Here is a 72,089-nt window from a genome sequence, read left to right as displayed (position 1 = left end):
ATCAGATAGATTAAAGATTAAGATCCTTAATTATTGTGATTTCAAGGTACTCTTCTTACTATATCTTCAAAGTACCCCCCATTCAATTGGTTCTTCAATAACCCTTAGAAACTTCTGATGTGCCAACAGTGATCTAATCTTCCTTCTCCAAATCTTGTAATCACCTACACCATCAAACTTCTCTATATTAGTTTTAATGTTACTCATTTTATTTTAATCAATACATGAATTTGAAATAGAAATGCTAGAGTTAGGGTTAGGAATCTCAGGTTGATTTTTAGTAGGATCGTTCATAGGAACATCCACAAGTCCTTCAAGTTAATGACTTGTTCTTAAAGATCTTGCACCTCTTGCTCTTGAGGATCTTCTTCCTCTAGAGTTGCTGATTTCTATTTCTTAATTGTGTTGAATTTGAACTTGATATACTCTGATACCATTATTGAAAGTTAGCTATCTTTCAACCCTGAATCAAGAAAACACAATTTGTAATATTTAGGCTAATTCATATATGAAAACTTGGTATTATTCTAAGCCCTGTTACTCATGTGTCCATGAGTCCAAGATAGAATAAAACCCCAACCCAAATAACAAAGCCCAAAACCCTTGATTCAATACAACCCTAACACTATCAGTCAAAGCTCAGTCCCTAGGGTTCAAACAACTTCGAGAACCTTTGAGACACTTTGTACATGCTAGTGTTAGAAATTCACACACAATCCACACATAAGAGAAACACAACGCTTTTTCTCAAGGTTTACTCCAAAAATATGGGCTACGTCCTTATCGAGCTTGCCACTGAGATACTCAATGTTTTACTATCAAATCAAGTATGTTTACATCTTCTTCTTCTGGATTTCAAGTCACAAAAGTCGACTGATAATCAAAGTTTGAAGCTTTGAATCTCTTTCTGTTACTTTTATTTCTTTTACAAAGATTTCTCAAACACTCTTTTGTTCTCTTCAAACAAACACCAATGTAGCTCAAAGACTCTCAATCATCTCTCTTTCGGGATTTGAATTTTCTAGCTCTGGTAATGAATCTTTGGACTTGAACTGGTTTAAATAGAAGTAGTAGAATTTGTTTGTAAGGATGCGAGTACAAATTGGGTTAAGTTGCAGTTGTAGCTGATTCTATTAAGTTGTTAGAGTTTTTGTTTTTCTTTCTGATGTAAACTTGAGTCTCTAGACAATGGTAACTTTTTTTTAATGTAATGCTTGAGCTTAATAAGATAATTTATTCTTACAGTTATTAACTCTAAATAACTTAATAATCTAAATTGACAAGAAGGTAAATTTGATGTTGGACTAAAAAGGCTTGATTAGAAAAATTAAGATTCTCAAAATCCTTCATAGTATTTATATAACACATATATATAGTGCATTTTCTTTTTAGATTCACTACCTTTCTCACTTTATATGAATGTCTTTCAAAGCTTGAAAAGATTCTTGAATAAATATGGATAGATTATAAAAAACAGCTTTAAGCAACACTTATCAACCTCTTGATAATAATAATTTGGATGTTCAACTAGATAGTTCATGCCAAATTTGTATCAAATTGACACTTTGACCAAAAAAGCAACAGATACCTAAAAAGAAATTGTGACACGCCACCTCATGAACATCCAAATGAGAGCTAAAACATAACTATAGTTTTCAAAGTTAACAAGTTGTATTTGGATTGTGACAAAAGCCTCAAAACATAGCTTAATTAACTTAATTAAGAACAATCAAAATGGTAAAAATAGTAATCAAGGTCTCTGCAACCACAACCGATCCTATATGTGTTAATGAGAATTGGGATTAATTAACACTTCTAAAATAATAAAATCACATTCCCATATAATAAAGTAACAAATCATGCAATAAGTAAATTATTATTTAAGTATATATAACATACTTTTTTTATATTATAGGTTAATTAATAATAAGGACATCAGATCAAATTAAAAAGGCAGTTCTTGTCGTTTATGTATTTATTTATCCGTTGCCTAAGTCCCCACCATTATTTAATTTATTTTTTATTCTTACAATAACATTATTAATTTTTTAATTATATGTATGGGATATATGTATAATGGAACTATATATGAATAACATCTCATAATTTTTTTTTTTAAAAAAAAATCTAAATAATTTAAAATACTGAAATCGAACAACATCTTTTATAGCTCATACCTTACTTTGTCTCCAATACGATTGACTACTGAAATTTCTTTGCAACATCTCTATATTTCTATTGATAATTAATATTATAGAAACTTATAATTAACAAGAGCCACTCATTATTTTTATTCCATTTATTGAAGTTCTTTTTATTTTTAAATAATTCAAGAATGATCAGCTTGGACTTATTAAGCTACTACGGATAGCTATATATATGTATGTTGATCACTTGTTAAGCCGTATATTATTGTTCTACAATGATGGAGATGGCTATATATATAAGACTCCTCTTCTTTTCAAATTTTTATTAAAATTTTGGATCGAGTATGATACATATTTATATGTATTTTGTTTAATAAATTATGTAATTAACAATTAGTTAAAATAACAGCATATATAATTCAATCGATACATCTCCCTCATTAGAAATATGAATGGGATTAGATTCAAAACTATAAGCTAACTAATCGGTCGCTTGATTCCTGAATCGTTTAATAAAATAAACTAAAATAAAATTCGATGAAAAAGATTGTAACATACAGTTAATCTTAAGAATACTTATTCAATTTCATCCAACGTTCAGAAGATACAACAGTAAAAATTGTTGCAGGTGATTCATTCAACCCCTTAGCTTGAGCGCTTAATTATTGTGCAACTGCATCACTAATAACTCCTTCAGCTCCAGAAAACTTGTTATTTTCAACCACTAACAATGATTTGATGGCGATCCATCGAAGAACAAAGAAGAAAAAGCAACAACAAAATAAAAACATGTCACAGAGACAAGACTAATCATTGTAACCTAAGCAAAAAGATTTTAATAACATGTCACAAAAACAAGACTAATCACAGTAGTAAAAAATACAATCTCAGTAGCGAAACTACAAACCCCGACCAAATCACATCTAAGTCCAGGGAGGGTCAACGAGCTTGGCTGGAGAATAAAGACAATCTTTAACAGCTAAAGATTTAGGAACGAAAACCCTAACAGACAATATAAAATATTTTGTTAATGTAAATAAAATTAATGTATATATATTAGTAATATATAACAATATATTAAATAAATTATTCACATTAAATGTATAGTTATATGTATTAGTAGTTAGGGGTGTTCATTGGATCACATTCAATTAATTTGGACCCAATCGATCTAACCTAATTATTTATCGGATATTAGATTTTGTCATCCGATCCAATCTAATCAAATTAAGTCATCCAATTCGATCTGATCCAATTGATGTATTGGATTTGATTGGTTCCAGCAATTGGATGCATTAACCGATTTTCTATTGAATTCAATCTATTTTAGCTACCATTTAAGTTGATTTCATTAAAATATATATATATATATATATATATTTATGTAATACTTCTTAATGGGTATTACCCATGAATAGTTACTAAACAAATTTAACTATAAATATTAATTTTAAAAATATCAAACTATCGAATTTTGATCTAATAACGAATAATGAAATCACAAATTTAAATTTATATGTTTAATTTAACTACTTAATTAAAAAAAATATCAAAAAATATCTCTTTTTACACTATATCAAAAATATGTTCATACAAAAATATTTAACTCAAACTCAACTTTTTCTTTTCTTATTTTTCTTGCATAAAACTTTTTTTAAATTTTTTTTTTACTGATGGAACTGATGGAACAATCTCAGCCCATGTGATATAAAAATGAGAAATTTTTTTAATTAGACAGAAAAATTAAGCATAAAAACTCAAAATTTTCTAATTTTACCCATTCATAAGGGTAATACCCATTAAGAGTGCACCCGTGTATATATATATATATAAAATATAATTTAAGACCTAATAATCCAACATACATAATAGACATTATTTTAGTTTAACCTAATTATCATGATCCCGTAATAAAACTATCAAAAATAAAACTTATTCAATACAGATTGACAATTTTATTAGCGTTTAAAAGGATGAGAATTAATATTTTAGATTTAAGGTCTTTTTTCTTTAATTTCATGTGTTATATATATTAAATCAATTAATATATTTTTTTAAATAAGATATATTAAATATGTAAAATTATAAATGTATTTTAAAAATATATAAATATAATTGAATGACCGGCCACTGAATGATGATTGGATCGTTTCGGTTCGGTTATCCATTAGATCGGATGTTCCATCCAACAACCGATCTGATCCAATTGGATTTTTAAAATTTACATCCAATCTGATCCAATTATGATTAGATATCTGATTTTATTAGATCAATTAGAATTAAATCGGTCGGTTATAATTGAATTTAATAACTTTCTGCACACCTCTAATACTTCTATTTCCTAACATTATAATTTTATTTTCTAAAATTTTTGAACATCTCCTTCTCATATTAATTAGTAATATTTGGACTAGCTTATTTAATTGAAAAAAACTTCTCCTCCCATATGTAACTCTATTCCATGCATACAATTTTAATACAATATGGTATTCTTGCTAACAAAAAAAAAAATATAATAATAGATTGAATGATAAATACAACAGTTACTAATTTCTCAGAAAAAAAAAAATACAACAGTTACTACATCATCCAAAAGCCAATTAATCCATAATAATTATTATTATTTCTAATATTTAGGATTTTATACAATAATAACAAATTTAATTAGAATTTTTGTTCATGAACTTTGATACGTACCAAATCATGCCTTTTAAACTTATAAGATCGTTAAAATCCCTCTTGATTATTGAGATTAGTAGACTTAAAAACTTTTATCTAATTTTAGAGAGAATGCCTAACATAGATGAAAGTTCAGATGACATGATTTAGTACATATTAAAGTTCGATAGGCATAATTTGGTTGATTTTAAAGTCTGTGGAACATGATTTAGTACATAAATAACCACTAAATTAGTAAAATTGAATGAAAATAGACAAAAATCTTTAAATCTCACAATCTCAATAGTTTATAAAAAAACTTTAACGGCAAAAAAAATTCATAAAGCATGATTTAATAAATGTCAAAATTTATGGAACAAAAACATTCTTAACTAGCCTTATTATAATAATAATAATAATAATAATAATAATAATAATAATAATAATATAAGTGACTTTTGTCTAAGTTGAAAAGCCAAAATATGGTTAAGAGTATATGACTCCTTCAAATATGTACCATATATAATAGTAACATGTGAAATATATATAACAAAATAAATGAAAATTATTTGGTAGGGGTATATCAATTTTGCTTTTAATATAGGGTCATTTTCTATAATTTGGTATATACATATACCAAATGTATATGTAAACTAATTTTTAAACTAATTTGCTTTTAATATAGAGACATATTTGTAAACTAATTTTTTTATATATAAAATGTGTACATTATTATAATTACAGTTGGTAATTTATTAATTTCTTTTAAAAAAAAATAAGATTCAAATAGTGATTAGCAAGTGTATACTTTATGTTAATTATATGCATGATATTGAACTTAATTTATTTTTGACACTAAAAATTATATATTCAGAATAACTGTCGAAAATAGGCATAATGACTAGGCTAGCTAACTACTATAATAAACCTTCTTATAAAAAGATAAAGTATAATTTCTCACTAGAAATGAAAAACGCCCCTACAATATGGCCAAAAGTAACACCCTATATATACCTAACAAGATTCCAAAATATATATATATATATACATATACTATATATATATATGATATAACTCTCTTTAAATATGTAATTACATGTATATATATCTATATAATATTTATAAGTTGGTGGTAATAAATTAATTTCTCATATATATTTTATGATGACTTATCTTAGTCAAGGCTAATGTGGTCCAATATTGTCATACTATGAAACACAAAGCAATATACAAAATTGACTATAAGTCTATATATTGAGTTAATATTCGTAACTAAGTACTCAAAACACTTTTAATTAATATTACATACATTATAAGATTATATAATCAAAATGCATAGAAGCAAAATTTACAATACATAATGAGTGCATATTGGTCAACGTCAACTGTGTGGTGTGTGACTATATTATATATATACATATACTTAATCTATAGTCATATAATATAGTAGACTATATATTACTATAGAGAAGTTTCAATCCTATTGGTCATGCATTCACGTGACTTGTATTCACGTGCATGGCTATATGTGAATAATGATCGTGTTTACCAAGACACTACATTGACAATTTTGTCCTTTTTATTCTCATCTTTATCCAAACTTCTCTCTACACAAAATATGTATTAATATATTTTAGTATTTAAAAAATAAATTTTTTTAAATTTTTTTCATAATTATATATAGGAAAATTCTACAATGCACCCCCTTAAAATAGATATATTGATGCACCCCTATCTGTTTTAGCATCCGAAATAATTTTTTAGTCAAATTTTTTCTCATGGTCATGTACGTTATAGTTATTTAAGACATCCTGTAAAATTTTAAGAAATTTAGAAAAGTTTAACATGCCGAAAATTATGTTCAAACAGTGTATTGCACGCGTGACTATTTTATTTTATACGCGTGTAAAATAGACTGTTTGAACATTATTTTCTATATTGTAAATTATTCCGAATTTTTCAAAATTTTGTAGGATATCTTAAATAGCTATAACGTACATGAATATGAAAAAAAATTAGAGTAAAAATTTTTTCTGGATGCCGAAACAAGTTAAGGGTGTACCAGTACACCCCTTTTAAGGAGGTGCATTGTAGAATCACCCTTATATATATATGACATAGTTATTTAAAATATTTTGTAAAATTTTAAAAAATTCAAAATAATTTATAATATAAAAATTAATGTTCAAATATTTTATTTCACACACATAAAAAATAAAAAAATAAAAAATCATACATACAATAAATTATCTAAATTCTATTTTCAGCATGTTAAATAACTATAACAAATACGATCAAAATAAAAGCACATCAATATTAGTGTAGAATATTCTAATATTATATATATGTATATATAAAGTTAGTTTTTATCATTTTGTGCATGCCGGGCTTATAAGGGCTCCTCTCTTGAGAGATCACTATCCCATTTGAAGTCGGCAAATGCATGTGCTTGTCTATATTTGTCAAAAATACCAACCAAAAAACAAGCACAATTTTCATAATATATTATATTCTCTATTTATTAAATTTATTACACTACACCATGTCTTTGTCTATATATAATATAAAGTTTCTCTTTTTCTTTATTTGAAAAGGTCTATATATAGTATTTCAAACCACAACAAAATTAAAATAGATGTAGTACTATAATATATATTCAACAAAAAGTTTAGTTTTGAATATAACTAATTACATAATTAGTACCCATATGGTTAAAATAGGGATAGTGGCCCCTATTATATATGTATATACATTTTCATTTTTGCTATGAGATGGTCTTTTTCACCCCTTACTTTCTTCAACACGATAAATGGTATAGATATATAAATATATATATTTATATATAGGAGGGACTAGTGGAAGGAGATACTAATTAAAAAAAATAAAGAAAAATAGGTGTAGGAATCACCATTTTTTTATTTTTAATTTCATATTTTACACTCAACTAAATACTTAGAACAGCTACAAAAAATGCATTAAAATTTCAAACCAAATAAGAAAAACTTAATGTGCCAGCAAAATAATGTGGACCAGAACTCCAATAAATACCTTTAACATAATAATAATAATAATAATAATAATAATAATAATAATAATAATAATAATAATAATAATAATAATAATAATAATCAAACAATGGTAAACGAAACACAATGTTTTAACTAAATTTTTCATTCTATTTATCTTGAAAAATTTTGAAGACCATTTTCAAGTATAGCACTAAAAGCATTGAACACTAGTATAATACTAAGAACTATAAATATTTATTGTTGAACCAGCTGATCCATTATAGATTAATTAAGAACATTATGATACTATACTGTAAACACAAAAATAATAGAAGAAATTACACTACATAGCTCTTTTAATTTAATGTCTCTAAATTTTATCTTCTTTTTTAAAATTTATTATGTTTACCTCTTTTTTTAATCATTCTACCAATTTTAACCTACCACAAGTTCACTATAGTCTTCATTATTCTCTAATCAAAATTTTTTCCCAACTTTCCCACAAACCTAAGAACACAAATCTATTATATTTGAAATTATATTTTAGTGATGTGAGTGTGATTAAATTTTATTTAGAGGTATATTTGATTAATGTATAAAAAAAAAAAAAAAAAAAAAAAGTATTTTTCAACTTCTCTCATAAAAATACATTGATTAAATATGTGTGATATTAAAACTTTTAATGGATTGGACTAAGACCTGAGCCCAAGTTGTTCACTTTGATGTGGACATCATACGTATCTATATTGGTTGGCAATATGCTATTATTATGTAATTAATCTCAAAATTACCATTTTAATAAATTCAAAATTCAAAATTATTTTTTTAAAGGGGGTTCTTAGAAAAGAAGAAAGAATTTATGTGATGTAGAATAATTGTTGGCTCTGCTATAATGTCAAGAATGTACCAACTACCAAGCATAAGTATTGCTCGGGTAACTCGTTTTTCATATACTCAGCGAGCCTAAATAGGGTTTGGATAGTAAATGTCAACAAACCTAAACATGCTCGCTTAGTACATGTCAACAAGCCTAAAAAGGCTCGACATTACTTGTCATCGAGCCTAAATAGGCTTTGAATAGTACATGTCAACAAACCTAAATATGCTCGATTAGGCCAACAAACCTAAAAGGGCTCGGACATTACTTGTCATTGAGCCTAAATTTGCGCGAACGCAACATGACTTTAAGCCAAAGTGAGCTAGGACACTATGCATCATCAAGTAAGATTGGGCTCGAACGCCTTGCATCATCGAGCTGAAGGCACGATTGGAGAACACGTCTCATCAAGCTAAGAGATTAGCTTGGACAACATGACATGGTAAACTTGCTCAAAAAATACTACTTCAATGGTTTCGAGATGTGCAATAATATCATAATTAATTTGGATATTTATTTGATTCTCCACTTTTAGTTTAAATAGGCAATTTAAGTAACAAATCTTCTAATTTTTTAGGAATGGTAGTTTGGCTAGCTCTCTATAAATAGGTTGGTCTCATGTGAACATACACATTCTTTGAGAACTGAAACTTTAGAGAAATACTTGTAAGTATTAACAGAGATTAGTGACAATGACTATGTGGAAGTTTTTAAAATTTATTTATTCATGTTTTTAATCTTTTCTTTTATGATTTTCTTAAATTAATCAATTGAAAAATTACGTCAATCATATAGTTTATTAGCAAAAGTTTAGTTGTAGTGTACCAGATAGTAGTTTTTTTCATGAAATAATACAATTTTAATAACATTATGGACTCGTTTGATAGAGCGTATAAGAATCTTATTGTATTAAATAATAAATAATACTATGTATGGATAAAACAATGTATTGTAGTAATTATTACGACTAAAATTTTTAATACAATGTAAGTTGTATTATTTAATACATAATAAATGGTTCGTATTAACTTGTATTATAATATTTACAAAGGATTCGGGGTCAACCCCAATCTCCAACCCAGACCAAAACCTGAACCCAAGATCAGGATCCAGACTCAAGATCAGGACTTGGACGCGGTCCCGAACCCGAGCACGGACCCAAACCCAGACGCGAACTCAGACACAGACTCAGGACCCGAGACTCAGACCCGAGACCCAGATCCAGATGCGAACACAGACATGGGACACGGACCTAGACACCCAAACCCGGGACCCGAATCGAACTCGAACCCGAGACTTGGTTGTGCAACTTTTAAAGATAATAACCAATGTTAAAAGAAAAGTTTTGAAACTTTACATTAATGTCAAATATGATGTTGATAATATTTTATGTTTCTGTTAACTATTTTGGACATGGCATATACTCTTAAAACAATTGTTATGTAACTAATGAATTGCTCATTGCAAAAAATGAGGTGTTATTGTTGTGTTGCTGACTATGTTCACACACAATGAATACCTTGTAAAGTCAGATTCTTTCAATTTTGATTGTGTGTAGAAGAATAGGTTTAGATCATTCTTTATTCTTTATGGTTGGTATCCTTGTATTCTTGACTGTATTCTAGTACTTGTTTTAATTTGTGTACAAATTTTTTATATTTACAATCAATTGAGATGAATTGACCACTATATCAAGTATAGATAGTTAGATATAATGTTGGTCTCAATAGCTAATAATCTACTCAAATCAGTTGTTCCCTTTATATGTTATTGAGATTAAAAATATTATTGATATATCTGTTGAGAACTATGTGCGTCATTGCAAGCTCCTCTATACTTTTATGACTAATTGTAATTTTTCTAGTATAGCTAGAAACTGTAACTACGCAGCCCATAATGTGGCCAAATGGGCGTTTGCCAACAATGTTACGGACATGGTAGAGATATCTACTATACCTGTTAATATCTTTTGTAATGACCATGAGGTCTCACTTCAATTTTATTTATAAACGCATTTTTCAAAAAAAAAATGTAATATTTATTTCATATTACGACATCAGCCGTAAATTACTCTAAATAGTATTTTGAATTCTATGTTTTGTAAAAGTTATTAATTGGACTCTCTATTTTGTTAAATAACAAATTGGACTTTGTATTTTTCAAAATAGTACTAAATAGTACCCTGAATTGATTTTTTGTCAAAATAAAACTTAATAATAACTTGATCTAGAGGTGTTATGACAAAACTGGTTACATTTCTTGCCTTTGTTCGTGCTAGGAATTACCTTCAAGTTGTTTATATTAGCAAAAAAAATTACCGAAAATTAAGCTCAGGGTTCTATTTGTACTATTCTAAAAAATATAGAATCCATTTTGTCATTTAATAAAACAGATGGTCCAATCGGTAATTTTTGCGAAATGCATGGTCCAAAATGACATTAACCCTAAATATATAAATATATATATATATATATCTTATATTAAGTATGGCTATCTAACGGAAATTGTTGGTTTAACAGTTTTTTTGTTATTTAACGGTTCAAACTAACAATGTTAAATCAATCAATTAATTATCTTTTTGTTTAAAAAAAATAATTTTAAATATTTAAATTTAATTTAAAAGTATCAACAAAATTAATTAATTATTTTTTATGTAAATCTTAATTTAAATTTGAATTAGAGATTAATTCAATTAATTAATCATATTTTATAACAAATTTATTAGTTATATTATTTAATAAAATTAGTTAGATATATTTTTTAGAGTAATTTACGATGTTAGAATTTGAGAATAAGATGAATGAGGTTCCATTCCAAAACCAATTGGCAATGGGAGGAGTAGCTCATTCCTCCTATATATTCTATTATCTTTCCACACATTGGCAATGTGGGACTCTCTAACATCCCCCTCAAGATGGTAGCTATTTTACTTGCTCACCACCATCTTGGACAACTCGATCATAAGCAGCTCTTTTTTTAGCTCACTATCCCTGATCACAAGTGGCTCTTTTTGCTCTACTTTTCGGATCAATTTTTTTTTTATTTTTGGTGGCTTTTTTTTCGGCTCTACTTCGATCGGTTTATTTTTTTGGGGTTGGATAGTCGCTAGATATTTTTTTTTTGCTCTGATACCATGTTAGAATATGGGATATATAAGGTGAATGGGGTTCCATCTCAAAACCAATTGGCTTACAACATGATCTGCAACCACACCCGCTCTCCCTGGCCCCGGCTCACACCAAGTGCATCCCTACAAGTGCATAAATACCTAAGTTTAACTGCCAATTGTAAATAAATATCTAAGTTTAATCTTTAGCGATAATAATACCTAAATTATACTTTTGGAACTCTTTAGGTACTTGGTCGTTAAATGTAAGTTATTATCTACGTGTCATTTTCTTATTAGTATATTTAAACTAATTTTTTTTAAAAAATAAATAAATGACCTCGACCAATCAGGAATTGTAATGTAGCAATTTACTTAACACTTAACAGTCATGTACCTACAGAAGTTTCAGAATTATAACTTAAGTATTATTACCGCTAAAAGTTAAACTTAAATATTTATTTACAACCGAAAGTTAAAATTAGATATTTATGATACAAACTACTCATTTTTTAACAATAACTTTAAATTAGATTAATTTTATATATTTAAAAAAATATAATTGAATTGTAATAGATTTAATTTTATTATTATTGTTATCTCTGTTACTGGATGAAGGATACGTGACAAAAAATAGAAGGCAACAATCTAAACGATCACCGATTAAGTCTTCTTAATTGCAGAAGATCGTGGAGAGGCTATGATAGCTCGAGAAAAGTCTGACCAGAGAAAAGCACAAAGGTTTGTTGCAAAGCAAATGACCATCCAGAATCAGGAAGCCTTATCATTGCTCTGGGACCCGAAGAAGATCAATTTATCTATAAGTGCAGACAGATGCTAGAGAGTCATGCGAAGAGCCTAATACGGTAACTAAGTGCACGAAGAAAACCGAAAGCCACATGCGAGGTGACAGCTGGATGGCTTATGACAGTTATTCTTGTCTGACACAAAGATCTTGTCCTATGTATCAGGCCATGGTAGTGCGCGCACCACCCTCGGAATACTCTACTTTGTCCACTGGCTCCTTTGAGCATTTTGTCCACCAAGGGCAAGCCTTTACCCGACACGTCTCATGCACCAACAATGGTCTTCACTGTACGGACGATTCGCCACACGAGAAAGAATAATCTTGGGGGCCCAATAGTCAGATATTTAGTGTATTTTACCCTAATAGTGGGCTTTTTTGTAGAAACCCTGAATGGGTCATGGATATGCCCATGCCCGTACTTCTGCCTATAAATACCCTTTTACTTTCACACAAAGGGAGGGATCGAAAAGAGGATAGCTGAATCTCTGTCAAAATCTCTTTAAGCTTTCTTCTTCTTCAAGAGAAACCAAGAGAACAAAGTTAGAGTTTTCTACTGTAAATACCATTGTAATATACATTAAACAAGCCTTCTAAGATCAATATACTGACTCGTGAACTAAAGATCATTACTGCTTGAACCACGTAAAAAAATTGGCTACTTTATTTATTTCTTTTATTTTTAAAGCTCTTAATTTATTTTTAAAAATTTTGGTAAACAATTATTATTTAAATTAATAATTAAGTAATAGAAACTCTAATACATCTCTAAACAAATATACACTAATACTTAGTGTGTATATATAAATGGTGTCCATTTTAGTTATAAAAAATCTCTTATAATTTTTTTCTTTAAAAAAAAAAACAAATAAATATTTAAAGATATTGGAATTATGGTTCAAATATACAATTTATAACTACAATATAAATTATCATATAACTATTAATATATCATTTTTCAAAAGTAAAAAGGAAAGAAAGATCTACCACAATCTTTCCCTAAGTTTAATATCAAACACAAAAATCATTTTTAAATTAAAATTAAAAAATAAACTTAAGAAAATCTTGAGCCATAATTGAAAAAAATCTTGAGTGAATTTTAAATATAGGTAATAGAAACTATATTTTCCAAAGGATTTTTTCAAGAGGAACTCTTACTAGTCACAACCTCTATTAAAGAAATTACTAATATCTCAAATTAACATGTACATAAATGCATATTATGTGTATTTAATTAATATATAGAGATTTAATGAGCTAGTCCTATCAAACCCCACATCCAAGTGATACGTGGCATTCCAGCTGAGGCTTACCTTTTTGGTGGTCCCCACATACAATGAGCTTAGAAAAGTGAAAATTTGTAGGCTATAGTGAACCAAACAAAAACCATATCACTAATGATAACCCATTTTTCCATCCAAATCTTGACACATAACCCTTCTTTCCTTGACATTATCCATTAATGTTTTACAAACTTAAATTGTTAACCATTTAATGTCTAAAGCAAATTAGGGGGCACTAGCTTTAAATCTTTGATTGAGACTCATGTACTATTCTTCAGTCAATGCAATGAAAGAAATTCTAGCTCTATAAATTCTCCTCCTTTGGTTCATTCTTTCTCATCCACAACCAAATCTTCATAACCACATCCTCTCTTCTCTCACATTCCTTTGTTTCCAACTTCTTATTTTATTTGTCTATTTTCGAGCTCTCAACAATGGCGAATGCTCGCATAGCAAGGTTCATCACCGAGGTTGCACCACCACAATTCGTGACAGTCATGAGGCACAGAACTACCAAAGTTCTTGACACCATTAAGGAAGAAGAGAGAGATGTTTGCGGCAATGACTCAAAGGTTGCCTTTTCATCCTCTTCTGCTTCTCCTTCGACTTCTACTTCCACCGCTACAAGCGCTAGTTCTAGAGCTCGTAGTTGTAGCAGCAGCAGCGGCGGCAGCATGAGTTCAAAGTACTTTCTCAAGGATGTCCCGATGTTCTCAATCTTCGAGCACTGAATAAATCTTCCATGAGAAAAATAAAACTTGTGGAGTTTTCATGTACTTCTTCTTTTGGTTGGGTTGGCATGTTGTGATGAATTTTGTTGTATGGGGTTGATTACTCTTTTTTTTGTTGGTAAATAACAATATCATACAACATAACACAATTTATTATGGCATGACAATACAAGGGCTTAGTGTTGTATTGGTTCCATAGTTGTCTTGAACAACTATTGGAATATTAGTATAGTAGAGTTGCTCCACATGTAAATTCTCTATCTCCCTTTTCTTTTGTGTCTTGTCTAACATAGGATTCTGTACTTGGCAATAGAGAATGGAATATGGAATTGTGCTGGTTTTTCTCTCAATTCACTTTTCTCATATTAGTGTTTTGCTTATACTTTACAGAAACAAATAATTTGACTATTAGACATACCAAAAGTATATCAAGATTGATCATTTATGGTTTAGATTGAGATTAGTAAGAAGCCTAAGGAAACATAAAAGTGCACATAAAATATGTATAAATCATACCGAAACCATGATGAGTGGAAGACATCTTCTATTTTTTTCAGACTTCAACACTCATCCATTTTAATTCAAAGGGCCAAAACTCTAGTATCATAACCCGCATAGATCTGTCGTACGAGCAAAACTTTGATTGTTAATAAGTTATTCCTTGGAAGAATGTGTTTCGTTTGTTTTCACCGCTGCTCTCAAATACTTGAACCCAACTTTGCGCTTCTGTGATGCTTCTGTCTCAACTGTCTCTTTCAATTTTTCGAGAGCTGCAGTTGGCAAAAACAATAAATAGTTCAAATTCTGGTAAAGGATGTATTTTAAATCTATAGGAAATGCAGAAGTATCTTGAGCTAGTTCTTGTCTGGTTCGGACTCGAAGCAAGAAAAGAATAAGATTTTCTATTTCCAAGTGTAATTGTAATTGAACACCATTATCATCTAGGTATGTAAACAAAGACATATAAGATAAGAAATTACCAGAAGTATAAATTGAATGCATTGATTCAACAGAACTCGAAGGCATCTCGTAAACAGGGCAAGAATTATCGTCTGCTTTCTGTAACAGCTTCTTGAAATGCTTGACCTAAGATCGTGGAAAAAAAAAAATATCAATCCAAGAAAATTACATATTCCCGCAACAAACATTATTCATACCAAGATTAAATTTACATAATTTTAGCCTAAAATTTGGAGTCCAGACATGGTTAATTTAATTTACTTCTTAAATTTATCTGATTAACTGATATGGTTAAATTTGATTGTTTGATATGTGCATGGTCAACAAGAAACATGGTGTAACTTAGAAACTGAATTGAACACTTCAATCAACCAATGAGAGCAAATGAGCCACCGAAGCCGAAAATATGTGGCTAAAATTTAATTCGTCTCATTGGACGGACAGACCTCAAGCCTAATCAATCAGCATAAAAATCATCCCTTTTGCAAGGCTAAAATAGTCCTTATCAGTTAGCATGAAAATCGTCCCTTTTCGAGACTAAATTGTCCTAGTCAGTTACTTTTAACCAACCCTTTTCAAGGCTAAAATGGTCCCTGATCAGTTTGCATAAAAATCATCTCTTTTCAAGGCTTAAATATATAGTTTTGATGGGCAAAATAAGCAGCAGCCAGTTAAAGCTGGGCCAGCCACTTGCCAGTTACAACATGGCATTAGGAAAATTTAAAGTAAATCATTATAACAAGTTGTCTAATTAAAAAGCCACAAAAATTATTAAAATCAAAACAAAAAATCCATTAACAACTAATTTGTTCCTCATAGAAGTGTAAAATATATTCCAATTTAAAAAGACACTAATTAGGCCATGTACCTCTTCTTTACGCAATAAAGTGAAGCAACGCCCAGCCTGTCCAGCTCTAGCAGTCCGACCTGCCCGATGAATGTAAGTTTTTATGTATGCAGGCATATCATAATTAATCACATTTTTCACCCCTTCAACGTCCATCCCACGAGTCATTGCATCAGATGAAACAAGTACTTGAATCTCTCCTTCCCGAAATCCTTTCAATGCTTTACTGCATCACAAAATCTTGTCAATGACTCAACAAATACTAAAATCCCATTAGTTGCATGTCATTCCATTGTGTGGGAGACTGCATTTAGAACCCTTCAATGGTTCCCAAGGCCTTTAGTTACAATAAATCTTTTGCTTGAGATATATCTATTAAAATCGAGGCAAATTAATTGCTCAGAAATCTTAGTTTAACCACTAACAGAACATGAATACAGTTTAACATCCAAATACAAATCTTTATGTACATTCAGCGACAGAAAGAAAGTGAGAGTTTCCAAATATGGCTAGTCTAAACACCAACTTCATACATAATCCCACTGACATAACACATACCTCGTATTTTGCTCTGTTATCTTTGCTATGTACAACAGCAAAATGTAATATAAAAATCACCATAGATGATACAAATCAAGTAAAATTGTGTATTACCTTCTTACAGACTGGCGTTGAAGACCTGAATACTCCTTAATCTTAAATGGCAGATCATCGAAAAAATTTAATAAGGTGCATAGACGATGAGTTGACTCCACAGATGATGTAAAAACAATGCACTTCTCTCCTTCTAACTTTTGCAGAAGAGCAACCAAATACAAAGGCTTGTCTTTTGTTTCACAAATCTGTGAAGAATAAAACATTTAGAATTATATGATAATCATTCAAAGAAAATGCAGCACATGATCTTGCTTTTAGTAGTTCTCGGGAAACATCTAGACAAACAAGAATTATGGACAGAAATGCATAACCATTGCGTACCAATTTGAATGATTCTAATTTTTCAGGAAATTGATAACGTGTTTTCCCTGTTGTTAAGAACAACGGATGATGTAGATCAAGCTGAGCTAGTTTGCTTGGATCTTGGGTTAAAGTAGCAGAAAGAATCATCTTCACAAGCCTCGGGTAAGGTTTACCCTTAAATCCCCTCTCGACACCCCTGAAACAGATCGGCCAATAATCAAAAGAAGGCTAACAATTGGTTGATAATTTTAATATTTAGAACTGACAAGACAATTAGAAGTTTGAAATAGAGCGATTCTCCAAAATGCCTCAAGACCAATTGTACAGTTGTATATATTAGTCTCGACATGTATAAATTCCAAATAAATCGACATTAATCAAAATGCAGATTGGTTTAACATCTATTAATTGGAAACAACATCATTGAGGTCACATATGAAAGCTTAAAGTTCAAGCTAACGACCATACTTATATTTGTTATAACTAATTTCAAATCATTCTTGTCTCAAGCTACATAAACATAAAACAGTTCCACTAAAATTAACATTAAAAAAAATAACAAACGTATAAAGCAGACACAATTGGACATAGAACTCACGATCTTCTAATGGTTTTTAATGAACCAAGTGATAAAGGGAGAAAAGTGGGAGCACGAGGAAAGAAACCTTCATCGTATCTAGTCATCTGGAGCACCGTAGGCAGCCAAGATTGATATGCCTCCCTCAGTAATCGATCTGTTTCATCAACAACCTGAAAAAAAAAAATCATAACCACCCACCATAAAACTTACAATAGTAAGAATAGAAACTTGGTGCTATATAAACTATTTGCATATGGCATTTTTTTTCTCACAATTTTTATCAGAGTGCTCAATCAATACTTTCCGAATAAAAAATGCTGTTAATCGACGAAAAAGCCTTCAATCCTTAGAAAATTAATACTCTAAAGAAAAGAATGTATTGCTTAGAAGAAACTGACTACATCAGAAACAGATGACAAAAATTAATATATAAGTCTTAATTGTCATGCATAATAGACCTTCAAGGCTCAAAAGCCATCAGGAGGAAAGAAACTCAGGGCACACTACACTATAAAGCATACAATGCATTAAAGAAATTTGTAACTTAATCCTTACAAGGTAGCAAAGATGCTCAAGCGTAAACCCCTTAGTCGAATTAATATGGTCCATCAACCTTCCTGGGGTGGCCACCAATATGTCCACTGAACTTTGCAGCCCAGGTGAAAAATCTTCTGGATCATAACAAATGCCAGCCTCGAGCTTAGGTCTCTTGATTAGTTCAGATATCTCATCTGCAATGGAAGACTGACCGACTGCCAAACCAACAGATAAGCCCACTGCAGGCGCAATAGCAGAAAAAACCTCCTTGACCTGAACCAAACCGAGAACAACAAGCATTTCAAAAATTGGCTCGGTTTCAAAACCGCATTTAAAATTGAATGCAGTTAGCTTGTTACATTGAATGATAAAAGAGTAAATTAAGTTTTATATCTTCTTCCCTAACAATCCAGCACAACTTAAAGCATGTGACAATAAAGATTGTTCAATTCTAATAATGCTTTGGATTCAATTAAACCGAGTTACAATAACCATGCTAACACTAACCACATGCTAAAACAAATTAAAAGCAAAATAGGAAGACCAAACCTGCAAGGCCAAATCACGAGTAGGCAACACTACCAAAGCTCTCAAACACTTGACAGCACGGGTCGAAAGGGCTTGCACTATTGGCAAAGCATAAGCTAAAGTCTTTCCACTCCCAGTTGGTGAATTAACACACAAGTCACGTTCAAAGGCACCAGGTCCAATTGTCTCTTGCCAAACTGCCACTTGAACTGGAAAGAGTGAGGAGAATCCCATGTCTTGCAAAGCCTCCATTAATCTAAACCAAAAACAAAAACAAAAAAGAAAAAAAGAACTCTTTTTTAACAAAACAACACTGAAAACGAAGAACTTGTTATCTGGGTATTCCATAACTTCTTGAAATCAACCATGAAAACTAGTGGTTCGTGGGTTAATCGAGTTGAAATGAGTATAAGAGAAAAGGGTAAAAGGGGTACCTGGGGTCGAGACAAGGGAGCAGAGCGAGTGGGGATTGCTCGAAGAGAGTGACATCGACTGGGCTTCGCATCCATGGTAGTATCGGCACTTTGCTTTGCTTCTTCTGCTCTTGGGTCTCTGCCATTTCTCAACGACGGAAAACTTCACCAAAATTCTCACAGTGACAGAGCTAAACCCCTTCCGTCATGTCTCCCTCTAGGGTTTTAGCCTAAATGTCAATAAATAAAATATTAAAACAAAATCCCTAATAATAAATAAGCTAATTAATGCGGAAAATACCATTTTAGATTCTGTATTTTGTAAAATTTACTAATTGGATTCTCTGTTTTGTTAAATGACAATATGAATCATGTATTTTCTAAAATGGTAAAAAAAGACCTCAAACTGATCTTTTGTCAAAATAAAATTTAATAATAATCCGATCTAAAGGTATTATGACAAAACTGTTTACATTTTTTGTATTTGTTCGTGTTAGGAATTGTCTTCAAGATGGTTATATTGAAAAAAATTGTCAAAAATTAACCAATAAGGCTAATTAGCAATTTTTCTCCCAAACTTTGACATGTACTAAATCTTGCCCCTGAACTTTTTTGGTCGTTAAAAATTCTCCCTGAATTATTAAGATTGTTAGATTTAAGTACTTTTGTCTAATTTCAGTAAAAAAACTCTAACATGGATGAAAGTTCAAGGGGCATGATCTAGTACATATCAAAGTTTGAGGAGCATGATTTGGTAGATATCAAAGTCTGGGGAGCATGGTTTAGTACATAAACAATCACTGAAACAGTAAAATTGAATGAAATTAGACAAAAGTCCTTAAATCTAACAATTTCAATAGTTCAGGGGGAATTTTTAACGGCCAAAAAAGTTCAAAGAGTATGATTTGGTATACGTCAAAGTTCGGTGAGAAAGATTGCTAATTAGCTAAAAAAAAATAATTACACCTATTATAATTTGAATACTTTTTTAGAAGGAATTATAATTTGAATAAATAATAAATGCACAAACTTTTAAATCACAAATCTTAATATATAATTTTTTAAAGCAATCTTAATATATAATTTAATTTTATATTTTCTATTAATTATGAAAATAACACCAACTAAACTAAAATAATATACCCAATTGAATGGTTGAGGCCCTCGAAAAATTGAGGAATACATTTTTTTATATATACATTAATTAAATTTATATTTAAATAAAATTTAATTTAAATATACTTTATTTTTTGAGTATAATACCCAAATTACTCTCACACTCTCATATAACCAAGTGACAATTTTAAATATAATAGATTGTGTTCTCTGAGATGGATGTGTAGATTTATGAAAAAGTTAGGATAAAATTTTGGTCAGAGAAAAATGAAGATTATAGGGAAATAATATGGACAAAATTAATAGAATGATTAAAAAAAAAAAAAAGTAAATATGATAGATTTTGAAAGAAAGATTAAAAATTAAAGTCATCAATTTAAAGGAGGTATATAGTATATTTTGATAACCACTAAACTTACTAGTGTAATAAGAAATTGGGCTTCATAATATAATGAGAAGAAGGACCCAATATTCATGAAAGCCCAAGTGGAGTGCATTCCTTTCTTCTTTTATAATTGGACTTTATGTTCACCCAGCCCAAATTATGCATTGCACTACCTTAACAATTTATCTAAATTTAGATAAATATGATTAATTAAAGGTATATTTTTATAAATACTTAAAAATAATAAAAAAAAATACAAAAATATGGATCTTCAAAAGAAAGAAGGAAAAGTTTTGTTTACGAATAGATAACACGCTAGGAAAGGGAAGGCTGCTTCTCGGGCAAGCTTGGTTGCTAGCAAAGAAGCATCAACATATGCGTATGCGTACGTAGATGAAACTAGGGCAACAAGAGGATTTAGCTAGCCTCATTTCGTCGCTCTTGGGCTCTCACTTACTCATCCCTCAATGAACAGAGTCGGGAAAGGGAATCAAGCAAGAGCGTGTTAAGGGAATGATTGCTAGCTTAAGCAAAATAGTTGCGCAATCATAAAATCTAAAAAGGTTTTTAAGTTTTTTTCGAATTTCAATTTTTCTTTTAACAAAAATGCAGAGGATTGTTTTTATCTTTAATATAAACTCTAGCATTTTAATTAGGCCTTGCACAAATAAAATATTTACTAAATGACACAAGTTTACCTTAAAAATATGAAATTATTTGATTTTTTTTTTTTTTTGAACAAGAAATTATTTGATTAAAACTTAATTTATTCATCAATTTTAAGCATAAGAAAGAATATGTTTTTGTACACTTGTCAACCCTATTGTGGCTATTTCTTGTTCTTTCCACAACCCCACTTGCAAAGTGCAAGCATTCTCCTTTTTTCTTTTTTTCTTTTTTTCTTTTTTTCTTTTTCTTTTTTGTTCCTTTTTTAATTTAATCATATTTAGTACAAACAAAAAATATGAGAGATTTCTTTTGAAAAAAAAAAAAATGTGATGCTAACTATAAAGTTGTAATGTATAAACAAGTGTTGTTTGGTTATTGATTGACAATATTAAATTATTAATGCAACTACTTATTGTTCTCTGCAACCAAAACTCATTATTTAATTTTGTAGACCATCATCAATTATTATTGTCAACCTTATCTATTTTAATTTTGTTTGTAATGAATGAAATATTGCAACTTAATGGCAATTATTCACTAAACAATGTCACCTTATTTCTTTTATTAAAAATAAATAAGTCACGGTATTTGTTTTATTGTACCAAAAATTAACATTCAAAAAAAAAATTGTACCAAAAATAAAAATAAAAAATTGATGCACCGACTTATTCTAAACAAGAGAGATATTGATTAATTAACCTTAATAGATTTGTCAACAACATGGGATATGAGGCCTATTTATTTAATCACCTAATTAATTAATACATAATTAGTTTTTATTATAAATAAAGTAAAGTACAATACAGTACATAGGGAGAGATTCATTTGGTTAAGATTTTCCATTTAATTAACAAATGATCTTTCAATGATGAATATTTATTTATATAGGATGTGGGGGTTTCTTGAAGTATATTTAAATAAAATTAAAAAAAAAAAAAATGCACTATCTTAACACAAACTTATAAATTGCTTAATCACTACATAATTGGTCTTTATTAATAAAACCAAATCTAGTTTATTTCTCACCTACTAATTTTGAATATAGTTTTTTTAATATAATGCAGCATTATTTTTGGCTCATTATTTTAGGACATTATTATTATTATTTTTAAAGGATTTTAAGACATTATTTATTATCACTGGTACTTAACTTTTATTTTCTTATTTTTCTTCCAAAAAAAAACTTTTATTTTCTTAAATAAAACCTGTGTGTATTTTATTTTCCGTGATTGTGATTTTAGCTATAAGAATTTAAAAAAATTTAAAGTGTTTTGAGGAAAAAAAAATGCAAAAATTAACTAGGGCGCATGTACTTTTAATTTTATATACAAAAATATAGAATCTCACATTTTTATCTAGAATAATTATCTTTTTTACCCCTGTACTTATGACACTATACTATTATGCCCCTTAATCTATTCAGCTTGTTACAAATAGTCCTTATATAATTTTATATGCATACATTTAGTCCTTCTGTTTATTTTGTTTAAAAATACCGTTTGTATTGATGATGTGGTATTATAACAAAGGATAGAGTAGTAATTTCATCTATTTTTAGAGGGAAAATTGACTATGAGGTGGCATAATAACTGACAATGAAAGATGATTAAAAAATGATTTCATAACCTTTTAAAAAAATTTAATAAAAATAATTTTATTAAAATAATTCAAATCGTTTTTTAGCAGTTCAAATTAGAAAAAGGTGTAAAATTAGGATTCTACAGTATTTGAAGAGATGGATATCACTAGAAAGAACATGGGATTTTTGGAAAATTAAGGTAATGATATTCTATTTTTTGGGATGTTATTTTTCATTTTTTTTTCCTGTGATTGTAATTTTTATGACTTGTAATTTATTTTCCTAATGGTATATAATTTTTCAACTACTATCTATGTATAATGCCACATTATTAATTTAACAGTCAACTTTAGTCAATTTTAACAGAATTAGATAGAAGGATTATACTATTCCAACTGATATATTTTAGGGGGTATTTTTAACTACACTTATAAATTAAGGGGCATCATAGTATAGTGTCATAAGTACAGGGACTAAAAAAGCTAATTATTCTTTTATCTATTCTATATAAAATGTGGCTATATAACGGAATTCTTGGTTTATGAAAAATTATTGGTGACTTATTTTTTAAATAAAAATAAAAAATTAATGTAATTAATCCACTTAAAGTGTTGCAATTAATAATAAATTTGTTCATATTGTTTATTTTTTTTATTAAAAATTTATTTTCAAATTTTGATATTTAGAATTAGTTAAATTTTAAATATTATTTTAAATTAAATTTGAATGTTTTGATAGTTTAATCATGAGCATTTTTATTAATTCCGAAGATAAATTTAGGACGACTAATAATTTTTTTTTTTATTTACTATTACAAAATATTATAGTAATTTTTGTTTTTATTTAAATCACTATTGAAATGATTATCACTACATTGAATATTATTAATTTTAAAATTATGATATTAAAAAAAACTAAAAACTAAAATAAAATTAACATACGTGACTTGACACGTAAAATTTATCTAGTTATTTTCATATACACCAATTTTGCTCTTAATTTATGAAATTGCCATATCTCTCTTCCTTTCAAAAAAAAAATATGCCACTTTAGATAGAAAATACCTAAGAAACTACAAATGATGTGTATTGCTATTTTTAGCACTTTTTAACAAAAGATTTACCCAATTATGTGTTATAATTTGTGCCAAATTTAGTATAATAAATGCTATTTTTTTGGAATTCACCATCGAAATGCCTAGCTTTCTTCTTTCTCTGGTTTAGAGACTAATATCGAGTCTAGATTGGTGGTTAGTCAAAGGAAGAAAGAGGCAAATTTTGTTTTGTTTGTTGATGCTTCTTGGTATCAGAGGAACGCGAGTGTTACTACAGTTGCTCTAAATCGGTCGGACAATTCTTGGGCTTTTAAGTCTAAAATCTGAAAGCTGGCTCTGCTTTGGAAGCAGAATCTCGTACGGTTTTGCTTGCTCTTTTGTGAGAAAAACAGACTAAGTGGAATGACATTCATATTCTCTCTGATTAGCAAGTCTTGATGACTGCTTTGTCTATGGGTCTAGCCCCCAGATTGGTCCTATTAAATTTTTTGTTGGAAAATTTAGATTTGTGTTCTAGCTTTAGTGTCTGTAATTTTTTCTTTATTAATCGTTCATTTAACTCAGTTGCGAATGGATTAGCAAAAAATGTTAGAGTTTTTAGCATTTCGGCTGGTCTGTATCAAGGGGAGAGATATCTCCCTGTGATTCTCAACTATTTTCTCTTGTTTAATGAACTTTAAGTTCTTTCGAAAAAAAAAATATTTTTTAATTACACTTTTATCATTAATCATTAATAACATACTTTAATACATATATTTTATTTATAATATTGTCATTAATAATTTTTTTAAAATATTTAATATAATGATAGTCATTAATGACATTTTGCTTTTTAGACAAATTACTTTTTAAATTGTTATTGCTAATTAGAGCACAATTAAAAATGTTGTGTTAAATATAACTGTTTATTGAGATTCTCAGAAACTGGTTAAAATTAAAGTTAAGAAGTTAAAGAAAATAATAGAGAGTAGAGATGAAGATTTTTACATGGTTCAAGTATAAATGAATCCTAATTCACGAGTCAATCGTACTAGATTAAGCAGCCTTAATATATTACAATGGGTTTTTACAAGCTTGTGAACCCTACTTTCTTGCTATAATATTTACACAATAATTTTTCCCCACCTCTTGCTTGAGGGTATACAGTAGTATTTATAGGCTAGGATTCAAGTTTAGGTATATCCGTGATACGCTAGGGTTTGCGTGTAAACTTTGCCCACTAATAGGATAAATACATGAAATATGTTGACTATGGCCCATAAATTGAGGTCATCCCATGGGGCAGAGACCCTTCGTACGCTTGGGGACCACGTGATCTTCAACAAATGTCATGCATTCATTGTTTTTTTATGTATTATAGTGTCAAAATCGTGCCATTAGACAAAAGAGAAGTTTATTTTTGGTGGTACATGCATTCTTAAGGTCTAACATAGGAGACAATCTTCTATTTCTATGGGATTTGGTGTCAGAGGGTTGTCATGTCGTCCTATACTAGGTCTATGAGTTGCCTCTTGGGATACCCTTTCTATATGCGTCCCAAATGCTTATTCGGAGGGCCTCAGATGGGAGAGGCCCTTCCGGATTTAGATAGATCCGGTCTTGGATGTGTATACCCAAGGCCTCAGATGGGCTTAGATCCATCCCGTCCTCTTGGTAGGGTTTCTAACCAGGCCCTAATTGATATATTCGAATTGGGAATGCTATGTGTCCCCCTTCCAAAAATGTAGATAAAGTTTACCCCCAAGCTTCTGAGAGTTGCAAATGCTTGTAGTCTTCTCTTCGGATTGCATGGACATGTGGAAAATTTGAAAAAGGAGCGATCTTTTCGACATTTGTATCCCTTGGTTGTGGATAGCCAGGGACCTTTGGATTACAGCTAATGGAACATATGTGGTGCTAACTTCTTGGTTTGTGAACTTCATGCGCATTGGAAAAGTGTGTGAGGCTTAGGGTGGCGTATTGACAGCTAAATCATGTTAGCGCTTGTACCAAGGTGTACGTTATGATTTGAAAATGCCTCAGTTTTAATGTCACACATTAAATGCTGACCCTTCCGTTCCCCGATCATTAGATCACTTTTGTGTTTTCCTCAAACTTAACCTTTACTCGCCCTCGAGTAAAGACCAAGTTAAACTGATAAAAACAAACATAACAACGAACAAGATAAGCCACCATTACCATTTGCACTGCTTTTCCATTACTCATGATATCTCAATTGCAACATTAACTAGAATTTCAGTGTAATCACTTTAAAAAATTAACCTTAATGCTTAAATTAAGGAAATTAACAATATAATTCACAAATGATCACAATGATTGTATTCCACCGTATATGCTCAACTCAAACCAAACAGACCCACAAACCAATTTTAAATATACTTCCATCATTTAACTTTCTCCACTTATATCAAATCAAAAGGACTTTCATAGATTATAATGTTAGGCTTATGCAAGGGTAGATGAAATAATTATTTAGGCTCAGAATTTCTATAAGCATATAAACTTTACAAATCAATAACAAACCAAATAATGCATCCAAGTAATACCCATTTATGTTTTCGAAAAACACATCTAGAAATTCTTGAACCACTTTGATGTTTTCTGGTCGAACTGATTCAGGCCGATTGGTGTCTAACACCACTTATAGAAACCCTAAACAACCTTCTTGTATCAGATCTTTGGCTTTCAATACTGAGATCATTGGAATTCAGGATCCCTGAACTTAGGGCTGAACATCGGGTGGGTTTACCGGGTTTCGGGTTGGCGGGTTTCGGGTTCACGGGTTTCGGGTTCAAAAAAATGAACCCAAACCCGGACCTGAATAGGGCACAATTTGGTGGGTTGGCGGGTTGGCGGATTTCGGGTTGGCGGGTTTGGGTTGGTCGGGTTTACTGGGTTGGCGGGTTGACCCGGTCAACTCGGTCAACTCTTTAAAAAAATTAATTTTTTATTTATTTTTAATTTTTTTATTTATTAAATTAAGCATATATAAATATAACAATTTGTTTATATACTATTGAAGAAAAGATGCATTAATCAATCCAACCTTGAAATGCAAAGTTTGGCAGCAAAAGAAACTTAGTGAAAGTGAGCGTGAGCGTCGAGCCTTCGAGCAAACCGGACTAATTCACTGTCATGTCACACATATTATACATTATACATATTAAAAAAAATTAAAATTAATAAAAAAACAATAAATTAAAATAAAAAGGACATTTTTTAGGCATTTTTTTTACCCTCTAATTTTATAATTTATATCATTCACTTAAAAAGTGAGTTAATTACAATAAATTATAACTCACATACAAAAATGAGTGTGAAATTTAGGTACAGAATAAAATTAACTAAAGATTTAGAGATAAACTAAAGATTTACATAATTAAAAATTAACTAATGTTAGTAATTATTCAAATAAAAAAAAAACTAATGTTAGTAATCTGTATTTTGTAATAGATCCACATGTGAAATAAGAAAGAAAAGTAAAGAATATATATTTAATTATTTATAACTCAAGTAATATATATATATATATATATAATATATAACTAAACTGAATATATATTTATATATAACCTGAGACTCTGAGAGAGATTATGAGAGTTACGTGCTGTGGGGATGTGCCAGGCGACGACGGAGTGGTGCGGCGGTGGGCGACTTGGGCGACTCGAACGGACAGACTCGTGGAGGAGCCGAGGAGGAGGAGTCACCGATCTTGGAGCCGAGGTCTTCGTCGTCGATCCCTCCCCTGCGTCTTCGACTCGTCGTCGGTGGGTGGCGTGGGTGGTGAGGATCGTGGCTGGCTGGTGGTGGAGTGGAGTGGGTGATGGCTGGTGGTGGCTGGCTGGCAGTGGCGTGGCAGTGGCTAGTGTGGGAATGGAAATGGAGGCTGTGAAATTTTTTAGGGTTTGTCTAATGTAATGTAGTAAATGATAATAATATTTACTTTTTAGGATTTTTTATTTATTTAATTATTAATTTAATATATATATATATAAAAAGTTAAAAACAGTAATAAAAAAAAAATAAAAAAATATATAATATATTTATAAAGTGGGTTCACGGGTTCAACCCTAAACCCGGTACCCCTAAAATCTCAACCCGCCAACCCACCCGAAGGGTACCGGGTTCAACCCAACCCACCCGAATTTTTTTTTAAAAAAAAAATTTGCGGGTTCACCGGTTCGGGTTCGGGCGGGTTGCTCGGGTTCGGGTCAAACCCGCTCAAAATGTTTAGCCCTACCTGAACTAATCCCACAAACATAAATGGTTCCTCGCCCTAAGGTTGGAAGATCACCATCTTCCGCCTATAGTCAATACTAGTAGCATACTTGGACATGAAATCTATTCTAAGTATAATGTCAAAATCCACTAAACCCAATTCCACTAAATCAACACTCAACTCTCTACCTTCAATTCTAACCGGCACAGACCTAACCCACCTTTTGAATATAATTAATTCTTCGTCGGGCATTAGGGTTCCAAATCCTTTATCATAATTATCACATGGCCTACCCAAATTTACCAATTATTCTGACTGCCACGTACGAATGAGTGGCCCCAGAGTCAAACAAAATAGAATAGTAAAAGTTATTGACTGAAAGCTGACCTGTAACAACTGAAGGGCTAGCTTCTGCATCAGTCTGATTAAGAGCAAACACCCTTGCTGGAGCGGGTTTTGCTTCAGTCTTCTGCTCTTCTTTCTTTAACTGTGGGCAATCTCTCTTGTAATGTTCAGTTACTCTGCACTGGAAACATCCTTGGCCTTTACACTCACTTAAATGATGTTTTTTGCAATTAGGGCAGTCCAGGTAAGTGTACTAGTTCTCAGGACCACTATGACAGTTACCACGACCTTGGTTCCCTTGGAACCTTCTGCTTTGACTCGAACCACCAAACCCAGATGGAACTTTTCTCTTCTGATCAGTGGTTGAGTCACTACCACCCCTACCATAACCAAAGGTAGGAGTATTGGCTCCACCAACAATCTGAGTCCTTCGGGACTCTTGAATACATTCAGCTGCCCCTTCAGCTCGCAGTGCTTTTCCCACCATATCTCCATTAGTGGTGGTATCATTCGTTGTGATCATCAGATCATGTTTAATCTTTGGATTTAGCCCATCCAGATATTTTTCTTTCTTACTAAAATCAGTTGGCACTATCCCCAAGGCCAACCTAGCCAGTCTGTCATACTATGTCGTATGTTTTGTAACTAACATATTTTCTTTCCGAGTCAATTGAGTCTTTTTGTACTACGAACTACTTCATTATAGTACTTCGCATTAAACAACTCTTGGAACTCTTCCCAGGTGATAATGGTAACATCTCGGGTGAGAGCTACCATATCCCACCAAACCAGGGCACCTTCCTAGAACTGGAACTTGCACAAGCTACTCTATCATTTCCAGTGACTCCCATAAAGTTCAAAATTCGATTAATAGTTTCTTAGTTTAATTTTTTCATAGTCGTGTACGTTATAGTTATTTAATATATTTTTGTACAATTTTAAGAAATTTGAAATAATTTATAATATAGAATTCAATGTTTAAACTACCTATTTCACACGCGTATAAAATAAAAAAATTACGCGTGCAACAGACTCTTTGAACCGTGTTAAATTTTCTCGAATTTATCAAAATTTTACAGGATATCTTAAATAACTACACTATATACAATCATAAAAAAATTCATACTAATTATTTTTTTTCTAATACCGAAACAAATAAGGGTGAATCAGTGGAGTGTATTGTAGAATTTTCCTATATAATTTTATTAATTGTAATTTTACTTTTACCACCTCCCTCGTTACCAAACTGTTGAAGTAAACCTCCACTTACACTGATATTAAACTTAATACAAAGGACAGAAAAGGAAATACATGCAAAATCTCTAATTTGGCCTTCGGCCTCTATAATCCCTAACAGAAATTAGTTAGAATGGATTTGGTTCATCCACACCTCACTAATTTCTGTAACTACTCTAACTAAGAAATACAGAAACAAAACCTGAAACCCTAGATCTATATATACCTGCATCAACAACCAGATCTACAAGGTTGAGGGCATTCTTCAAGATCCAGAGTGAGAGAGCTTGAAGAAGGAAGAATAAAAGCTCGTACATGCACAAAGAAAATAATAGAGAGTTAGAGATTGAGAGAGAGAGAGGGATTAAACACAAAATACATGTACTAAATAAGAGATTACCAGTCAAAAAATTACCTGTGGCTTGGAATCTCCATTGATGTACTTCTGAACAGCAAAATATAGTGGAATCGAGCTCTCATCTTTGAGGAGCAGCTCAAACGGAGACATAGCCAATTTATTGGTGAACTTCGAGAAAAAATATGGTGTTTTCTAACTTGAATCTTTCTGATTTTGTGTGTGTGATGTTTAGATCAGATCATTGTAGATCTGATCTTGTTGTTGTGTTTGTGTTTGGATTTCTGGGTTTGCTAGGGTTAGGGTTCGAGTTTCTCAGAGAGAAACTCTCTGCTAGGGTTTCGAGCAAATCAGAGAGTGAGGGAGTGAATGAGAAGGTTCTCGAATCCTTCTCTGGTTTTGTTCAAAGACAAAACGAAGCCGTTTTGGGGACTGACTTTGAAAAGTCAAGTGAACAGAGAAAGGTCGAAATTGACCTTGGAAAATTGATTTGTTTGTTTTGTTGGTGTAGGGCAAAATTGTAAAAGCACAATTTAATTTCTTACACAAACTAACTTAAAAAGAAACTTTATTTTCTCGGACTTTATGGGAAGGTCCTTTTGATATCCAAAAACTGCTCACAACAATTGAACAAATGGAGAATGTTAGGGTGAACCAAAAAAATTTGGATAAAGCGGAATCTAAACGTTGGCTAAGCAAGAAGCCATGGTTTTGTCATTCTCTCTAGAAGTTCATAATACTGATGCCTTTCCTCAGTTTTTCTCCATTTTCTTAAGAGCATTGTTATTGGTCACTAGCGGTGTCAAATACTTTCTATATGTGTCACCCCACGATTGATTAACGATATTTTCTAAAAGTTATTTTTTTTAAGTTATATGCGACCCAATAAGGCTATGTTTGTTAACCCAATAAGGCTATGTTTGTTAGGAAGGATGGAGAATAGGAAAGATGGAGAGTTGGTTGAGGATGTAGAATAAGAGGAAGGGAGAGGAGAGTAGCAATCCTTTTAAGTTGTTTGGTAGAAGGGATGAAGTGATGGAAGGATGGATAATATTTATTTATGAAATTATTATATTGTCCTTAGATGTAATTTTTTAATAATATATTACAAGGGTATATTTATAATTTTAAATAATTAAAGAGGAAGAGTGTGAATTCTTTCATTTATGGAAGGATTTAAAATTAGAAATTTGGAAGGATTTGCTCTCCATCCAACTATCCTTTCCCTCCCTCAATCTAAACAAGTAGATTTGTTGTCTCCTCCTATATCTCTCCCTCCTCTCCTCTCCATCCACCCACTTCTCCCTCCCACCAAACATAGTGTTAATTATACCAATAACAGTATAACAGCGAGAATGATGGTAGAGACTAATATTCTCTTTTCTTAATCATTCAACCAAACATAGTGTAAGTAGCGTGGTTGACTAGCCATATGAGAGTAAGGACCACCAACACCATGATTACACAAGATTCCTACTCTTAGGCTTCTCTTCTCCCCATGCCATCACAAAGGTCATATCCCCACTCACCACCTTCCTCGTATATTATTTATTATATTATTATTAAAAACAATGCCTACAAATAATGCATTATTATTACTATTATTCTTTTTCAACTATAATAACAAACATTAACATTTCCATCTTCTTAATTTCCAAATATCACCAAAAAAAAAAAAAAAAAAAACTCTCATCCTTAAATTCAATCACACTCTTCAAAAGAACCTCAGATCCAACGTTTCCAAATCCATTTTCCAAATTTGGAATTCCAAAACAAAGAATTTTCTAGTGTTTACTTTCCTTTTTCTGATTTTCCTAATTAATTAATTAAAAAAAAATTATTAACAGGTTATAAATTTCAATCATTGTTTGATCCGCACACATGGGATTTTTCTCCGATTCGAAAACACTCCTCCTCGGTAGATCTCGTTCGTCGTTTTCGAATCAAAATTCTGTTTTTGGATTCTGAATTCAAAAACTAAAAACCAGAGACAGAGAGAGAAAGAGAGGTTGGGGTTTTGATTTGTTGTTTGTTGTTGTTGAAGATCGAGAAAGTAAATATGAGGGTGGCAAAGTCTCAGGTATGGCAACCTTGCAAGAAGAAGAGGTTTTGATTAGGAGAATTTTAGAGAGAAGAAGAAGAAGAAGGGGTTTTGAGGAAAGAGAGAGAGAGAGAGTGATCAAGGGAAAAAGGGGGATAAGTTAGGGTTTTTCTGTTTTTTTATTGAAGATGACGACGAGGTCAAGCGGCAGTGGTAGTGGTAGCAGCAGCAGGACGCGAGTTGGGAGGTATGAACTGGGTCGGACTTTGGGTGAGGGTAATTTCGCTAAGGTTAAGTTCGCCAGAAACGTCGAGACTAATGAGAACGTCGCCATTAAAATTCTCGATAAGGAGAAAGTTCTCAAGCATAAGATGATCGGTCAGGTACGTATTTTTCTTTTTTGTTTTTGAAATTCTGGATTGTTGAATTGAATCAAGGTTGTTTGGATGCCAAGAAAACAGAGGACCACTTAGAACAATGACCTGTTCAATTAGCTTTTTGTTTTTATTAATTTTATATGTGAATTATAGAGATGAAGAATGAGTCAAATCTGTATGTGACAGTAATTTTTGTCAAAAAAATAAAAACTTGGAATTGTTTTTTTATTGTTGATCCATTGGTTGGTAGCTGAGAAAGTAGAAGAATTCATAACTGAGACTATAATTTTGTTTTTACAATTGTTTTTTCTGTCTCTTATGCTAAGTTAAATTATGATTGATAAAATTGCCATATGAATTAAGTGATTTATTGAAAAAATGCTGATGAGATGATCGATCATTGGTCTAACTGCTATATTTCATTGTTATGAAGTAAAATATACTAAATTATCGTTATGAATGTCATTTTGGAAGTAAATTTTTTGGTGCAATATAAATAGGTTATATTTGGCTGGGAAAGGAAATGGGAAACAATCTTAGTTATGCTTAGTTTTAGAGAACACACTTTTTCCAAACACTTCGAATCAAGTAAGTATCAAGAGTCTTTTTTCTGCTTGCTAATCCAAATTTCTGTGGTATAAAAAATACTAGAGAGTAACAGACAAGAAATGTGAATTCCCCTAATTAATTTAGTTAGGTTTAAGTTAGACGAGAATAATATTTTGATAACTAGCGATTCATTTAATTCAAATTCATTTGTTTACTATTATTTGATTGACCAATCTTTGATATTGGAGTGGGTGAAAAGTCAAATGTATTGGCAATTCTTCATGTACTCTTCAACACATTAGAATAGCCATTCCAGTCGATGAATTTTTTCATTATTTTACTAGAATGACTATTCTTTTTAACAATGACAGGAAAGATCATTTATTACACAACTGTTTTTTTTTATTGGTATCCAATTCTTTTCTTTCTCTTACTATTTTTATGGAATGACTATTCCTTCTAACAATGAGTGGAAAGACCATCTACAATTATTTTTTACTCTTATTCAGTTCTTTTTTATTTTTTTTTCCATTTCTATTCCCATTCCTCTATTTTTACTACTCTCAACAAAGGGAGTTTATTTGTGAAAACGCTCTTCGACCTACCATCACTGTTCTTGAGTGGTTTGCATTTGCAATTATTATTATCAACAGTGGATGATTTCCTGTTTGTTGACTGAAAAAGTTATGAAGTAATGACAATGACTTTAAATTAAAAAAGAGAGCAAGTCAACTTTGAAACAGTTAATTTAAAACGTGTTTTTGATTAAAAAAAGTCAGAAATTCTACAGCATTTTGTTTGTTAATTTTTTGTGTTGAATAATTATCTTTGTTAGTGCTTTTGGTATAGTTGAAGTATACATTTAGTTTTGAATTAAATAAATATATAAATATTTTTCTTTTTCAATTTTTTAATGTAGATGAAGCAATGCATGTCTTCATGAACTCTTGATGCTTATAGTTGCATCTCTTATGTACAGAGTTTTCTGTCTGATTAGCAAAGACATTTTATTTATTTTCATGTTCACTTGAATATATTGACTCAATGTTTGTTTTTTCTTTTTCTTACACAGATCAAACGTGAAATATCGACGATGAAACTAATTAGGCACCCAAATGTCATTCGGATGTATGAGGTTAGCCAACAAATGAGTTAATTATATTTTGATTTAGGAAATGAAATGCTACTAGTTTAATGGATTTTCTTGCATAGTAATATCACATCGTAGTATTGTATGTTTTATAAAATGAGTTTCAAGTTGAGACTTGAGATTGAGAAATTGGTTTGGAACATTTACAAAGGTACCATTGTAGAGTTAGAGTTTGTATTGTTATAACAACAAAACCACTTACATGTCACATCACAATGCAACCAAAATGGGAAAGTTATGTATCAGTAATACTCTTTACATTGAGCTTTATTTGTTGCTGTTGATATTATTATTGATTGTTAGTGCTGATTTTGTTTTATGCTGGTTGCTGTTATATTCTTCATTCTTGGAAATTTTAGTGATGTACTCTTGCAATGTTGATGTAGGTCATGGCTAGCAAGACAAAAATTTACATTGTTATGGAATTCGTGACTGGAGGAGAACTGTTCGACAAAATTGTAAGATTAGGGTTTTCCTAGTTTGTACCAACCCTAATTACAACCTCTACTAATGCTGTGTGTGTACAAACTATCTAACAATTGATCTTGTTTTCTTGAGCCAGGCAAGTAAAGGAAGACTGAAGGAAGATGAAGCAAGAAAATATTTTCAGGAGCTTATATGCGCTGTGGATTATTGTCATAGCCGAGGTGTTTTCCACAGGGACTTGAAGGTGAAACTTTAGTTTTTATCGTTGTCTTCCATTGTATCCACATTATTGTTGTTTTTAACTCTAGAGATGATGAACTACTGATATACTATAAATACACTGAGATGATACTATCGTTGTAAATTACAGCCAGAGAATTTGCTTTTGGATGCTAGTGGCTCTCTTAAAGTTTCAGATTTTGGATTGAGTGCACTTCCTCAGCAAGTTCGTGTGAGTATGAATTGGGATGAATTTTGCATTACTTGAAAATGTCATTCGTAATCCATATTAGTTTTGGTCGGAGTGCAGCAAGATTAGTACATTATTAGTCAAAAATTACCAAGTATGAATAGAATTCTATTATTAATTAAAGTAGAACAATAAAATATGCCGACTCATTTTTTCATTGCTTGACCGTAGGAGGATGGATTACTTCACACTACCTGTGGAACCCCAAACTACGTTGCTCCTGAGGTGAATTTACTTTTCTTTCGAGATAATTAAAAATTTGTGTTAACATGTCCCCTTTGTTTCTTAACAGAACCTTCTCTTACCTAGGTTATTAACAACAAAGGGTATGATGGAGCTAAGGCAGATTTATGGTCATGCGGTGTGATTCTTTTTGTCCTAATGGCTGGATACTTGCCTTTCGAAGAATCTAACCTCATGGCATTATATAAAAAGGTGATTTTTCCTGTCTTTGGATTCTTAAATCTATATCTGAATAATGCTCACAAATATATATATTTTGTTTATATACGCATACATAAAACATTAACAGGGATGTCTATATGTATTTACTGTTGTTATCCCTCCTTCAAATCATTGGATAAAGATATTTTTAATATTTTTCGTTCTGTTTTTTGTTCATTACGAGAAAGAAAAGAAAAATGATTTTGTTTACTCAATAATATCACAATTTTATTGCATGACCGTATATCTATGTCTTTCATCAACAAATATAAAGCTGGCTATCGCAACTACAGATACACAAGGCTGAATTCACATTTCCGCCATGGTTTTCCTCAAGTGCAAAGAAGCTAATCAAAAGAATCTTGGATCCTGACCCCTCAACGGTATTGCCTCGTGGTCTTTCTTTATTTCTTTCAAATGCCCGATGATGATAATCACCTTCATTTACCCTTTCAAGGGGCTCTGATATTTTCTTTATTCAAATAAAAGAAGGCAAATTTGTATCTGCTATGACATAATTTCTGAAATACATGATGTAACATTATTGCATGAAACAGCGAATTACGATTGCTGAGATAATTCAAAATGAGTGGTTTAAGAAAGGATATAAACCACCAAGATTTGAACAAGCTGATGTTAATGTTGATGATGTGGATGACATCTTCAATGAATTTGGGGTGAGATTCTTGATTTAATTTTGATTTGTAATCTCGTTGCATTAGTTTAGAGCTTGAATTTGCTGCTAAAAGTTCTTTGATAACAGGAATCCGGAAACCTAGTTGTGGAGAGGCGGGAGGAAGGCTCTACAGCTCCCGTGACTATGAATGCTTTTGAGCTAATTTCGACATCTCAGGGCCTAAACCTTAGTTCACTATTTGAAAAACAAATGGTAAGGTTGAACTTGGTTCGACTTCTTTCTTTCAAATTGGATTTTCGCATAAAAGACTCTAGTTGAAGACATATTATACATTATCCTTACGATATTTCTTTTAAATATATAGTATATACAATACGAAAAATTAGTATGACTAGCAGCATTTGTGGTTTACAGTCGTAGAATTTAGTGTTATGATCATATGAATTTGCAAAAATCAATGTTTATTCTACAAAATACATTCAGGATGCTCCTTGTAATGAGTTTAATTAAATATCATTGTCTGAGAGAAAACTGTACATTTGTCTCTACCAGGGACTTGTTAAACGAGAGACTAGATTCACATCCAAATGTTCTGCAAAAGAGATAATTACAAAAATTGAACAAGCTGCCGGGCCTCTTGGTTTCGATATAAAAAAGAATAATTTCAAGGTATGGTGTCTATCTTCTCATATTCTCTCTCTGGCATAATGTTACTGCATTGTATCTTATATCTAAGACCGTTACCAATCCTTTCTGTAATATTTCAGTTGAAGCTTCATGGTGAGAAGAGTGGACGCAAAGGTCCATTATCTGTTGCAACTGAGGTACATTTATTTTCAGCCAAAAAGTTCAATTTGAAAATCACTTTTCAAACTTGCTCTTAAGTTCTTTCTTTTCATGTAGATTTTTGAAGTGGCCCCTTCCCTTTACATGGTTGAAGTCCGGAAATCCGGAGGTGATACTTTGGAATTTCACAAGGTATGACAAAAAAGAAGAAAAAGTAGCCCTGGATTTTTTATTTTGTTTTTCCTCTTTTCCATAGCATTCTCCACTTGGTTCTTCTTGTCTGTTGTGAAGTTTATGTTGTTGTTTGTTACCTCTGAAACTTATCTTCTATCGATTTTAAAGAAGCATAATATTGCGGAGAGTCAAATTGAAAAAGAAGGAGAAAGATTCAATTGATTGGAATGAATAAATTACAAGATGTGCAGAGCACATATTTATACAGGGCCAAGGCTTTAACTAACTGAGGGCATAAAGGGAAATTAATCATAACTAACAAACCTAATTTATCTAACTAACTCAACTGTCATAAACAAACATGTGACAACAAAGGATGAAAATACAGTAAAGTAGGAAAGGTCTGTAGTAGTCTGTAGTAGAATTCTGTTAGCCCCCCCTCAAGATGGACTATATATATCATATATAGACATCTTGGATATATGAGCAGAGAGAGTAGTGGAGGGAAGAGGCTTTGTGAAGGCATCGGCAAGTTGGAGAGAACTTGTGACTGGAATGAGACGGATAGTTGATTGTTGTATTTTATCCCGTATAAAGTGACAATCGAGTTCGATATGTTTGGTACGTTCGTGGAAAGTAGGATTGTTGGCAATGTGGATGGCGGATTGATTATCACAGTAGATAAAAGCTGGTTTGTCTTGTGGAATTTGGAAATCACGGAGGAGGTATTGAAGCCAAGTGATTTCACTACTAGTGACGGCCAAAGCACGGTATTCAGCTTCTGCGGAGCTTTTGGAGATGGTAGGTTGCTTCTTGGTACGCCAGGAGATGAGGCTGTCACCGAGAAAGATGCAAAAACCAGTGGTAGAACGCCGAGTGGTTGGACATGAAGCCCAATCAGAATCCGAAAAACCACGTAAATGCAGGGAGGATTTTGTTGAGTAAAGAAGGCCTTGTCCTGGATGTCCTTTTAGATAACGGAGCAGATGGTATAGTGCCTGCATATGTGGTGTTCGAGGTTGTGCCATAAACTGACTAAGAGTGTTGACTGCAAAGGTAATATCAGGCCGTGAAAGGGTAAGATAAAGAAGGCGTCCTATTAGTTGACGGTAGGAGGAAGGTTCTGCCAGGGGAGTGCCTTCTTCATCGTTGAGCTTTATGCGAGGGTCCATGGGCGTTTTTGCTGGTTTGCAGCCAGTGTATCCAGTGTCGTTGAGAAGCTGAATTGTGTATTTTCGTTGGGAAATAAAAATTCCTTCTGGTGCGCGAGCAATTTCAAAACCCAAAAAATATTTTAGGGGTCCTAAAGTCTTGAGTTTGAAGTGTCGTTGCAGGGAACATTGTAGTTGCTGGAGTAGATCAATGTTGGGACCGGTGATGATTATGTCGTCCACATACACCAATAAAGCAATGAAAGTGTTGTTGGAACCCTTTGAGAATAGGGTGTAATCGGCTTTGGATTGTGTAAATCCTTCAAGAATGAGAACATCAGAGAGCTTCTTGTACCATTGCCTTGATGACTGTTTGAGTCCATAGAGAGACTTGTGAAGTTTGCATACCATTGTTCCATCTGCAGAAATAGAAGAAGGAAGAGTAAGACCTTGTGGAATAGTCATGTAAACTTCCTCATGGAGATCCCCATTGAGGAAGGCATTATTAATGTCAAGTTGGAGAATAGGCCATTGTTTGATGGCAGAAATGGCAAGAAGAAGCTTGAATGTGACCATCTTTGCAACAGGGGAAAAAGTATCGAAGAAGTCTAATCCTTCTTGTTGTGTGTATCCTTGTGCAACAAGCCGAGCTTTGAGTCTTTCTACCGAACCATCACTATTGTACTTTATTTTATATACCCAACGACATCCAATAGCGCGTTTGTTTGGTGGGAGTTTGACTATTGTCCAAGTCCCATTAGCAAGTAAGGCACATAATTCGGTCTGCATTGCATCATTCCAAGCAGTATGTAGAATTGCTTGTTGGAAATTTCGTGGTTCAAAGTGAGCAGTGACTGCACAAATAAAAGCCTTGTGAGCTGGTGACAAATTAGTGTAAGTCATGAATTTATGAAGAGGGTAAGGAGTAGAGGATTGGTCTTGTATGAATGAATTGCATTCATAATCACGAAGGTATGTTGGTGGATGTGTGATTCTGGTTGTTCTTCGTGGGAGATCAGGTGCTGCAGCAGCAGAGGGTGATGTATCTGTGTGTTGCTCAGTTGCATCTTGATGCTCAGTTGCATCTTGATGTTGATTTGGTTCATCGTGAGTTGAATGAGTAGTAGTGCTTGTGGAAGTGCTGCCCTGCAAGTGATGATTTGTACCTGCTGCATGTAAAGATTCTAAAGGATAATCAGTAATAGGTGTATCATTAATGAGAGAAGAAGGAATTACTATAGTGGAAAAAGGATCATTAGATATCTTTTCATGGTTAAGGTTATGGAAAGGATAAACCTGTTCATGGAAAACAACATTTCGTGAGATAAAAAGTTGTTTTGTGTTCAAGTCATATAGCTTATATCCTTTGACACCTTGCGGATAGCCCATGAAAACACAAGCACGGGCTCTAGGTTCGAATTTGGTTCTATGAGCTGTAATAGTGGAGGCAAAAACAAGACATCCGAAATTTCTCAAATGTTCATAGTTGGGAGGAATCCCAAAGAGCAATTCATAAGGAGTCTTGTTATCAAGATTAGGGGTAGGAGTTCTATTTATAAGAAAAGTAGCAGTCATTATGCATTCGGTCCAGTAAGAAATAGGTACTCTAGATTGAAAAAAAAGAGATCTTGCAACATTTAAAAGATGTTGGTGCTTTCTTTCAGCAACAGCGTTTTGTTCAGGAGTTTCAATACAAGAGTAATCATGCATAATCCCAAGTTTTAAAAAAAGATCTTTGAAAACTAATTCGGGGGCGTTGTCAGACCGAAAACGTTTGAGAGTACATTTGAACTGAGTTTGTACATAGGAAATAAATTCTGGTATAATCTTTATCACATCAGATTTTTGTCTTAGCAAATATACCCAAGTGAAGCGTGAGTAATCATCAACCAAAGTAAGAAAATACTTGAAGTTAGAGTGAGAGGGAATATGGTAAGGACCCCATATATCACAATGAATCAAGTCAAATTTATTTTCAGCAAAGTTATTGTTCTTTGGAAAAGACAATTTTCTTTGCTTAGCCATAGGACAAATATAACAAGGAGATTGTTTATGCAAGGAATCTACATTACAGTGGAGATTATCACTAAGTAAGGCCAATCGTTTCCGAGATGGGTGTCCCAATCTGGTATGCCAAAGTTCAGCAGTGATGGTATTAACTGTAGCAGTATCGAGGTTCATTGTGTAGAGTCCATTTTCCAATTTACCTTTGCCAATCACCCTCTTGCTGAGTTTGTCCTGTATACAGAAGTCATTAGTGAAAAACTTGACTGAAATGGGCAAATTATTAGTCAAGCAACTTACTGAAATAATGTTATATTTGAAATTTGGTACAAAAAGAACATCAGTAAGAAGTATTTCTTTAGTGACAGCAATAGAACCACTTTGGTGCACAAGCAAGGTTTCATTATTGGGTAAAATAAGCTTAGTAGTAGGTAAAGGGCATAGGAATTGAAACAACCTGATGTTATTGCATATGTGTCTAGTTGCACCCGAATCTATAATCCAAGATTCATTTGAAAGGGGCAGGGTATTATGAGATAGGATTATACCTGATGTGCCTCCTGAGGTGCTAGGATCAAAGGTGGTCATACCAGTTTGTTGATTGGCAAGTAAGTTGAGAAGTTGTTGATATTGCACAGAGGTGAGTTGAGGAAGTAAAGTGCTGGTTTCATCTGTCTTTGCATCAGTATCATTGGTAGTTTGCACTTGATTTGCGGTTTGCCTCTCTAGGCTTATTTGTCTTGTACCCAGGGGGATAGCCATGGATCTTGTAGCACTTTTCTACCGTGTGTCCAAGGATGTTGCAATGGGTGCAAAAAGGCCTATTTCGTTTGTTCGGATGGGACTTGGGTCCTTGAGTATCACGCTGTTTGTTGCTGGTGTTATCACCTTGGAAGGCGAAAGCCATATTAGAGTCAGATGCAGCATTCTGAGTTCCTTTCTGATTTTCTTCTTGAGTAACAAGATGAAAAACTCTATTTGCTTCAGGCATGGGATCCATTAAAAGAATACTTCCCCGAACTTGGGAGTATTGATCTGAAAGTCCCATTAAGAATGACATGATATACTCCATATGGTGATAATCTTGGAGTTTCTTAACTCCACCACAAGTGCACCCATGACAGGTGCATGTGGGTCTGTAATTCGATAATTCTTCCCAGATGGTCTTTAGTTTGGTATAGTACATACTGATGGTGTGGTTGTCTTGTTTCAGATTCATCAAAGCTTTCTTGAGATTGAAGATGTGAGGGCCGTTCCTTTGATGAAAACGCACCTTCAAATCCATCCATATAGTAGCAGCTGATTCATCATAGAGAAGACTAGAAGAAATTTCTTTAGACACAGAGTTAAGAATCCAAGAAATTACGATATTGTTATTGCGAATCCAAGCATTATACATATTAGAATCAGAAAGTGAAGGTTTAGGGATAGAACCGTCCAAGAAACCGATTTTGTTCTTCACTGAGATGGCTAATTGCATAGCACGGCTCCAAGACACATAGTTGTCTTGTCCGGTGAGAGGCTGAGAAACCAGAGTGTGCCCTGGATTGTCACCATGATGCAGAAAATAATGATCGCTTGGATCTTCCAGACGATTTCTCGTGGTTGCAGAGGCTTGTTGAGCTGCAACAATGGCGGGATTGGTTCCGTCATTATCGATCGAAATTGTTTGATTGTCATTCGACATGCTGAAAGAGGGAAAAGAATAGCAGAAATCTTCACAGGATGGAAGATAAACGGATCATACAGAACTATGATCGGAGAGAAGAAACAACACCACCTTCGCCGGAGAAGAGAACGCAGCTAGGTAGGGAGGAAAGGATCGAATCAAGGGAAAGCTTGACTTTCCCGCTCTGATACCATATTGCGGAGAGTCAAATTGAAAAAGAAGGAGAAAGATTCAATTGATTGGAATGAATAAATTACAAGATGTGCAGAGCACATATTTATACAGGGCCAAGGCTTTAACTAACTGAGGGCATAAAGGGAAATTAATCATAACTAACAAACCTAATTTATCTAACTAACTCAACTGTCATAAACAAACATGTGACAACAAAGGATGAAAATACAGTAAAGTAGGAAAGGTCTGTAGTAGTCTGTAGTAGAATTCTGTTACATAACGAAATGCAAATTACCTATCAAAGTTAAAGATCTGAGTTTGACAATTCTGCTTGCTGTTTTATTTACATTTTCAGTTCTACAAGAACCTTTCGACCGGGCTGAAAGACATTGTGTGGAAATCAGCCGATGAATCGAAGGATGAAGCAGAGAATGGTTAGTAGTTTTCTACAACAAAGTTATGATTGCTTCTTTTTTCTTGGTAAACACTTGTTTAATTGTTTCTTTTTCATGACATTTGCAGGTGTTGCCGGTGTTACCGGTGTTGCTGGTGCCCGAGTTACACCGTCTAAATGATTGAGCTTGTGTTGTTTACTTCTCCTCACACACTCTCTCTCTCTCTCCAAAACAAACTTCTAGTGTGAAATATTTGCAGAATGCATTGGAAATGGAAACTCAGATTTCTTTAAGTGTTGTTTGCTTAATTTAATAATAAAGTCTTCACCTCAGTGGAAGAGCAACTATAATAATAAAAATACAAATATGTTTATACTGTTTTATTTCTCCCTAATATGTTATTTTGGGTTGGATATGCAGAAGATTGTGTTTTTAATATATTGGGTTAAAATATGGTGTACTCTTTATCTATTATTTAAATCATATAATTAAATCTAAATATAATATCAATTGATTCCTACAAAATCATCATACGAATATTTGCCTCGTTTATGAGTTTGGATTTAGTTTGTTGTATCCCAAAATAAAACCAAAAATAATTTGACTTGTAATAAGATGTGTTAGACATTATTTTAATAAGCTCATAATTTTTATCTTCAAATTGACCAAATGATTACTAAAATTAACAATATTTTATTGATAATCAGAATATAAAAATATTAATAAATACTCAAATTTTAAAATTATGCTCCATAGACAAAGTGATATAGTTTTAATTATATATATTTTTTAATAGTTTTAATTATAGTGTTATTATATTTTGTACAATATTCGAATTTTAATATCATTTTATTTATATATAACTAATAAATACAAATGTATTATTATTATACATTAATTTTTTTTATAAATTTATTTGTGTTTACATGTTAAGTCTTTTGGGCAAGTTCTCCTCAAGTTTATATTGTTGATATCGTGTCGATTGTAACATTGTCATGACCAATTTCATATTTTTTGTACCTCTCCGACTCATTTCGTATCAAAAACTAACTTGTATTTGCAACACTAGTTGCTAATGATTAGGGCTGACAAAATATATCATCGTGTTATATTCGTGTCATATTTTATTTGACCCGTTTTTATATTTCGTGTCAGACACGTTGACTTGTTTTCAACCCGCGTCTAATTTTATCAATTATAACTCGACCTATAAAAATCGTATCGTGTTCATGTTGATCTACTTTAACATGTTATACTATTGTTGAAGATTGAATTGTAGAGAAAATATAAATTTAAAATTATATTAAAAAATTTATGTCGTGTAAAGAGAATCCTGTCGTGTTTAACCCATTTTCAATCTGCACTTAATTTTTTCGACCCTAACTCATAAATTCGTGGCATGTTCGTGTGCCGTGTTGCAACTTGAAATTATTTTACCCCTATAATAATTCTAATGCTAATTAGGATTTTTGCCCTTGAACTTTGACATATACCAAATCATGCCTCTGAACTTTTAAGGTCGCTAAAAATGCTCAATGAACTATTGAGATTGTTGGATTTAAGGATTTTTTTTCCAATTTTAGTAAAAAAGTCTAACCTGGATAAAAGTTCAGAGGGCATAATTTAGTATATGTCAAAGTTCGAGAGACATGATTTGGTAGATATCAAAGTTTGAGAGCATCATTTAGTACATAAACAATTTTTGAAATAGTAAAATTGAATGAAATTTAACAAAAGTCTTTAAATTCAACAAAATCAATAGTTCATGGGGCATTTTTAACGATCTTAAAAGTTCAGGGGACATAATTTAGTACATGTCAAAGTTCAAGTTCAATAAGCAAAAATCCTAATTAATTTAATTATAATGGTAAGAGAGAATCTGACCCAGATACCCGAACCCGAATAAATGCTTTATGCCTCACTCTCTCTTCTATCTATTAGGGGTGCACATGGGTCGGATTTTCGGATTTTCGGGGTTTCGGGTTTGGTTGTCTATTAGATAGAAGAGAGAGTGAGGCATAAAGCATTTATTGGTATCTGGGTCGGATTCTCTATGGATCTTTACCCGCCATGCGTTTAATACTATTTATTTTATTTTATTTTATATAAATAAAAAAGAAAAGAAAAGGAAATTAAATTATTATTAATTTATTACTTGTGTTACACTCACTCGAGAGAAAATCATTTCAGTACTTTGACGGAAATATTCTTATTATTCTTTTTTTTTTTCTGAGAGAAAAATCGGAAGATGAGAGAGGAGGTCATCAGCTCCGGAGGGACCGTTGATCCTACTCCTGCTGCCAGGTTACTCTCTCTCAATCCCCAAAACCCTTCTTCTTCATCATTTATATCTCTATTTCTAATTCCAATTCTTACTTCGTCTTTTCAATTTTCAATTTCTGCAACCTACAATTCCACCTATCTAGGGTTTTTGAGCTTCTTCACTGGGTCTGGGAGGGGAGGGGGGATTATTCGCCTGTTAATTTGTGAAATTCGTGTTAGGTTTTTTCGTTTTGAATTGGAAAAAGCAAGGTTTTTTTTTTTCTTTTTTTTTTTTTTTAGAGCAGATGGGAAAGAGTGCTGGAGTTGATTTATTGTGGTGTTTGGCTGTTTTGAAAAGAAAAAAAAATGTGAAATTTCAATTGATTTAGGTGGGTTTTTGTGGAGGTTTTTCGGCGATTTACTGTTTCGTTCGTTTATTTTGTTGTTGAGCTTGCTTTACTGTGCTCGTATATGGTTTTTGTATATGTCTTTGATTAATAACTTAATATTTGAGCATGATTATACTGATTGATAAGTTCTGTTTGTAGATTTTTTTGGAAATTATGAAATTTTAGTCGATTGAGGCTGCTCGTATTTTGTTCGCTGGATCAATGTGCTGTGATTATTGTCCATACTCTGTGCTTGCACGTGGGTTATGGTTAAGACTTAGGGGGTAGATTTTTTGATTCTGTTGATGTTTTGCGCCACTATTTTTGTGAACTTGCTATGTGTATTTGTATGCACTCGATTGATTACTTAAATTTGAACATAGGCACCTTATTATGTATATGTAATGGGATTAGGGAGTAATTGAACTAATCAATATGCTAAACCCATCGGTCTTGTATGTGTATTTCTAGAAACTTTACGAGTTTGGCTTCTCTGATTTAATAGTTTGTTAATTGTTTTTGTTATACATTATAGATTACAGCTATTACTAAGATGGTATTGGTAGGAATAATTAAAAAGGTTACACATGTTTATCTATAGCTTTCTGTGACAATTTTGTGCTTTTTTTTGGTCTTATCAGCTCTGCTGGGGCGTCATCTCCGGCTGTTCCAACAAATGTTGGCAGTATAGATGGGTCAATTCATGGGCAAGGCTCCAAGGCAGCTTCTATTTCATGTGTTGGTTCACAACCACCTCGGACTTCCTTGAGCACAAGTGCCGGTGGTTCTGCCTTCAGATCTTCAAGACCTTCCTGTAGACCCTGGGAAAGAGGGGATTTATTGAGGCGCTTGGCTACATTTAAGCCTTCACATTGGTTCGGAAAGCCTAAGGTTTGAATTAGCTTGTCATGGGTTGCAACATAACATATAATGATTTTCATTTGATCAATTTTTAATATTTTATTAATTTTATTCTCACCCTTAACTTCTAATCATCGATACTGCATGGACATTAAATTTTGCTAGTTTTGCACCCCCATGTAATGAATGTTGACTAATACTAGCATAAAAAAGATAGCTTTTAGTTTTAGATTATAATTTATGTAATGTTACCTACAACTTCTCTAATTAAGACTGTTATTTTTATTATTAATATTATTAAATATGCATTTCTTTAATAAGAAACAATCGTTTCTTTTAATATAATTTAAAAATTACTAGAACAAAGGATACAAAATTTTCTTCAGAATACAAACAAATAACACTCAAGTTACAATGTGTAACTTAGAAAACAAAAATAATAGATAGTTCTGTTTTCTTTAAAAATTAGTAGAAGTCAAAATTTGTTTTACTCTTGTTTTTTTAACATTTGTTTTACTTTTAGATTTTTTATCTACACGAGCGGTCGTTTTTTTTTTCTTTTACTGCTAATTTCCTAATGCGAACAATTTGAAGGAAATTCTAAGCCATTTATTCTTGTGCCTTGGTGATTTAGCATGGAAAAATATTAAAATCCTTTTGAGAAACATACTTGCCATTTTCAGAAATCACACTATTTAAATTATCATAATATCCCTAATAAAAATGTGTAATCTTTGAAATGCTCCACAACAGTTTTGTCACCTTTATAGCATTGTAAAAAACTGAAAAATGAAAAATGATAACCTTTCCCCCTTTCATGGTATCTAGGTCTTCCATCTATGTTGAGGCCAAGGATTCTAATTTTAATCGTTACTGATGAAATCTTATCATTAATTCATGATAATTGTAAATTTGATGAAGTTGGTTTTCTGCACAGGGTTAAGCACTAAGTGAACACTAGAAAGTAAAGCTGAGATGAAATTTTGAAGATTAAATTTGTGATACTACAGTCTTTATAATGCAGTACAAATATGATTTTTCCATTTTCATAAGCGAAATGAAGCACTTCCAAAGTTTCAATCATTTAATATTTCACTTTTAACATGGTGCAGGTTATCAGTTCATTGGCTTGTGCTCAGAAAGGTTGGGTAAATGTTGAGGTTGATAAGATTGTATGTGAATCTTGCAGTGCTAGCCTTAGTTTTGTTCCATTGCCGTCTTGGACCCTTGCTGAAGGTTAGCTATTGCAATTAATGAAATTAAAAGTTCATGATACATTCCTTAAAGGCTTAAATGGACTTAATTCTGTTCTTTATACAAAGGTCAATGTACAAGGGAGAAAAGTGTTGGAGTGGGAAAGTAAGAAAGATAACTGTGTTATAATTCTATTATATTTTTGATACACATCATAATCAGCTAAAATTTTGTGACTACACTTCAATGTTAAGAAATTCAGCTGCTATTTGATCCATGGAGCTTCATATTGTGAACTATGTTGCTAGTGTTTTCTGTGCTACATTGGTATGTGTTTTGCTAAAAAATTCATGATGGAGATGGTGGAGACACATGCTAATCAATCTATTATATTTCTAACATAACTTTGTTTGTTAGTACTTTTACAAACATAGCATTTGATATTCGAGTTCAAATTATCTGCTGATGTCTGTAGTGTGCATTATACTGATACCAATTATAACAAATTACTGTTCAATTTCCTCAAACCTTCTTGAAGAAAAGTTTTGTATGACAATAAGGTGTAGATCATAGGCTTGTCCTTTATTTGTTTACAAAATTTGCTTGTTCTACCTTTAATTGTTATTTTTGTGGGTGAAGTTCAAAATGCGGGTGAAGCCTTTTTGAAGGAGCTGGATTCTGGGCACAAGGCCACATGTCCTTGGAGAGGGAACAGCTGCCCTGAAAGCCTGGTGCAATTTCCTCCTACACCTCAATCAGCCTTAATTGGGGGTTATAAGGATAGATGTGATGGGCTCCTGCAGTTTGAGTCTCTTCCCAAAGTAGCTGGTTCTTCTATTGAGCAAATGCGTGTTTCACATGGACCACAGATTGATCGCTTTTTGTCCCAGTCACAGAGTTTTATTGCAGGGGAAGTAGACTTCAAACCTGAGAGTATCCCAGAATTGGAAAGCTCTCGTGAGGGGTCCTCTTGCGTATATTCTTCTGTGAGTTTTAGACATTGTTTCAATGCTAGTAGTTGTCTAATCACTCAAGAAAATAAACATTCTTTTTAATCAATAAATATATTTGACTATATGCACATGCTCTTAAAATTCAACAGTCACAAAGGCTTATAAGTCTCTGCGGATGGGAACCAAGATGGCTTCTAAATGTTCAAGACTGTGAGGAGCATTCTGCACAATCAGCCAGAAATGGAACTTCTCATGGACCAAGCCGTGTCCATCCTTCACAGGATCCTGGACTAGGCAAGAAACCACTATCTGCTTCAGCTAAAAAAGACACTGGAAAGAGTAAAATGTTTTCTAAGGATCCAAGATGTGAGTTCAGGTCGCCCTTACTAGATTGCAGTTTATGTGGTGCTACAGTTAGAATTATGGACTTTTTAACTGTTCCTCGCCCTGCTCGTTTTTCTTCCAACAATATCGACATTCCTGACACAAGTAAAAAAATGGCATTGACTCGTGGAGTAAGTGCAGCGAGTGGAATTAGTGGTTGGGTTGCAGCTGATGATGCAGATAAAGAGCAGACTGAAGATCGTGATGAAGTAGCAACAACAAATGATGGGAAGTCATTGCCTAATGCTGATGTTGATTTAAATCTCACAATGGCGGGAGGTTTACCTTTTAACCATTTTGGAAGAAGATCAATGTTTGACAACATGCAGGAGGGAGACATGGGAAGGGATTTGATGATTGGGCAACCTGCGGGAAGTGAGGTTGGTGATCGTGCTGCTTCATATGAATCACGGGGTCCTAGTTCTCGTAAACGAAGTTTGGAAATAGGTGGAAGCTCAGATGACAGACAACACTTACGGGTGCAGCAGGCAGATAGTGTTGAAGGAACAGTGATTGATCGTGATGGTGATGAAGTCACCGATGGTAGACAATATTCTGCTGGGCCTTCAAAACGTGCACGTGATTTGGATATTTTTGATTCATACTGTTCATCGTATCAGAGAGATTCTGGTGCTGGTCCTAGCCACTCAATGGGTGTTGAAATCTATGCAGATGGCAGTAGAGGTGCTTCATTTCGGCAAAGGAGTGAGCAACCTGTTGGAATTCAAGCAACTAGGGATTCAGCACGTGCATCATCTGTCATTGCAATGGATACTTACAATCATAGTGCAAATGAGGACTCAATGGAAAGTGTTGAAAATTATCCTGGAGATATTGATGATATTCAGTTTCCTTCATCAAGTACTTATGGAAATTTGGACATGAATGAAACATCAGAATTAAACTACAGTAATCAAGCTCAGCAAAGTGTTGGTTTTCGTTCAGTTGCTGAAGCTGTTCGTGGGGAAATGGGTGTCAGCAGTACAAATGATGGTGAAGAAATTTTCAATGCAGAAACTGTGAATGCTCAAGCCCGTGGGGGGATTAGTTTTGGAGTAAGTGGGGGAAGTGTTGGCATGTGTGCCAGTCACGAAGCTGAAATTCATGGAGCTGATGTGTCTGTTCATAGAGCAGGTAGTGTAGTTGGTGATGTCGAACCCAGAGTTGAGGATACTGACGTTCAGGGTCAGACAGGCGAATCAGCTCCAGATCCTGGGTTGATGGATGAGATTGTCCCAGATGAAATTAATAGGGAAGATCCTCGTGGTGATAGCCAGGAGATGTCTCAATCTCTTGGGAGGGCTGATAGTGGCTCCAAGATTGATGGTTCTGCCAAGGCAGAATCTGTTGAAAGTGGCGAAAAGGTAAGTGCAAGCTGTAAGTTTGGTGTAGAGGCCTCTGCACACCCTTCTCTCTCCTGCAATGCTATTATAGACTCTGGCTATAAAACAACCAAGCAAAATGTCACAAAGGCTGGAAAGTCTTCATCTACAAATGTTCGTGTCTACCGAGAGTCAGATTATGCATTAGTAAATGGGATAGGTAGATTTCCCCATCTTATTAACTGTTTTTAAGGCTTGACCTTGTTTACTTTCTTTAATTTCTCTTCTAACGTTTTTATTATTCTCCGCAGCTCTTTGTTTTTCTACAAACTTACAATAATCTGTTGCATTTATTTTACTCATCAGTAGCTTTTAGATTACGTTATTATTTTCCTGTGTTTCGGGTCCACATAATCAATGAGTCTCAAGCAAATTAAATTTGATTTTAGTCATCTCAGTGTCCATTGATATTGGATATTGATACTATTGCTGAGAAAAGTTAATGTGCTTAAATGAGTAACTGAGCTTATATCTTGTCCTTTTTATTGCTTATTGTTTTGGAACATCTGCTTCAATATACTGTGCTATTTTATGTTTTGTAAACTCATCCTGTCCCTTTCTGCCTCTGGCTATTCTTAACCATATTGTAGGTGTAAGTTGAAAGGTTTTATTGTGATTCCCTTTTCTCTCTGATATTGATGATGTTTTTACTCTTTTTTTTTTTTTTTCTTCTTCTTCCTTCAATCTAATTCAGAACCACCTAAAGGGGAGAGCAACTATGAAGAAGCTTCAGAATTTGATCCAATTGCTCATCACAACAAGTTTTGTCCCTGGGTGAACGGCAATGTTGCAGCTGCTGGCAGCACCAGCAGTGGATCTGGCTCTAGTGCTGATGCCGTTGCGCTTTGTGGGTGGCAGCTAACATTGGATACCCTGGATACCCTGCGATCATTGGGCCCTGTTGCAATCCAGAATGTGGAGTCAGAATCAGCAGCATCTCTTTATAAGGTTTTTCGTTGCTTTGTTTGCTGTTAATAGAAATCAAATATATGTTTTGTTATAATTCAAGGTTAGGCGATGTTAGTCTTCTTCTCCAAATTAGATTACTGATATTTCAGAATTTAAATTTTACCTGTAGGATGACCAGCAAACTCCGAGTCAAAAGCTTCATCGCCATCCCTCTATGAGCCAAAGCCAGGGACAACATTGACAAACTAACTACAAACATGGGCTTTCTTCCAGTGACCGGTAAGTGGCTCCTATGGATTCTGTTTCTTCAGTATGGAGCATATTATTGTCGCAGCCGATTTAGAATAGATGAAACCATAATACTCTAAGAGCCATTTAATACGCCTGCCCGACTCTATTATTTTTCTAGATAAGCCCAGCTTATTGGTTATGTTCTCTGTCCAATCATTTGGATGCTGTGCTATTCTTTGTAGGGTCAGAATTCAATCTTGAGGATGAAATTTCGAATTTGGGTTTGGCTAAGTTTCAAGTGGAGAGCATCTGCTGGGAAAGTTCTGGCAGTTTTCTGAGTCTCTTTCTCTCTCTCTTTCTTCTATTATATTTAGTTTTTATTTTCATGGTAAGGTAATTTATATGTTTAACAAAAATGTTCAGATGCTTTCATGCAGATTAAACTTGAGGAAACCTTTTTTTTTTTTTTGCTTTTTCTTGTATTTTCTGAAGAGTTTTATTATGTTTTAACACTATTATTTCAGCCAGGGTGATGTGACTGACTTAGAACCTTTGATGAAGAACAGTTGAACAAATTTTAATCATGCAGTTTTGTTTTTCCAGATTTTGTCATTGATTGGATTGCTTTGCTAATATCGACGAAAACAGGAGAGTTTTTTGTTCTTGTTTTTGTTTTCTTCATTGTATGAGAAGGTTATGGTTTTATGGTTAATGATTTTGCCTAATCAAGAAATAAGCAAGTTAGGAGTCTTCCAATCCTTTTCATGACAACACACCTTGATTTTAAAGTTTTATAGCTCTTCTAGTCAAACTCAATGAAATAGTGAAACCAAAATAGTGTTTCAATTTCATAAAATATAGCTTTATTTTATTCAATGGATTGTATGAATGTCCATACAAAGAAAGAAAGAGAGTTGGAATGTTAAAAGAGATGGTTAGTGGTAACATCAATAATAGAGCTATGCTTCTCTTCTTGTTTGCTCTACAAATTCTTAATCATTTTAATAAATTTTACAAATGAGACTTATTTTAAAGGAATATAATTAATTAGTTGAAAGTTTTAGTGGTTATATTAATTATAATTTTAAATAAAATTAATTAAAATATTATTATATAAATTTATTTTTTTTTAAAAATAATTAAAAATTTAAATTAGTCATAAAAAAGTGACAATTATGTTGGGAGTTAGATTTAGAATTTTAATTAGCTGAACATGATAAGTAGTTAATTATTATTTTATTCTTTTTTTTTTTAAAAAAGAATTATATGCTAATTTAAATGATATTAAATTGGATCAATTAAAAAAAGAAATTTTCTAGGATATTATTTCATAGATACATCTGTAATTTTCATTAATAGGCAAATCAGATAATAGATTACATGACGATAAATTGCTCAATGAGCATAATCAATAAGATAGACAACATATGCCGTTTACAGATTTAGGAAAAGAAAAATCCTAATAACACCTTCAAGTAAAAGACTAATAAGTTGACAACATTAAAGCATTAAAGAAGCGTGAAGACTGCTAGGTCTCCAATACAAATGAATATGTGTCGAATCACACAACTATAAATGGCTATCGGCCAAAGATCATTCAATAAAAATTAAGTAATAATAACCTATTTATTAAATATAGAATACAAAGAAATAATCAAACGACTAACTACAGTGATAACAATTGTAACAAACCATCGCATCATAAATTATGGGGTAAATACTATTTTGGACCCTCTGTTTTACAAAAGTTACCAATTGGACCCTGTGTTTTGTTAAATGACAAAATGGACCCTGTATTTTCTAAAATAGTACAAATAGGACCCTGAATTGATTTTTTGTCAAAATAAAGTTTAATTATAATCCAATCTAAAAGTGTTATGACAAAACTGTATACATTTTTTTGTATCTATTCGTATTAAGCATTGTCTTCAAGTTGGTTGTATTAAAAAAAAAGTTGTTAAAAATTAAGCTCAGGGTCCTATTTTTACTATTTTAAAAAATACAGGGTCCATTTTGTCATTTAACAAAACACAAGGTCCAATCTGTAACTTTTGCAAAATACAGGGTCCAAAATGGTATTTACCCTAAATTATGGGACCAATAAAAATTTGAAAATCTCCGAGATGTGAATGTGGACAAGACTAACATCCCCTGACATGAATAAATAAAGTCCTACTACCATAATAATAGCAAGGTGGTATATCAACACTTTTTTTCTCTTTAAGAATTTATAGATCCAAACCCCAACCCTAGCCAACAACCCCCACCCCGCCCATAATAGAACCTCAACCGTCGACCACCACTAACCACCACATCATAGCAGACTCACCACATACGACCACCACCCATAACAGACCAATGCCAGCCAATCCCAACTCAACAACCTGTTAACTTGAGAAAAGGACTCAAAAAACCAAAAACACTACCAAAAGAAAAAGAGAGATCCACTCTGAGAAAGTCAAGCCACTCATAAACATTCCCAACCAGAGCCACACCCAAGGCCAATAATAGCCGACGAGCCCTGGTCGGTAGAAATAAAAAGGAGCCTTCAGAGGGTTATAGGAAAAACCCTAATAGAGCACACTAAAAAAAATGTTTCAGTTTTGTTTAACAACTAGAAATATTTGCATACTCTTCTTGGTGAGAAATTCATCCATTTATTTCTCATAAAACAAATCATCCTTCAATCTATTATTTATTTAATTAATAAAATATGCATCCTTCCAACCAAGTTAAAATTTTCTTTTGGTTTAAAACCCACCATTTTATGTATGTGTAATTATATATGCATATAGGTTAAAAGAAAAAAATTAGAATTTCTCGTTCGTAAATTTATAGCTATTGAAAGTTATCTGGCCAGGCCAACTGGCCTTTCATGGGCTTAAGTGTAGCTTGGTCAGGGTTGTGTTTTGCTAATGTCATTTGCTACTGCGATTAACTTTGTCCCTGTGATATCTTTTTGAATATTTTAGTTTTGTCTCTACGACATGGTTTTCAATATTTTAATCTTGTTTATGTGACATGATTTTAAATATTTTAGTCTTGTCTATGTGATTGAGTTTGTTTCATTGTTGATTTTTCTTTGTTCTTCAATGACTTGCTATTAAATCCCTGTTAGTGATTGGGTATAACAAGAATTTTGCAATTAAAGGGGATAATAGTAGTGCAGTTACGTACCTTACACAATAGTTGAGTGCTCAAGCTACGTGGTTAAACTTGCTGCAACAGTTTCCACTGTTGTATATTCTGAGAGTGGATGAAACATAATATATGTATTCTTATAGTTAACTGTGATACTGTAATTTTTTTTCATATGATTTTATTTGATTTTTTTGTCAAACAATCTAGAAATTAGGGAATAATCCGACTAATTATTTAGTTCGTTTTTCTAATTTTAATCATGGTCATGTCTCCAACAAAGGAGATGTTCGATTAGATTGCACGCTATTATTTAATAAAATTTCTTTATTTATTAAAAAAAACCCACCATCTTTAATAGAATAAATACCATTTAGACCTTGTATTTTACAAAAATTACAGATTAGACCATCTATTTTGTTAAATGATAAAATAGATCTAAAACTGATTTTTTATCAAAATAAAACTTAATAATAATCTGACCTAGAGATGTTATGACAAAACTGGTTAAATTTTCTACATCTGTTTGTAGTTAGAATTAAGAATTATTTTTAAGTTGGTTTTATTAAACAAAATTGTTGAAAGTTGAGCTCAAAGTCCTATTTGTACTATTTTAAAAATACATGATCAATTTTATCATTTAACAAAATAAAATGTCCAATTAATAAAAAATACAGGGCTCGTTTGGAACGTCGTATTAGGTCGTATTGTATTGTATTATATTGAATTGGATTATATATCATATTTTTATATAATACTATATTAAACTTTTATTTATACTAAAATATTATATATTTAGGTGTCTATAAAAATTAATACCATATATAGTTTTACATAAAAATATTGTATAAAATACAATTCAATATAATACAATACGATTTAATACGGCGTTCCAAACGAACCCACAGAGTCCATTTTATCATTTAGCAAAATAAAATGTAGAATCTATAACTATTACAAAATACAACAGGTATAAAACAATATTTACTCTTTTTAATATTATTTATTTTTATTTTTTTTTAAAAAAAAATGTTCGTTCACCGTTTTTTTTAACACAAAAAGTTCGTTTATCGTTACGTTACAGAATCTAACATAATCCAAAACCAACCAATGAAATTCAACCACAATATCCACGTGTCAAACTTCCACAACTATATTCAATCCAAACTCCAACCAATTAACCAACCTCCATTGTTGATCTCTGCAACAAACATCATCAACAACAACAATGACAACACTTCACTCATCTCTACCCCTCTTACCTTCATCTTCATCTTCATCATCATCATCATCATCACAATCATCTTCTTCATCATCATTTTCTCTACCAAACATGCCCTTAATCCCACCAAAACCCAACAAAAGCCTTCTCCACAAACACCCACTCTACGCCCCAACCCAATCCAACCTCTCTCTCCAAATCAAAGAAAAAATAGTCTGTCTCGAAATCATGGGTATCGATTCAGGCAAAGCCCTAGCCAAAAACCCTTCACTCCACACCACAACACTCGATTCAATCCAATCAACAATCTCTTTCCTCAGATCTAAAGGAATCCAACAAAAAGATCTCAAAAAAATCTTCGGAATGTGCCCCAAAATACTAACCTCAGATATCGCCGCCGATCTAATCCCAATCTTCGATTTCCTCGCTCAAGATCTTCAAGTCCCTTTTCACAATCTCCGTAAGGTCATCAACAAGTGCCCTAGACTTCTCGCTTCCAGCGCCAGAGACCAGCTCAAACCTGCTCTGTTCTACCTCCAGAGGTTAGGGTTTAGGAATTTGGAGTCTCTGGCTGAGAACGACGCCGTTTTACTGGTTTCGAGCGTTGAGAAGACTCTGATTCCGAAGCTGAGATTCTTGGAGGAGAGATTGGAGGTTTCGAAGGAGGAAGCGGTGGGTATGGTGGTGAGGTGTCCGAGTCTTTTCACTTTCAGTATTGAGAATAATTTGAAGCCGAAATTGGAGTATTTGGTTGGGGAAATGGAGAGGAAGGTGGAAGAGGTTAAGGAGTTTCCTCAGTATTTTGCTTTTAGTTTGGAGAAGAGGATTAAGCCTAGGCATTTGGAGATTGTGAAGAGAGGATTGGGGAAAGAGATGGGTCTGCCATTGATGCTTATCTCTACTGATCACGAGTTTACACAGTTAATTAACCCTAACCAGTAACCAGTAACCAGTAACCAGTAACTAGTGCTCTCTCTCTCTCTCTATATATATATTAATATTAATATTATTAATTGTTGTTAATTAAATATCAGTGTCTTATAACATTAAATATAAATAAATAATTACATCATAATTAATTTTAAATATTGATTTAGAGCATCTCAATGATAACATAAGGTACTAAAACTCTTCTATCATTCAAAAATATATTAATTTAATTTATATTTTTTTATTATATCATTTTTCACACTCTTAAATTTAAAAAATAAATTTCCAAAATAATTTTCAAGAATGATATTGCATACCTTCTCATTTAGAGGAACTATACCACAAATAATACAATACAATCCAAGTCAATATTATATAACACAATACAATACAACACACGATTAATGATACGACAACTTCAACATAAGGCAGTAGTGATGTCGGGACCAACATCAGGGAGCAGCCTTGACCTCCATGATTCATATAATCTCACAACAAGAATTAACTACATCATAACTTGTCTTTACAAATTATAAAGTACCCAAAATAGAAGACATAACCACCCAACAAATGAAAATATAATGCACAAAAGCAAAATGGCAGCCAGAGCTCCAAACAAGATAGGCTGATTCTTTCAATACAAGAATTAGTAGTCTTTGTGGCCCGTGCCAAAACATAGGTAACCAAAGCTAGTACAACTGCTGCCATTATCCAAATTGGGTCTCAAATGGGAAAAGCTTTCTGATTGAAATTTCACTTGGATATTAAGGTTGCCAATGTGGAGATGCTGAACCCAATAATCTCATGCAACACACCATAATTTTTGATTATGAATAATATCACATGATGGAGAACATGATGTGTATATATAAAGTGATGTAATTAATTGAGTAATTTGCGGCATAAATACCTAAGTTTAACTTTGAGTTGTAAATAAACACCTAACTTATTTTTTTGGTGGTAAAAATACCTTCCGTCAATATTTTGTTGCAAATGGGGTACCTAACGTTAAGTTATCTGTTAAATGCCAACTAAGTACACACTTGGCATCATTTAATAGGTCCAAGTCATTTTTTTTAATTTTATATAAGAATCATTAAAATTAAAATAATATTTTAAAAGTAAAATAAAAAAAAATAAAGAAACTTTTTAAAAACAACTTACGAAACAATATCTGACTAATCTTTTTTAATATCAAAATCAATTCTTTAAAACAATCTTACAAAAAAACTCTTCAAAAGAAAAAATAAACAACACCAGATATTCTCATGCTCTCGTTCATCATCTTCAGCATATATATAAATCAAATTGCAGAATAAAAAAATTCAAAAATTTAATGGGTCATTCTTCCACAAACCCATCAGATCCAAAATAAACCTTGAACTTTTTATCAAAAGTATAAAAAGAACTCCAGAAATTTATTATCTATTTGCCCAAGGAACCCACTAGATCTAAACCCAAGAGAACCCCCACGCCTTCAGAGAATCGTCGAAGCTGCCACCGTCGTCTTCAGAGGATCCTGAAACCCCAAAGCCCCATCTCCCTCTCGGGAGCTTTTCTCTCTCTTTCTCTTGCTCTTGGAGTTCGCCGGTGTTAATGGCAGAATGTGGTAGACCCCGCCGACACTAATGGAAAATTTCAACTAGCTAGCACTGATCTGAACGCCATGGCGGTGACATGTTACAAATCCTCCTCCTACAATCAGCTCCGTCAATGTCGTTGGCTCACCACCACAGGAGGTCGTTTTTCCTAACCGCCGATGTATTAGGATCTCTGTGTCAACGTCCATAGTAGGTTGTGATTTGTTTTTAATGTTATTTGATTATTTAGGGTTTTTTCTTCCACAAATTCTAAGTTTGAGTTTGTGTTTACACGAGGATGGTTGTAATTTTGTTTGTGTAATGTTTTGATTTGTTAGGTTTAATTTTAATTTGTTGTAGATATGTTTGTGCATTTCTTTTTAATCTGGTATATGCTATTTTTTTTTTAAAAAAATGATATATGCTTCGAACAGTTTTTGGTTTATTTTATTTTAATTTAATTTTTATATATTTAAATGATTTTTTTTAATTTTAAAATAATTTTTATAAATAAAAAAACAAATGACTTGGACCAATTAGATAATGCCAACTATGTATTTAGTTGGCATTTAACAGAGAATTTAACGCTAGGTACCTCATTTGCAACAAAATATTGACAGAAGGTATTTTTACCGCTAAAAAAATAAGTTAGGTATTTATTTGCAACTCAGAGTTAAACTTAGGTATTTACGCCGCAAATTACTCTAATTAATTATATGCAATTGTATTTTGTCGTAGCAATTTCTTCCCATATATTATTAATTAATTTTATTATGATGTCATGTAATTATAGATAAAACACAAAGTCAAAGATTGGTCACTAATTGGCCGAGTCAAGAAAGTTCAAAGTTGGGGCAGTGGACCTACGTACTTTAATTTTTATATAGTCAAAATAGAGAATTCTTCTATATATTTAGGATATATATAAAAAGAAGGGATACACAGCAATATACATGTAATTATAGGTACGTATATGTACATGTAAAACACAAAGTCATCTAATTATAAATATTTGTACGTACGTACATGTAAATAATTACACAATCATGTAATTATAAATCTATGTACATGTAAAACACAAAGCCATGCATATAAGTATTTATATATATAATCATTGGTTGGGGCAGTGGAATTTTTATATAGTCAAAAGTGAAATGGAAATATTTAGAATATAAAAAAACATAATAATAAAAAAACTGATCACACGTGGTGTTCTTTTTTCTTTTCTTTTGTTTTGTTTTTTTTTTTTTTTTGAGAGAGAACATTCTGAATGGGGGAAAATGAAATATTGTCGACTAGGGTGTTAAAGAAGCTACTTTATTACCTTTGGAATTAGGGGTCTTTCTGAAACATATTTTTGTGTTATTGAGAATAATTTTGAAATGGTTATCAATGTATTGAAGGGAACTTGTTTCAGTTACTACAAAAAAAAGTCATTTTTAATGATAAGTTTTTAGTCATAAGACTCGTAACATAAATTTTTTATAAAAAATGTAATTTTTAGTCACAATAAAAAATTACTTGTAACTAATATATAGTATTTAGATACAAATTGTCACTAATTTTGTTTTAGTCACAACAATTATTGTGATTAAAAGCACATTTAGTCACAACAAATTGTGATTTTCGTAACTAATACTTTTAGCTACGGATTTTTTAGTCACAATGCATGAATAATAATTTATAATTAGTCACAATTTTTTTACTTTTAGCTAGTCATAAAAAGTAAGATTTTTTATAGTGAGTTGAAGTATTAGTAACTATGTGATTCAATGTAAACATATCTTTAATCTTTTGTTTAATTGTAATTTTTCATTTATTTCAAGATAGTGTAATTTTGTTGCCCATAATATAATTAACAAGTGGGCTTTCGTGAGAATGTAACTGATATGATCGATTTTTTGCTCTAGCTACCAGATAACATCATATGTAATGATTATAAAATCTAATTTTATTGTATTAATCTACAAACACCTTTTATTCAAAAATAAATAAATAAAAAACTAGGGTGTCAAAGAAGCAACCGATTCCTATTATCCTATATAAATGTATAGAGTGAAGCTTAATATAATTCATATATCAAATAAGCAAGTATTTATAATTACTCATTCCTCTGATTGGAATTAATTTAAGGTACCTCTCACTCCTCCTTAAGTTTTGTCAGTGTGTATTTATATATCCCTTTATGTATTCATCTAATTAAAGTTTCTTTTTTCTTTTAGGAACTGAAGATTAACAAAAAAAAAAAAAAAAAAAAAAACAGCTGCCCAAGAAAATCAGAAGAGGTTAATTATGTCATTTCATAAGATCATTGAATTTAGCATCTTCACATTAACAACCTTAATCCAAATAAAGTTTCATTCAAAGAGTTATTCCCCATTTGATACCCAATATGGAATAATGGTAGCATTTGTTGTAGCTTTGCTTACTTATGTTTTGGCATGGGCCATAGAGACATTCATAATAAATGACAATATTAATAATAATAATAATAATATGAATAATGATGATGAAGTAAGAAGAAGTGTTTGGGTTTCAATAAGAAAAATGAGGGTGTTGTTTGGAGGTGTGGCATCCATTTTGCTTTTGTGCATTATATTTCCATTTGTTGGGTGGTTATGTCTCTTATTTTGGACAATTTTATTTGTAAAGACAAGTTATGAAGTAGTTAACGATCTAAATCTTGTCAAGGTATACGAGTTATGGAGATGGAACCTCCATAACCCCTGTACCTTGACATTACCACCTTTGGTAGAAGTGGTCATATCATCAGTTTAATGGGTTTGTGTTTCAGTGAATAAGTTTTATGTTGAAGAAGAAGTTGTGTGAATTGAAACAATTTGAGATATCTTTATCTTTGACAAGATTACTTTAGAACATGGAGAAGTTAGTCAACTTAAAACATCTTATGATTGAGTGGCATGCTTTCTGGAAAATATCAGTTTAATTCTTTTAAGGGTAATTATACAAATAAGACACTGAACTAATTTTTTGTCAAAATAAAATTTAATAATAATATGATCTAGAGATATTATGACAAAACTGGTTATATTTTCTGTATCTGTTCGTGTTAGAAATTATCTTAAAGTTGGTAATATTAAAAAATAAAATTATTGAAATTGAACTCAGAGTCTTATTTTTACTGTTTTAAAATTTATAATTAAAGTCAATTTTATCATTTAACAAAACAGAGAGTCTAATTAATAACTTTTACAAAATACAGAGAACAAAATAGTATTTACCAGTTCTTTAATTAGTAGAGTTATGGTGGGAAAACAATGAAATGTCACTTGAATTGAAGGTACTCTAAAAGAGTTCATCATTCTTGGGTGTGAGATTTGGGATAAGTTTGTTGAAATTGGTGTTACTTAAAGCAATTGTAAACAAGTGCCATTATCTCCCAACAATAGATCAAATTAGGTTTTTTATTTCCATCTCAAGATCGAACATTCTCTCAAAATCAGAGCCAAGTGAATAGGTTTTAGATCATTTCTTTTTCTCTCAAACCTAGTCTAGTAATAAAGACGTGCCCTAATTACCTGAACTTATCTTAATAAAACAAAATGATCGATAAAGAATCGCTTCACAATCGATTCGTTGTTTAAACACATTAGATGATACGTTAGGATACAATCTGGGTGAGTTTGAGTGTTTGAGATCTAGGAGAGCGGGCTAGCTAAGATCATTTTTTTTTTCAGAACCACCATTGTTGAAGCTTCGAAGATACATTCTTGAAACGAACCCCGATTCAAGCGTATTAGAAAGTGATATTAAAGCTTAAGGGACACCTCAGGAGTGGTTTGGACGTGAAAAAACTGAGAAAAATAGTCTGGATTGAAGATTTGTGATTTCAGAGACCATGTTTCACGGTGTACCGTCCTTGAAGAAGAAGAATTGGTTCCATTGTTTTGGGCTTCGTATTTTTGGTATTTTTAAGTCCTAGTTAGGTAAGTAAGACAGTAGGATCAATTTCCAAGTGAAATAACGAGCCAAGCACAACAAGGGAGCCAAAATTTCCACCGTTGCCGGAGATGACACGTGTGCTGGCGAGGATTTTGGCAACACTTCGACGAGGGGTTTAGGTGTTTCTAGGGCTACTGTCAAGTTTGATAATTTTCTTGCTATCATTTAATTTATTATAAATTAATTGATTTATTCTATAAATTAATAATAAAAAATGGGAAGGCTGTTTAGAAAAATTTGAATTAATTATATTTGATTCATTATAGAGTATAAACTCTTACCATTTGATTTATGGAGATCATTAATTAATTATTATTATTTTTTTAAATAAACTACATAACCGTATATGATATTTGTTGCCCCTGATTTCACCTAATATACGTGGACCAATCGAACAGGGACACGTGGATCAGATAACTTGTAAATATTTGCTAAGTCTTTGCATGCCACAAGGAAGCACCCTGGGCATAGGTCCCGGAGGAGGCACCCGGAGTGCAAGGTGCTCCCGGAAGCTCGCATAACATAAAGCCTCTCCGTGAGGTGTCAGGCTTCTCCTGAGCAATCAAGTCACATTTAATGCTGCATGGGAGGAAGCGTGTTGGGACTGCAACACGCAATAAAGTCTGACGGCACAACCTCCAAACAGCAGCGCCACAGTAATGATCATTTAAGTCTAGCGACGGCTACTCTGCGAAGAGTCACATCAATCACAAGGCAAAAAGGACATTCCTCATAAAAACCCTACAGCACCTAGGGATTTGACCATGCATTACTCATGGTATATTCATTGGGAATACCCAACTTTATGGATACTTACAGATACGTTTGTAAGAACAATTCTAGGGATTACCCCACCAAAACACTATAAATACCCCCTCAAAGCTCATTAAATGGGATCGAGAATCTTGGGCTGCATATGAGCAAGAAGAGTAAATACTCACCAAGAACATTCTCTGTATTTATAAAGGTGACATTCCCTCAAGTGTAGAATCTGTATTAAATACATCCATTAATAACAAAGACTCGTGGACTAAGGCTCATTAACGCCCCAACCACGTAAAAATCCTTCTCTCACTTTCTTACAGCTCAATATTATAAACATATTTTAGTAGTTGCCGAAAATCTCGGTCAACATTTTGGTGCTTTCATTGAGAGCTGAAGAAAGCTGCTACAAAACGAGCATTCGACTTCACAAATATGGTGGAGACAAGAAGTACACGTCAGCCTCGCCCTCTGGAAGATGCTCAAGACCCAAACGAGGAAGATGTAGCCTCAAGAGCAGCAGAGGAGTCCGAGGAAGAAGAAATAGTCCCCGATGAGGACTACGAGGGAAACCTCGACGAGTATGCCTATGACGAAGGAAGTTACTCGGAACTGGTGCTTCTTAGACAAAAAGCTATCGATCACGAAGCCGAGATCGAAGCTCAGAAAGCGCAAAACTAGAAAATGCAGGAAGTGATGCTAGCCATGCAAAAAGCCATGGAAGCAGCTGGCATTCACGTGCACCCCAAGGCAATGACCGCTGGACTCAACAGGGAGCCAGCGACATCTTCGCCTAATTCCCAGCAGCAGAAATCTAGGGAGCCTAGCCCTATAAGGTATCCTGCTGAGGGAAATCAAACAAAAAACCCTACTTCTACCCCTGGGCGAAAGAAAAAGGTGCAGGATCCGCGAAAGGTCCGCTCAGATTTCCTTAAAGGGAAAGGTTCGCAGAGGGGCAAGCCCCAAAAAGGGAGTCTTGGCCCTCAGGATCGAGGGGACCGAAAAAGCGTTTCTGTGCACCAGGAACCAGGGGGTAGAGGGAGAAGAGGACAGAGATGTCCTCCCATTGATCTGAGAAATCAAATCAATGGGAATCAAGGTGACCTCCGGGATCACCTTGACCAAAAAAGAAACGGGCCCGTGGTTTCCTCGGGTACGTTAAATGAAGGAATTATAGCGGAACTCGCCATACTCCGAAAAGACATTGCTCGAGTCTCCCGGAGGCAGAAGGGAGACGACTCCGATTCAGACAGCGAGGATCGGGAGCCATGTGCCAAGCACATCCTGGAGGCGGAGCTCCCTAAAAACTTCAAGATGCCCGAAATGGTGGCACATACCGGGAACTTTTATCCCAGCGACCACCTGTCACGGTTCAACCGTGTCATGACGGTCATGAGGGTCAGCAATGACGCCAAGTGTCTGTGCTTCCCACTCACTCTAATTGGGTCCGCGGAGGAATGGTTCAAAAAACTGGAACCAAGATCCGTGGGCTGTTGGAACAAGCTGCAGACCAACTTCCGGAGACAGTTTGTCGCCGCAAGAAAGGTCAACTTGGAGGTCAGTGCCTTGACTAATATCAAGCAACTGCCTATCGAGACCTTGAAGAATTACATCAAGAGGTTCCGAGAGGAAGCCTCGAAGACTAAGAAGGTTGATGACGGACAACAGCTTGCACTTCTCCAAGCAGGAATCCGTACTGGGACTCCCTTCTGGAATGAATTGCGACGAAGGGGCTGCCAGCCTCCAGGACTTCCAGAAAAGAGTCCAAAAATATCTCAACCTCGAAGAAGCCCAAATCGTGGCTTATGGAGGCTATTATCCCACCGGATAGCAGGTACATGCCCGAGTATCGCCCCTGCATCGCCCCGACCGCAACTCCACAAGTGAGTGGCATACAATTCTCTGCTACCCCCGGGTATAGCCAGGGCCAAGCTTTGGCACCAGCATCTTCTCATTTTGGCAACCCGTCCGGAGTAAATGGGCAAGCTCCTTCACATGCTGCCCCGACTGCTAGCTTAACAGGCCCTTCCCAGGGATCGAGGAGTAAAAGGTCCTCCAAAGGTAGCACCCGAACGGGAGAGAAGCGCCAGAAAAAAGGGTACACCCCCCAATATACTCAATACACGGAGCTATCGGACTCCCAGGAACGTGTGTACTTCGCCACTAGGCAAAATACGCACTACCGGAGACCGCAGCCATTGTACAAAGACAGCTCCCGGAGAGATCCGAGCAAAAGATGCGAGTACCACAACGACATTGGTCATAGTACCAACGAATGTAAGAATCTCAAAGACGAGATCGAAAATCTAATCCGATTGGGCCACCTCTATGAGTGGATCAAGAATAGGTTGCCCCACCTTAATCCGGGTCAGGTGGCTGAGGGTATGCCTCCGGGAACACCAGGGGGTACGGCAGGAGTATTGGCTCCAGCTGCTCCCGCAGGTGACGCCCAGCATATTCCCGGACTGCCGCCCCGGCCTAACGGGCGGGTAGCCATGATCTCCGGAGGTCCCCATATCGGAGGGAGTACTCGCAAGGAGCGAAAGCAATACGCCGAGGCCGCAAAACACAATGAGATATGGGAAGTTACTCAACTCCCAGCTCAAAGGCCTCGGCTGATGGACCAACCCATCACGTTCACGGAAGAAGACGCCAAGACGGTGCGCTTCCCTCATCACGACCCCTTGGTCATAGAAACCCCCATCGCGAATAAAGTGGTGGCCAGAGTCTTAATTGACAATGGGAGTTCCGTGAACCTACTCTTCAAAGAAGCCTTCACCCCGATAGGCTTGACCGACCGTGACCTCTCGCCTAGTGGATCCCAGCTCACAGGGTTCAACGGGACGACACTTATCCCAATGGGAAAAGTGAGGCTCCCGGTCACCCTATGCCCGGACACTCCCCAAAGCACATTTAAATATTGCACCTTCGTGGTGGTGGACTGTCCGACAGCCTACAATGTAATCCTCGGCCGACCGGCCCTAGTAGACTTTGGTGCAATCACTTCGATCCAACATCTGTGCCTAAAATTCCCTACCCAGGAGGCCGGAGTCGGGACTGTGAGGGGGAATCAGGGAGAAGCAAGGCAATGTTATAATGTTGCCACCCACCTACCCGTACTTATGGTCCGGGAGTCCGCTGAGGCAGAGACGGCTGAAGAGGATGAGTTGGATCCTCGTGTAGGGTCCGAAAGGATCGTGGAACCAATGGAGGACGTCGAAGAAATACCAGTGTGCGACGTCGACTCCACCAAAGTACTCCGGTTAGGGAAGAACCTGGACCCGGAGGAAAAGGACAAAATAATAAAAACACTGAAGGGCGCCATCGACATCTTCGCATGGCGCCAAGAAGACATGACCGTCATAAGCCCTCATGTCATCACACATGTACTCAATGTCAACCCGAACATGCCTCCTGTACAGCAAAAGAGACGCCCGCTCGACTCGGTGAAAGCCGAAGCTCTAGAGAAAGAGGTGGATAAGCTTTTGACCAACGGCATGATCCGCGACGTGTACTATCCGGAGTGGCTGGCCAATCCGGTCCTGGTGCCCAAGCCGAACGGAACTTGGCGAGTTTGTATAGACTTCACTGATCTAAACAAAGCTTGTCCAATAGACTGTTTCCCGCTGCCCAGGATTGACCAAATGGTAGACGCCACTTCCGGATTCAAACTGTTATCTTTTATGGATGCCTATGCTAGGTACAATCAAATAAAAATGCATACGGCAGACCAGGAGTGCACTAGCTTCAGGACCGATAAGGGGGTATACTGCTACCTAGTCATGCCTTTCGGACTGAAAAACACCGGAGCAACCTATCAAAGAATGGTTAACCGGATGTTTAAAGGCCTCCTGAGACGAAACATGGAGGTGTACGTGGACGACATGCTCGTCAAATCCAAAGCATGCAACAGCCATGCAAGCGACTTAGAAGAATGCTTTGAAGTTGTCCGGAGATACGGTATGAAACTCAACCCAAAGAAGTGCACCTTCGGGGTCAAATCAGGAAAGTTCCTGGGTTTCATAGTCAGCCAAAGGGGGATTGAAGCAAACCCGGAAAAAATCCAGGCTCTCCTGAATATGCCATCCCCCAAGAAGCATAAAGATGTGCAGAGCTTGACCGGAAAGGTAGCTGCATTGAGCCGTTTTATCTCACGGTCCACGGACAAGTGCATACCCTTCTTCAACGTGCTAAAGAAATGCCAAAAGTTCGAATGGTCGGACGAGTGCGAGGAGGCATTCAAAAGGCTAAAAGATCACATGGCCAAGACTCCTATCCTATCGAAACCCGTCCTTGGAGAAGACTTGTTTCTTTACTTGGCCGTCTCCGAGCACGCGGTCAGCGCTGCCTTGGTCCGGGAAGAAGAGAAAACTCAGCATCCCGTGTACTATGTCAGTAAGTGCATGATAGGAGCCGAGACGAGGTACCCGGTCATTGAAAAACTAGTATTTTGCCTCCTGATGGCGTCAAGGAAGTTAAGGCCATACTTCCAAGCCCATCCGATCAAGATTCTGACCAACCACCCGCTCCGGCAATGAAGCGTCCGGAAGACTCCTCAAGTGGGCAATGGAGCTAAGTCAATTCGACTTGCACTACGTCCCCCGGATTTCTATAAAAGGCCAAGCCTTGGCATACTTCATTACTGAATGCAACGAAGCCGAGGCAACAGCAAATACGCCGGTACCACCAATCCCCACCTGGAGGGTATTTGTAGACGGAGCTTCTAATGAGAACGGTTCAGGAGCCGGGGTGGCTATGATATCACCAACTGGACTGCGACTCCAGGCGGCCCTCCGATTTGACTTCACAGCTTCAAACAATGAGGCCGAATATGAAGCCCTGATAGCAGGGCTGAAATTGGCAAAAGCTGTAGGAGCCAAGAGAGTGGAAGTCTACAGTGACTCCCAACTGGTCGTAAACCAGGTATTCGGAGAATACCAAACCCGCGGCAAGCGGATGGCTGCATACGTAACAATAATCCGAGAACTGCTCCACGAGTTCGCAGACTACAAAATAGAAAGAATCCCCCGAGAAAAGAACGCTCACGCGGACTGTCTGGCTAAGTTAGCCTCGGACAGCGAAATCGAAGAGTTGGGGGTAGTACCAGTGGAATGCTTGGCAGAACCAAGCATCAAAATAAAAGAGACCACACTAACGGTTGGGCAAGAACCCAGCTGGATGGTCCCCATCATAAAATGCATAACAACAGGTGAGTTGCCCCAAGAGAGGGCACTGTCTCGAAAGATCCAGTATCAGGCTCATCGTTATGTGATGATGGACCAAATTCTCTACCGGAGAGGACTCAGCATGCCTTATTTAAGGTGTGTATCGGACCCTGAAGCTAGACAAATCATGCTAGAGGTCCACGAAGGGTTCTGTGGAGATCATACGGGAGGACCCAGCCTCTCAAAGAAAATATTGAGGCAAGGGTACTTCTGGCCAACAATGAAAAAAGATTGTATAGACTATGTCCAAAAGTGTGACTCGTGCCGAAGGTACGCGAACATACCGAGAGCCCCTCCAAATGAGATCACCCTGATGACCAGTCCCTGGCCCTTCGCGGTCTGGGGAATAAATCTCATCGGGTCTCTGCCAACAGGAAAAGGAGGGGTAAAGTATGCAATAGTAGCAGTAGACTACTTCACCAAATGGACAGAGGCTGAGCCTATGAAGACAATAACTGCCAAGAAAGCATTGGACTTTGTTATTAAAAACATAGTGTGTCGATACGGCTTGCCTCACAAAATAGTCTTCGACAATGGAAAGCAATTTGATTGCGAGGAATTTACTGACTTCTGCAACCAACACGGAGTAGTGAAGAGCTTCTCCGCGGTAGCCAGGCCTCAAACAAACGGCCAGGCGGAAGCGGTCAATAAAATCCTGAAGGTCACCTTGAAGAAGAAGCTGATGGCCTGCAAAAACAACTGGCCTGAAGAATTGCCAAGGGTATTATGGGCCTACCGGACGACCCCCAGAACCACGACCGGTCACTCGCCTTTTTCAATGGCGTACGGTTGTGAAGCAATGGTCCCGGTAGAAACATTATTCCCATCCCACAGGAGGACGACTTACGATCCTGCCACGAATCAGGCACTGCTTCAAGAAGCTTTGGATCAAGTCGAAGAACTCCGGGATGAGTCTCAAATACGGATGGCTGCTTATCTAAAGAAGGTGACCAAGTATTTTAACTCTAAGGTTAAAAACAGAAAATTCGCTATTGGGTATATGGTCCTAAGAAGGGTTTTCCCAGCCACCCAGGAACCCGGAGTGGGGGTACTTGGGCCAAATTGGGAAGGACCATATGAGATCGAGGACGAGATCGGTTCCGGCACTTACAAACTAAAAAGAATGGACGGAACCACCGTGCCAAGAGCCTGGAATGCCGATCACCTCATAAGATATTACCAGTAGCGAAATAAAACTTAGACTTTGTTCAAAGGGTTTGTACCGTCCAAATGTATACCTCCTCTACATGTTAAATAAAACTGAGTGCCTTAAAAACAAAGTTTCTATGCCACTCAGGGGGGTACTAGGGTATACCGCACGGACAGACTATTAAAACAAACTAAGTAAAATATCCTGACCCAAAGGGCAGGTCAAAAAGTATGCGCAAAAATAAAAAGCATAAGTATAAAAACCCTGATCCAAATGACAGGTTAAAAAGAGAAGTATGTGGCAAAAGAAAGATCACATATAAAATATCCTGACCCAAAGGGCAGGTCATATACATATAAATGGCCCGGGGATAGGCCTTAAAAAATATTGTCTCCCCTTCGAATAAAAACTGTTACCTATATATATATAGTTCCAAGGCAGCAACAAATATGTACAAAGAAAAAAAAAAGAGAGAATAATAAAAGAAGCGGGTGGAATCTTGGTTATACTGGGTCAATCATAAGGCAGCTCAGTCAATGCGCGGAGGAAGGCGAGGTCCGATACGTGCCTCTACCATGGCATCAAGTTTCTTCTTCTTCTCCCGAAATTTGGCAATCATTTCCTCGGGTTTGGGATAGAAGGTAAGCTTGATATTTTGGTCGTTGGTAGACCAAGCCATGTAGACCCCATCATCGAAGCGCTTTGGACACCGGGCGCAGGAACCAGGAGAAAGGACCTCGGCTCTTTTTGCCTTCTTGATGGATTGCTCCTTGTAGTCCCTGAGCTCCTTCAGCTCCGCAGCTAGAGCGGTCTTGGACTCTATGTTCACCTGGTGAGTTTCCTCTAAGGATCTCACCTTGGCAACCATCTCGTCCAAAGCCTCCCTGGCCTCCCGGAGTTCCCGCCTGGCCTTATCAGCGGCCTCGCTTTGTGCCCTCAGCTCCTCCTGGTGTTGGGCCTCCAACCTGTCCCTCCGTTGGGCCTCGTCCCGGATCATGGCTTCTGCCTGAGCCTCCCTCCGTTTGGCCTCCTCCTCTTTGGCCTTGGCAGTCGCCTCCTGGCGCTCAGCAGCCTCTTGGTAGATCTGCCTCTCCGCAGTAAGGTCCTGAAGGACCTTCCTGACGTCGTTCATGTCCCCAAAGTTAGACAGAACGAAGCCGTGATTTATGATGTTCTTGGAGAGGCGGCCAGCCTCAGCAGCAAGCTGAACAATAACCCAAGTGTAAGAAAAAAATTCCCAAAAAGAAAAATAAAGGGAAAAGCAAAATTGCGAAGTACTTACCACGGTGAGGGAGTGGCTGAGGTCCTGGACCTGGAAGATAGAGTTCAGGGAGGCACAAGTGGCGAACCGCTTAGGCGCGCATCGGGTAAGCTGAGAAGCAAACTCGCCGGTCATCTCCGCGGCAAAGGGAGCCAAGGTGGGCCCAAGGAAGCGGCGGAACCAGTCCGACAGGGGGTCCAAGTTAAGGTCCCACGGATCCTGGTACTCCGGGTTGTTGATACTCTCCTGTACCTCAACCCGCAAAACCCTCCTAAGGGCTTCCACCTCGGCATACCCCCGGGAGTACTCGTCCATGGCATAGTTATGCTTGGCTATCCGAAGCTCTTGCCTCACCTCATCCCCCGGGACCGGAGTTAGCACGATATTGGGGGGAGCAGGATGTTCTTCCATGGGGGAGACCCCGCCGTCAAGACCATGGGCAGGAGTGTCGGCTCTCCGAGGCTTCTTAGGCTCGTCCTGGGCAATCATCTTGCCCTTGCGCTTACGAATCAGAGCCACCTCAGGCTCCTCTTCGCCTTCTTCAGCTTCCTCCGAAGGGGCCCGGAGCTCTCCCGCACCATCGGCGACTTCCTCAGAGAAACCCCATTGCTTTCCCTGGCCTTCTCCCGGAAGCACCTCCTCGTCGTCCACTAAATCAATAGTGTCAGGGGGAGCGCTGGAAGAGACCTTCAGGGAAGGGGCTATGGGGGAAGAGGTAAAGGCCGGAGGAGCCACGGGAGTGTGAACTTCGGCAAGCTGTTCCAGGATGGCATCCATGGAGACACCTGTTTTACAAAAATAAGCAAGTGTTAGATATCCTTGGGAAACCACTTACACAAGATACAGCAAATGAGCTACTCCTACCCAGATTTCCTAATTCGGCCCTAGCAAAGTCCTGAACTTTAATGCTGGCAGCATCATCTCCGAGATAGCTGTCCGAAGGCCGGAACCAGCTGGACGTAATGTAAGCTGAAGGACCTAAGGGAATAGGTTCCGGAGAGCCAGAGCCCATCCGGGACCGACCTAGAAAATCTCCTAAGTTTGAAAAGTAAAATTCCTTCAAACGATCCCCCCACCGGGTCGATGGCATCCTAAACCTATGAAGACGCTCGTCGAACCCTACGGGCCTACGACTGGCGTATTCGCCAATGAAAGGAACATAACGAATTATCAAAGGAGACTTACCGCCGGCACCGGAGGTGCTACCACCTGGAGCCCCTGAGTTTGGCTCTGGAACCGAAGGCTGTGGCCTGGGGGCTTTTCTCTCCGAAGAATCCTCAATGCGGAGGGGCCTCCCGGCGGGACGATCCCCAATCTCTTATTGAAGAATCTTGTCAAAAAATTTAGCCTCAGACTTCCCGGCGATCGCTTGGCTTCTCCTTACCACCAGACTCCCCACGCGAAGTCCCCTCCCAGAGGCCGCCTGGGCCTGAGAGTATGCCTTCTCCT

At 34.6% G+C, this 72,089-nt stretch overlaps 6 protein-coding genes across 6 annotated transcripts; 4 read left to right on the top strand and 2 right to left on the bottom strand.

The window, feature by feature from the left end:
* Positions 1–14,222: 14,222 nt before the first annotated feature.
* Positions 14,223–19,686, bottom strand: LOC115697902 (DEAD-box ATP-dependent RNA helicase 1). The gene is made up of 9 exons (XM_030625071.2): positions 19,462–19,686; positions 19,049–19,283; positions 18,518–18,772; positions 17,981–18,132; positions 17,401–17,578; positions 17,077–17,264; positions 16,444–16,648; positions 15,596–15,701; positions 14,223–15,385 (listed from the first exon to the last, which is right to left on the bottom strand). The coding sequence occupies exons 1-9, from the start codon at positions 19,584–19,586 to the stop codon at positions 15,270–15,272; spliced, it is 1,560 nt and encodes a 519-aa protein (XP_030480931.2). The 5' UTR covers positions 19,587–19,686; the 3' UTR covers positions 14,223–15,269.
* Positions 14,319–14,965, top strand: LOC115697903 (uncharacterized). Its single transcript, XM_030625072.2, has one exon. It carries the CDS (start codon positions 14,319–14,321, stop codon positions 14,613–14,615), a length of 297 nt encoding a protein of 98 aa, XP_030480932.2. The 3' UTR covers positions 14,616–14,965.
* A 9,065-nt stretch (positions 19,687–28,751) lies between the features above and the next one.
* Positions 28,752–29,294, bottom strand: LOC115696744 (uncharacterized). Its single transcript, XM_030623630.2, has 2 exons — positions 29,062–29,294; positions 28,752–29,016 (listed from the first exon to the last, which is right to left on the bottom strand). Exons 1-2 carry the CDS (start codon positions 29,292–29,294, stop codon positions 28,752–28,754), a joined length of 498 nt encoding a protein of 165 aa, XP_030479490.2.
* Positions 29,295–31,893: 2,599 nt separating this feature from the next.
* Positions 31,894–43,369, top strand: LOC115697913 (CBL-interacting serine/threonine-protein kinase 23). The gene is made up of 15 exons (XM_030625085.2): positions 31,894–32,822; positions 34,438–34,500; positions 34,902–34,973; positions 35,078–35,185; positions 35,312–35,392; positions 35,582–35,635; positions 35,720–35,845; positions 36,148–36,237; positions 36,412–36,531; positions 36,618–36,743; positions 37,044–37,160; positions 37,259–37,315; positions 37,395–37,469; positions 42,805–42,883; positions 42,972–43,369. Exons 1-15 carry the CDS (start codon positions 32,628–32,630, stop codon positions 43,022–43,024), a joined length of 1,416 nt encoding a protein of 471 aa, XP_030480945.2. The 5' UTR covers positions 31,894–32,627; the 3' UTR covers positions 43,025–43,369.
* Positions 43,370–44,878: 1,509 nt separating this feature from the next.
* LOC115697910 (uncharacterized) lies at positions 44,879–52,011 on the top strand. Its single transcript, XM_030625077.2, has 8 exons — positions 44,879–45,148; positions 46,137–46,386; positions 47,469–47,592; positions 48,190–48,536; positions 48,653–50,429; positions 50,964–51,217; positions 51,348–51,457; positions 51,652–52,011. Exons 1-7 carry the CDS (start codon positions 45,093–45,095, stop codon positions 51,417–51,419), a joined length of 2,880 nt encoding a protein of 959 aa, XP_030480937.2. The 5' UTR covers positions 44,879–45,092; the 3' UTR covers positions 51,420–51,457; positions 51,652–52,011.
* Positions 52,012–55,721: 3,710 nt separating this feature from the next.
* LOC115697914 (transcription termination factor MTEF1, chloroplastic) lies at positions 55,722–56,870 on the top strand. The gene has a single exon (XM_030625086.2). It carries the CDS (start codon positions 55,776–55,778, stop codon positions 56,709–56,711), a length of 936 nt encoding a protein of 311 aa, XP_030480946.2. The 5' UTR covers positions 55,722–55,775; the 3' UTR covers positions 56,712–56,870.
* The last annotated feature ends 15,219 nt before the right edge of the window (positions 56,871–72,089 follow it).

The sequence above is a fragment of the Cannabis sativa genome, chromosome 7 (genome assembly GCF_029168945.1).
Source record: "Cannabis sativa cultivar Pink pepper isolate KNU-18-1 chromosome 7, ASM2916894v1, whole genome shotgun sequence".
In the NCBI taxonomy this organism is placed as follows: domain Eukaryota; kingdom Viridiplantae; phylum Streptophyta; class Magnoliopsida; order Rosales; family Cannabaceae; genus Cannabis; species Cannabis sativa.
The sequence above is the reverse complement of the archived record's forward strand: the minus strand, read 5'-3'. Positions and strand labels throughout refer to the sequence as shown.

Bases quoted from the DNA above. Each gene is read 5' to 3' on its own strand.
- LOC115697903 (XM_030625072.2), top strand. From the start codon at position 14,319: ATGGCGAATGCTCGCATAGCAAGGTTCATCACCGAGGTTGCACCACCA.
- LOC115697902 (XM_030625071.2), bottom strand. From the start codon at position 19,586: ATGGCAGAGACCCAAGAGCAGAAGAAGCAAAGCAAAGTGCCGATACTA. The intron at 18,133-18,517 runs GTAAGGATTAAG...TTTTTTTTTCAG, and splicing joins TTGAGCATCTTTGCTACCTT to GTTGTTGATGAAACAGATCG. The intron at 17,579-17,980 runs GTGAGTTCTATG...GATCTGTTTCAG, and splicing joins TTAAAAACCATTAGAAGATC to GGGTGTCGAGAGGGGATTTA.
- LOC115696744 (XM_030623630.2), bottom strand. From the start codon at position 29,294: ATGGTGGGAAAAGCACTGCGAGCTGAAGGGGCAGCTGAATGTATTCAA. The intron at 29,017-29,061 runs GTACACTTACCT...ACATCATTTAAG, and splicing joins CATAGTGGTCCTGAGAACTA to TGAGTGTAAAGGCCAAGGAT.
- LOC115697913 (XM_030625085.2), top strand. From the start codon at position 32,628: ATGACGACGAGGTCAAGCGGCAGTGGTAGTGGTAGCAGCAGCAGGACG. The intron at 36,532-36,617 runs GTGAGATTCTTG...CTTTGATAACAG, and splicing joins ACATCTTCAATGAATTTGGG to GAATCCGGAAACCTAGTTGT. The intron at 37,161-37,258 runs GTATGGTGTCTA...GTAATATTTCAG, and splicing joins TAAAAAAGAATAATTTCAAG to TTGAAGCTTCATGGTGAGAA.
- LOC115697910 (XM_030625077.2), top strand. From the start codon at position 45,093: ATGAGAGAGGAGGTCATCAGCTCCGGAGGGACCGTTGATCCTACTCCT. The intron at 46,387-47,468 runs GTTTGAATTAGC...AACATGGTGCAG, and splicing joins ATTGGTTCGGAAAGCCTAAG to GTTATCAGTTCATTGGCTTG. The intron at 51,218-51,347 runs GTTTTTCGTTGC...TTTTACCTGTAG, and splicing joins CAGCAGCATCTCTTTATAAG to GATGACCAGCAAACTCCGAG.
- LOC115697914 (XM_030625086.2), top strand. From the start codon at position 55,776: ATGACAACACTTCACTCATCTCTACCCCTCTTACCTTCATCTTCATCT.